This window comes from Cyprinodon tularosa, unplaced genomic scaffold (genome assembly GCF_016077235.1).
Source record: "Cyprinodon tularosa strain WSP-4 unplaced genomic scaffold, ASM1607723v1 ctg246, whole genome shotgun sequence".
NCBI classification, from domain to species: Eukaryota; Metazoa; Chordata; class Actinopteri; order Cyprinodontiformes; family Cyprinodontidae; genus Cyprinodon; species Cyprinodon tularosa.
Genome location: NW_024038913.1, coordinates 1 through 68,782, shown reverse-complemented (window position 1 = coordinate 68,782; position 68,782 = coordinate 1). Strand labels below are relative to the sequence as shown.

Sequence of the window (68,782 nt, the reverse complement as noted above, 5' to 3'; positions counted from 1 at the left end):
CTCCAATTAAACAAGAGTTTAGTGTGTATTGATTTCTTAAGATTAAGTTTTTTCTGTTTTTTGGATTAAATTAGCAAATCACTAAACTGTTTAAAAATGAGAGGGTAGATGTTTAAAGTAGTTTGGAAAAAGCAGCTCAACTCAACTTCAGAGAAGTCCATTGTTGGAGAAGGATCCATTTTTTCTCAAATTGTAGCTTAATAATTTATCTTCAAGAAAAAAAACTTTTATGAATCTCAGGGGATTCACATTATCACTACAAATCGGTTTCTTGTTTTATTGTGCCTTATGGCTGCTTTTTTTTAAATAACTATTTATGCTAATCCAGTACAATGAGCAGAGAGAAAGCTGTAACACTGAGGAAGTAGAAGAATTTTTGTTTTTCTTTTCTTTTTACTCACCTCTGTCCTTTAGTTTGGTGATACAGCCTTACTAAATTATTTAGATTTGATTTCTTGACTTTATTTTTGCGTTATATTTGATTGCTACAAATATTGGCAAATAACATATTCTTTTTCTAGAAAAATATAATAAACCCCACCATTTTTTTCAAAATCTTGATATATTGACTTTATATTTTATGAATATATATATTTATGCTGAAGCTATTTATTATTTGGACCTGACTTTTTTTACACACAGTACATTGTACATAGTAAAATTCCACCGACAGATCAGCTGATACTCAACGAATGTATGACATTTAGTGCTGCAGTGTGTTCCTGTGCAGCACACATTATATGTATTTTTATTGATGACTCACCGGGATGTACTTAAAATATCTTCATGACGTCCATGTAACTGCATTTTTTATGATGAAAGGCGTAGATTCCTTTTATTGCTTTGAGACATATTTGCGGTACACTTTTCATTTTTTTTTTAGCCTGTTGTGTTTTATATTTAAACTACAGCACCTACGTAACTTGACTCATGTTTTTTATTGATATTGTTAAAGTTGCTCAACCAAGTTAACCTTCTACTTCCTGTTATTGCTTGTGTTACACAATCAGATACCGAAATTCTCAGATTTTTGGTCATTAAAGCAGGTCTTTTCTGATGTGTAGTAAATAAAAGTTTCTTTTTCATCCTTGGTTGTCTTTTGTTTTTCATTTAGATGTTAAAACCCCTTATTTTTTGCACTTTTAGAATCCGACATAAAAGTATTAATAATGCTTTGAAAATGTAACACACCCAGTTCAATTTGATGAACTGCCCGCAGTGATGAGAAAGACAAAATCACAGCGATGACTTATGTCGTTTGAGTGAGTCATTTTTTAAGACCCCAAATTTAAAGCGAAAGTGAGAGGTTATAAGTTAATTGTGGCGCCGGATTAGAAAAGGAAAGTTACGCTGGGACCCTCCCTGTTATATGCTTTCGAAGAATATGCCCTCCAGACAAAACAGCAACACAGATCTGCTGCTTGAAAAAGAACACAGCCTCATATCTATTGACCTAAATCAAAATGATTACTATCTTCTAGAGAAAAGGTCACCGGAACATGACATTAGTCATCACAGCCAGGAAAGATATTTTCCAAGTTGCTGAAAGCTTTACTTTTCCAAACCTCAGTTTGCACTTGTTGCCTCCAAAGGTTTCGTTTAACTGAAATTATGTCCAATGCGACATAATAAAATGCAGATAGCAGAAATACCCACTTACACACACCTACTCTGTCTCATTTATTACAGCTGTTTGCACAACCTGGCTTGTCCCTACTTACTTTCCACACTGCAGAGGCAACAACTGCGCATCCCACTGCAGAGTTAAAATAGGCATCGTCTTTCCATACATTATTTCCACTCAGATATCTCATAGCAAGCTTCGGTGAAGTCCTTATAAGTAGATTTGATTAAAAACTTCCACTTTTAGGGATTTTCCAGTTCGTAATCACAATGGACCATGTGTTAATTTTCAGTCATTTTCAATCCTCTCTATGTGCTAATACTGGAAATAATCCTAAATCTAATCATTAGCAGTACATTTCTAACCCTAACCTTAACCTGAACTTAATTCACACCATAGTCCCAAACCAAACCCTTAGCAAAAATCCAAAATGAGGACCTTTAAAATGTCCAAACTTTTGTACAAATCATCCTCTATTTGATGGTGAAATCAGTTAAATTGGTCCTCAGGTCTTTGTGAGGCCTTTTCTATTGACTTCCATTCATTTCTAACAACCTAATTGTGACCTTTACACTTAACTCAACTATTATGGGTTCATACCTAACCACAACCTGAACTCAAATCCCATCCTAGCCCTAAAGGTGACCCCTGACCCTAAAACAACAGTTTCCCTCATGAGGCCCAGGCATTGGGTCCCATAAAGAGCAGTCGATCCTCACAATGTGCTATTTTTTCAGAAAATGGGCCCCATAATGTATCAAATACAAGTATTTCTGTCCGTATAAGGACTTTATGTTGACTTTCATCCATTTTAGTTTCTGCATTTATGCCTAACTCTGAAATTTAACCTAACCCTAGCAGCTATCTCTATAATTCTAATCCCAACCTGTAGTGAATTTAAACCATACCTCTAAACATTAAAAATGGGGGTCCACTACATCAGCCTTTGGTCCCCGCAGTGTCATAAGTTAGTAAGTAACTATAAGAAAATGGTCCTAAACAGGTAACATAAACAGGTACACAAACATCTTTTTATATCTACACCTATTAGGCACTTGCTTTCACTGATATCTATTTTAGTTACTGCATTTATTTCTCATTCTGAGATTTAACCTAAACGTAACAGTTATCCCTAAGTTCCCAACCTTAATCCACAGTTAATTCACACCAAAGCTCTAAACTGACTCTTTAATATTAAAGTGAAGGTCGACCAAATTAGGACCAGCTTTTGGTCCTCAGAAGGTTAGTAAATATAACATAAGTTATCCTAAATAGGTAACAAGAACAAATTCACACACACCAACATTTCTTATATAACTAACACCATACATTGTTTTTCAGTTCTTTTTTATGTTGCTTTTTATTAGGGATATATTCAATATTTGATACAATAATTTAATTTATTAAGAAGCTTTTAAAACCAAACCTTTTGTGCTTCAAAGGAAATGGCCGGGTAAAATTTATAAATCCTTGTGACGCGCTTCGCTTTACGACCTGCCTTCAAGAGTTTCTCCTAATAAAAGAAAATGAGCATTTGAGGTTGCAGTAGAGACATTGAGGCCCAATTGGATTTACGTTTAGACTCCAAACCCCTATTCTGTTATTTTTCATTAACCCAAATGAATGAGCTTAAGGTCATAAACTGATGGTGTGAAATTAGGAGCCAAATATAGTGTATCTAGTATTACAAGCTGTCATTTCAGGTCCTTTCAAGACCAAGATATTCACACTTCTTTATGCTAAATGTAGTGGGATGTAAAACCTTTCAAGAAGTTCCTCTTTCTGCTTTGTCAACCCACAAACAACATTTCCCCAAAGTCCTGGAGATCATCGTAGTTTGTTTTGTTTGGCCAATTGTCAGGTTGGCTATTGTGTTATTCTTCATTAACAGTGATGATCATCTAACACAGATAGCACCTTATTTCTGCATCTTAAGAAGACTTAGGCAAGTGTGGGCATAAAGTTCTTTAAAATGTTGCTTTGACCTCCTGAATGAGTTCTCACTGCACTCTTTGTGTAGCTAATTTTTGCTGAGTATTCCTGGAACTGTTTCGCTCTGGTAATTGTTTTATACATTTTTGGGCAATGTCTCACTGTTAGTCACTGGAATATGAAAGGCTGAGAAAGTAGCTTCACATCTGTTTCCAAGTTGATGTATACTTTTCATTTATTCTAATTTTATTTGGCTTGGAGTATAATTTCCTGCAACCTTTTAGCCTTTTAATGTTGGCACACATGTTCTATTCTGATTCCACAGTTGAGCCTATAATACATTCTGATGAGGCAATAGAATTAAGTAAAAAAGGTGGTTAATCACACCTATTTCAAGATTTCATGAATGTAAGGTTGCTTTAACAAACAACTAAGTTGATCTAGACAGAAATTTTTCTGTGATACACAAAATAATAATTTGGTATTGCCCTTGGATTTCTTCAAGCTTTCTGAAACAGCTAAAAGTATAGTGGAATGTGTTCTTTTTCTGGGTGCATCATCAAAATAAGTGGTCCTCCTAATTGTCAATCGTCCTGGCAATACGTTTACGTAGGACCATCTTACGTGCTCGTCCCCATTCACTTACAAGTGCTGAGTCTGACATAGTGGTAAAATTGCAAAACTTCTTTTGGTAAGTAAGCTTGTATGAGCAATGCAAACAGCAACTTCTAAACAGAGCGTGCGCCAGGAGAAATGGGCTTGTGCATGCTCTCACACGCATATAATGGGTGTTCCCTCTCCTTAGTGGGTACGCTGTGCATGTGCATTCTTTTTCAAAGTGGAGAGGGCGGGTCTTTTAAAAAATTTGTAAAAATCCTCCACTATACAGTATCTTTAACTATAGAAAAAAAGCAAAACCTGACTGAATATCTAAAGGGCGAAGGCATGACTCTGTTCTTCACTTAAAAATAATGATAATAAAATTCTAAGAATTAAAACTTACCTTTTACTGAATGCAAAACTTGCAATGAAAAAAACTGGGATCTGCAGACGTTCAAGCAAATATAATTTAATTGATTTTTGCTTCAGTTTTTGTGGAGTTTTTTTGGGGGGTTTCCGTTGTACTGTAGGATATTTTATTTCAGGAACACACGTCTCACATGCAACACTTTTAGAATGAACCAACAGTATCTTCTGTGTCTTCCATGAGTCTCTGTTTGAGGTAACTGCTAAAGTATTTTAATGGTCTATAAAACAGTAATAATTAATAATTAACTTAACCACCAAACTGAATATAAAATATTGAACAGCCCTTTAAATCCCCTGTTTAGAAACAACAGTAATTCTTGTAGTTTTTGAATAGAGTCATCCCAACCGTGAACGTATTCAGCTCTAACTAAACGCCTGTTCTGTTTCCCCTTCAGGAGCCCAACACAAGGGGACAGTATTTAGCTGCAGACCATGTGAGACGCACCGTGGCCAACACTTTCGCTTATGCTTCAAGTGTAAAAATGCATCAAAGTTTGACAGTACTTCAAGATAAGTGCCTAAAAACAGGCACACCTTTGGCGTATAAATGACTTTAGAAATGGTCTTCATTGATGGAAAAAGTTGGTTACAGAGAAAGACAGAGAAATCTCATCCCACACAAATTCTCTGTAAAAGTTTAGAGTTTAATGATGATATGGCATGAATCCAAACCACACAACGCATCACCCCCACATTTTAGACAATCGTGTTGCACACTTTTCACTCTGGAACATGATGACTCATTCCTATATGTTCAAGACAACTGTGTCAAAAAAAAAAAAGCATCTGAGGAAAGGCCACACATGATTTGTTAACTAGTTGGGCTGTTTGGCACTTTTTTCTCCTGTCGAGTCTGGAAGGGGAGAGCTTTTCTGACTTCAACTAAATCCACATAGAGCGCTTGAGAGGAAATTAATTTGAGGTTGACGCCCACCTTAACTCTCTCTCACACATACACACATTTCCTGCGACAGTACATCTTTATCAAGCACTGTGCTCCAGGTCTGGGGTTGGAAAGTGAGTCAGGCATTCTGCTACCGACAACCCCCCTCCCCACCCCCCTTGCGGCCCCCATCACCACTTCCTCCTCAGTTTACAAACACACAACTCAGTGGGTGTTTTCATAAGGCTTCTGCGAAGCGTCACAAATGAAGGGAAAGAGTAAGATTGACTGTGAGAGATATGAAAAGCAAAAAAATATACTTCAAAGCGTGATGGGGCTTTTTTTTTGTACAGGGAGAGTAAGCATATTTGTCATAATTTGAAGTCTTTTTTCGAAGTTTAGAGTCAACAAAACCACTTTCCAGTTTTTACGTAAAAGAAAGCAAAGTGGATGCAGTGCCCCTCCCAAACTTAGGATCAGGGCTCATCTGACTGTCAAATTTCATTCTTGTACTGTAAAAGTCCACATTAACCAAAAACCAGCTAACTTCTGATGACATTTCAGGTTAAAGTGGTGATAGAAAATTACCCAAGATGTAAGCCATATGATTGGAGAATCTAGGCGACATATTGCTGTAACTGAGACCACTCTTCATCTAACTGAGCTTAGCCTGATTTATAACAGGAAGTGAATTCATCTGACTCACAAAACCATGACTTCAGAAAACCAAACTTTTAATTGTTAAATCTTTATTTTATTAAATGCTTTTGTACAAACATAGCACTGTTAACATAGCTTCATCTAAAAGGAATAAATAAATAATGTTCAGTAATTAATAAAAACAATGAAATTTTAAAAAGTTGCAGGATTAAGTTTTTTGCATGTAATTCGCTTCAGAGCGGATGCATCTTTAATCATTATATGAAGGTTTGATTTTGTATAAATGCAGAAAGTTGTCTTAAAAAAGTCCAAAACGCTTTACCTTTCTCCAAACCCTTTACCCCATATGAAAAAAGCCACCAGCAAATTTACAAATAGCATTCTACATCTGCTTTTTTCTGAGGTTTTCAAGGTAAACAAAAATATCCCTGAATAAGAATTAAGAGTGATGAACTCTTATTCTAATCATTAGGTTTATAATCTCCTGTTAGGGAGATATCTATATCATATATGCACCAAATACATTTTCATAAGCCTTGTGTCTCATAATCTGTTCTGTATTGCTGATGTATACATAGATGGCATCATTTTTGTACAGATGAAAAACTCCACCCAAGTAACTGTTGGAGGTATTTTCAGGTCCTTTGGATTTCTTTGAATACATCCTGGATTGTAGAAGTCTGATGCTTCCTCCGGAATATCGCTCTGTTTCCATTTCCACCGAATGGTGAAAACTATTATCTGGTGAGAAGTACACCTTTGAATAGATGTAGTAGAATCCCTCTTTTTGGATGATGAGTTTTCCTTTGTCGTAATTCATTTCATAGAGTATAGGGTCAGCATTTCGGCTCCATGACATTATGTGTTTGTTGTGTTGCACATCTTGGCCATCTAATGAACAATACATCAGTATTGATATTAGCGCTAGTGATTAGGTTCTACCTTCGTTTGAAGGTAGTTAACAATTTATTTGGAGAAGTTACAGAGAGGGTTTTACCTGTCAGATGTGCCATTGGTTTGGGAGGACGCATCTCATCGGTTGGGCTTTTGGTGGTCGGCACAGGAAAGCCTGCACAAAATTCCCATATTTTGTTTTTATATAAGTAAAATAAAACCCAACTATTTATTATTTAAATGAAAACTTGCTGAGACATACCGCCACTTTGCTTTTCGGAGTGAGGTGAGTTTTCCTGCAATGATTAAAGAAAAAATAACATTCAAGTGGTTTAGCTTTGATGTGGACGCATTCATGCATTAAGTAAATATTCACAGTTTGGGACAAAGGGTTAAAGAGAAAAAAGGTTATAACTTTTCAGCATATGTTGCATGTTTTGCAAGCATTTCGTGGTTATGCGTTGTCCGTGAGGGGGGCTGGTAGGTTTTTCATACAATGCACATTAGGTAGATCTTTATCATGATACAGGAAGTAGACCATTTTCCTGCACCATGATTTGTTTTTGCATTGCTTTTGATGTAATAGGCATTGCAGGTTCATTTATACAGCCCATTTCAGAGGTCAGACAATTCAAGTGCTGTAGATGAGAAAAAAAGGAAAAGTACATCTCAATGGCATAAAGGGAACACAAAACATAAGGAAATAAAAATGATTAATTAAGGTAAGATGACTACATAGAGAAAAGTATATAAGATGATCAATAAAAAAACATAAAAGGAAAGTGTAGATCCTCAGACAGCACCCGGACCTTATGACAAACCTCAGAGTATCAACTGTCCACAATCGCAGGCAGCATTTGACTATACAAACCCAAAATACGTCAGCAAAGTTCTTGATAAACAAGCAGGTTCTCCATTAGCGGTCCACTCTGTTCCTCTTTACACTAAAATAATTAAAAGCTCAGCATTTTTGGATGAAAAAAAAACCTTTCATTCACATGATCTGAGTAAATGAGGGTCTGCTTAATTTCACAAGAGAGCTTCATTATTTACTCACACACTTAAGAGCCCCAAAATAAATGGTGTGAAAATCATACGTCGAGAACTTTACTTTAAGTGGTCGTGTTGGAAAGCAGCAGATTTACTAAAAAAGTTTCCACACTGGAAATTCAGTTTGGTGGAAGAGCTGACGATTTTTTCCTTTGGACACCATGTGGTTCTTAACATGTGCACCAAAAAACCTTTTTATCAGCAGTATCATCACCAAATTTCTAACTTATGCTTTTCACTTAATCAGCGCTTTACAAAACTTTTCATACAAATATTCAGCATTCTGATTATACTTTATCAGTCATCCGTATTATTACTGATGTTGTCATTTAATTTGTTCACAGTATTAATATTGTTTGTAACTTTACAAGTTCAAGTGTGTAATCATGTTATTCACTATTCATGGAAAATTTAACATATTAAGACAAATAAAAAGCTTTGACATTAAAAAAAAAAGGTAGAAAAGAGTTGAAACAGGAAAAGAATACTGAAAGTGAGAAGTGGTAGTAAAGATGATTAAATTCGTATGAAAGTGAGATTCAACCAGTGGGGTGAAAAGGTAAATGTAATGGAACAGAAATTGTACAGTAAAACATACACACACACATGCGTTCACCCACACACACACATACTTAGGCAATATTACAAACACAAGATACTTACAGCTTGAAAAGAATGAAAGCGATATATGAAGCAAGCTTCGATGGCCAAGCCAACCAATGCCAGGGTCACCAGGAGGATGAGCAGGTTCTGTACCGCATCGCTTCGCTTCTTCTCTTTGCTCAGTCTAGGCGGCACAGCTGGACGTGTTGCATTAGTGTCCACTACAAACACAGAGGGAATGTTACCTTGAGCCATACCTCCAGGGCTCCTTTTGGAATTGTAGAACATTTCAGTGAATGGTCAAAGCTGTCGTTTCAGAGGGGCTGAAGGGACCAAAAGACACTTGGGAGGTAGAGTGGTGCAGAGAGGTTGCAAAATGGGTGGGCTCACTTCTGGTTGGTCCAAGTGGAGATGGCTCATGAGTAGTCAGAAACAGACAGCAACAAGAATCTTGAGATGTGTCACTGAAGCACCTATGAAGGCTCCCAAAGATCCACAGTCACTGTAGTCATCAAAATGAAACCATTGTTAGATGCCTTGTTGGTTTAAAGGTAGAAGACCATGCAAGTGAGGGGGAGATCAGACAATGTGCATTTTGACCCTGTTTCACACCCTCCCACTTCACTGCAAGAGCAATGTTGAAACATTTTCGTTCACACTTCCTCTCCTCTGCACTCTCTCTTTGCAGCTTGTCTATAAGTTTAACATCAGTTATTATTGGCAAGGTCTAAACTAACATTCATTTCCTGACAACTTCTCATTGCCATTGCTGTTTAGAAGGCCAGAAGAAACAAAAAACAAATGTATAGCAAATCAAAACTGTTCTTTTCTGCAGAGTTGAAAAATCATTTGATCGGGATTGGTAATTTACGCACAGATAATTCAGCTCTAGCGGAATAGGGAACATCCCCTCTTCCACACTATGTTTAATGATAATGTCATGTTCATGCTTCCTAATAACTTTCCTGTTGTTTTTGTTTTGATTTAGAATAAGGGAAACCCTTCACACCCAAACCTTATTTGTATTGTATAGAATTGATTGTGTATATTACCAAGTTTTAATCATCATATTCAAAATGGTGTATGACATTTATATTTCAGGGACCAGGTTTCCAGAAAAGAAGGCATGCATAGAAGAGGTCTGTCCGTCCTCTGCTGTAGTTTCCTGTGGTTTGCGTGACTTTGTTTCCATGCACCTTTCTTCTTATTCTTCATTTGATGCAATGTTAAAAACACTATGAACCGACAAGACTTCTAGGCAAATAGATCCTATCCTAGCACTATTATGCTATATTCACCTTTTTTGACAGTGAATACATTTTTATTATGTTTACAATCATCACTCTGTTTTTTTTACAAAACATTTATTTTTATTGTGGCCAAGTACATTAAATTGCTTGAAGGATCGATGGATTTTACAATCACAGGAGATTTGATGACATGTTTTTGATAATAGGATAAAGAGTAAACAGCCCTACATTAAACTGTACATTACAGTTCAGGCAGGCAGATGCGGTTTCTGCAAACAGTGGTCAGCAGCACCACTTCCGGTGTAACCCCCCCCCTGCTAATTTACATTTCACAGCATCATATGACTCCTGTGCAGTACTTTGTTTTATACAGAGACGGAGAGTGCAAAAAATAAAGAAAATCACTCAAGTCAAAGTACAGCAATTAAATTACCCATTCAAAATGTTAAATAAAAGCAAGAATGACCGAAGAAAAATGTAACTTTGATAAAAGCTACTTTTTTGTAAGCAAAATAAAAAAATCCTTCTGGTCCATTTCCTTCTTGTACTTATACACATCTTATGTGGAGAAACAAATTTATTACCACTGTGTTGACGCCGGTAAGCTAGCCTTGCATCCATTTGCACCCGGTCTTCTTATGGAAATTTAAAGTCACTGCATCTGACACTTTGCACTGCATCATAACAGGGCATTACAGAGGCACGCAACCATGCAACTACACACACTTACATTTAAAGGAAAATTGGAGATACCCGTCAGCCTAACAGTCATGTTTTAGGACAGTAGGAGGAAGCACCTTAAGAGAGCCCACACATGCTCAACAGGCGAACTCCATGCACAAAGACTGAACCCAGAACCTTCTCAGTGCAAAGCTGCAGCAAGAACAAACTGTGACATGGCAGTTTGATACATTTAAATGTCAATTGTTTTTTCTAGAAAGGCTATTTGATAAATGTCTTTACATTTTTAATTATTGTTAAATGAATTATGCAGTTAATAAGCAACAACTCTGGCAATATGGATGCTTGTAAAATAATTATTTAAACTTTTCCTGGATCCAGTGCAAAATAGTAAAAGTTGGTCATCATTGTTATTTATCGGTTAAAATAAAAAACATAATTTACAGATTAATTGTGTTTTAATGAAGGTAAAGGAGTAAACCCAGTTGTTCATTCTTATACAGCTAAAGATATGTGCTGATAAGTCTTTTTAAATCATGTGTGTTCCGGGTTTTCATATCTTGACACTGAAATGAGTCACTATAGTTTGGGGAGTTAAAAAAGGACTGCTCAGAATCTGAGCGTAAGTTTATTTGAAAAAGTTGGGGGAGGTCTATGCTAAAATAAATCCTGTTGGAATTTGGACTCCCTTCTATCTAACTCATGAATCCTAAACTATTCTTAGTTTAGAGCTGTTGTCCTGTTGCACTCGTCTCGAATCTTTGTGCAGCTATTTATGTTTCCCCTCCAGGATTCTTCCATTCAGTATTCCCATCATTATGCTCTTATTTTTTATCCCTGCTGAGGCAAATAATTTCCCTTAAATGAAGGCCCTCAAAATAGGAATGGTGGGTTTGGGGTGATGTGTAGGGGATGGTTTTCAGTCATGCACGTCACAAATAAACATCTTGGTTCAGTCAAACCCCATGTTTGCTGTGTTTCTGCATTCTTGTGTCAAATATTACACAAGATTTATTCTGGTTTCTTCACAAAAATATCTTCCCAGATCAGGTAACAGGGCATCTTGGCTGCTTCTCTGACTCTTGTCTGGTCTGTCAGTTAACAGAGTCTTGGCTTTGTTTTCATTTGAGCCTTACATCTGTTTTTTTATAAAAGTTTTAATATTTCTTTATAACCTAACCATTTAGACTACTCCCTGAATTTGATCATTAATGTTCTCTAAGAAATCTCTAAGGCCTTCAAAAAGAAAGTTGTTTTGTACAGAGCTGAAGATGCACATAGTTAGACTCTTATTTAATTCAATTTAATTTATTTATATACCAGTTGTATATATATATATATATATATATATATATATATATATATATATATATAGCACCAGTTCACAACACAAATCACCTCAAGAAACTAAATGAAGACAATGCTGTCAGATTGGTAAGGAAAACCATTTTGATTGCATCCAGTCATGACTTGCAAGACATGCTGCTACTGGATGAGCCTTACGTCGACAACCTTTGCTTGTATTTTGTTGTTGACTCATCAGCAATCCCTCACAGCATGCATGTAGCAACTGTGGAGAGGAAAAGTTACTTTTAACAGGTAGAAACCTCCAGTAGAATCACACTGATAAAAGGTTGGAGAACCATATACTTAAAAAAATGTAAGATAACTTTTTCCACTTAAAAAGTCTTTGTAAATGTCTATATTACTTACTAAGAAGAGTTGATTTAACAAACAAACTGAAGACAATTTTATTACCAAAACTTGCATGTACTTTTGTTTTGCTTTTTAATTTTTCACAGAGACATACAACCATGAGATTTAACCTAAATGTAATTTGCATGGACTGTAGGAGGAAGCCAGAGCAAACCCACATATGCACGGCAAGAACATGCAAACTTCATGCAGAAAGACCTTGGACCAGATATTGAACCCAGAACCTTTTTGCTGCAATGCAACAGTGCTACAAATCTTGCCACCATGCAGACAATAAGCAAGCAATACTTTCTATCTCTGACTTAAAAACAACATTTTACTCCTAATATCCAAGTAAACATTACTTGTATCTGTTAAGTTGGGAACTTATTTAAGTGGTTTTGTTTACACTATTTGGTAATATGAATTACATTTACCTGTGAATGAATATAGATTTACACATTCATCTAAGTAACACATTAAACAAAAGGTTTCATTTTGAAGTAAAAGCAATTACATGGCAATTATCAGTACATTTAACATAAAAACAGTTAATATTTACGGGACAAAATGTTACATACTGCAAATGTAGCAGATTTAGTTTTTGTACAAAGCTCTATAAATGACTTAGAGAAGCAGATCATTTCTGACCCATTTATTTTGATGCACCTTATTCTTTATATAGGCAATGCATCTAAACTTATTCAACCCAGTCAAGCCCACACACTGCATCTTTCTTTAGGGTGTGGTCTGATCACATTTTTGAAAGAATAACCTGGTATTAATTTTCTCATAAACAAACCGAATGATGAGATAAAGTTTACTTCATTTTGCTTTGAGTTAGCTTTTATTTAGAACATTTTAGACTGCATTTGAATTTGATTATTAAAAATCAAACTGCAAAAATCTGCACTCAAATTGGGTTTCCCTTTTAACAAGTTCTTTGAAATTGCCAGAAGTTACTTGCCTTAAAGTGATGTTTATTAATAAAGATAAAACATTTTTCATAGTGTCTACGTGTGATCTGCATGTCAGTAAACCACTGCTGGACGGGGATGCTTTTAAGTAAAATGAGGACACCCACAAAGAGGAAATGATGTCAGAGTTAAGTCTGACTGGAAGGTATGCTGCACAGCAACTCAAGAGCAAGATGAAAAAGAAAATCACACTGAGGTTAAGTCTGCGAGCCAGTGTAAGGACTGAAAAGAAAAGGCAGGATATTACAATAAAACCAGGTATTGTTCTTGCTGTCCGAATACAAGAAAAGTAAAAAACAACAACATACAAATCGCATATATTAAAGATACAGACTTGTATTAAACCTAAAAGTTAAAATAAAATCAGCTCCTGTCCAGATTGTCTAGAAGTCAGAGGACAGATATGTCTCCAACTTTACCACCTCCCTTGAGTCATTACCCCCCCGCCTTATTCTGATTGCTTTATCTAGCGTCAGTGAAGCAGCATCTGATGTTACCACAGAATCTCAACAGGGTTTAGACTACTTTGATCCAGTTGAACTTTCAGAGTTAGGATAACTATTATCTTTATCTGAGCCTTCAGCTTGTAACAAAATTATTTAAGGAAGTATTTTCTCTGATTTCCACCTCCATTTTACATGTGATTAACCTATCCCTGTTACAGCGTCATGTACCTCAGGCTTTTAAAGTAACTGTATTAAATCTTTATTTGAGAAACCATCTCTTTATCCAAATGACTACGTCTTTTGTAGACCTATATCTTATCTTCCTTTCCTATCTAAAATTCTTGGGGAAGTAATTGTCAAACAAATGTGTGACCACTAACACCACAATGAACTTTTTGAAGCATTTCAGTCTGGTTTTAGAGTTAATTATATCACTGAAACAGCTCTGGTGAAAGTCGCTAATGATATTCTCATGGCCTCAGATAATGACTTATATCTGTACTTGTTCTGTTAGATCTCAGTGCTGCATTTGACACAGTTGGTCATAATATTCTTTGAGAAAGACTTGAATACTTTGTACACTGCAAAAAATATAAATCTCAATAAGTTATTTTTTCTTAAAATAAGTGTGTTTTTCCTTGATTTGAGGAGATAAGTAAGACACTTTGCCAATGGAACAAGACAATTTCCTTTTAAAATAAGAAAAAACTATTTTATCGTCTTATTTCAAGTAAATATTATCTAACTATCTTATTTTAAGAGTGAAAATACTCATTCCATTGGCAAATCATCTTATTTACCTGCTCAAATTAAGGCTAAATATACTTAATTTAAGCCATTTTTTACTTCTTTCTGGATTGTTTTTGCAGTGTAGGAATTCAGGGAGCAACACTATGCTGGTTTAGATATTATTTATCTGACAGATTTCAGTTTCTGCACGTTAATGATAAAACTTCCTCATGTTCCAGGGTTACCAGTGGAGTACAACAGAGATCATTGCTAGGACCAATTCTTTACTATAAATATGCTCCCAATGGGAAGAATTATTGGACAGCATGTATGTGGTTCCTATGATTTCTAAAATTAGACTGGGAGGCAGATCTTTTAGTTATCAGGCTCCTCTCCTGTGGAACCTACTGTACTACCAGTTTTATTTGGTAAGGCAAAAACCTGTCTACTTTTAAGGCTTAAAACTTTCCTTTTTGATAAAACGTATAGTTAGAGTGGCTCATTTTATTCTGAACTATTTCTATAGTTTTGCTGCTATAGGCTTAGACTGCTGGAGGATATAGGGACCCCTGTTCATTATTCTGCTTTATTCTATCTCTTTTTCCTAAAAGGGGGTATGGATCTACATGTTATTTATTCTTTAAGTTCTTTCGATTTTAATGAAGCGTAGGCGGAAGTTCAACTAAAGAAACTAAATTACCTGCCCTCATCATCAGAGGCTCACCTGCATCTGACACAAATCAATCAGCTTTGAACCGCATCTCCACAAAGCCCTATCAGCAGCCAGAGTTCATTTTAAAAGGTCTTCAAATCCAAGAATCAGCCTGCTACCCAGCTAAGTGCAAACAGTGATGCGCTTTGTCCAATTTTGAGTCAGATAACCCCGATTTAAACCACCTCTATGCCCTTCTCCACTATCGTAGCTAAGCTCCATCTGGCTTTTCCATGGTGCTTCTTCAACCTGTTCCCTATCAGAGTGTAATTCCTCCTGGACTTCCATCACATCTTGACCGGCCCAGCAGAAGACCGCCATGTTGAGCCTGGTTCTGCCAGAGGTTTCTTCCCAAAGGGGGGTTTTTCCTCTCTACAGTTGCTTCATTCATGCTAATCATGGACAGGTTCATGCAAACCTGTGTTTTTCCAAGCTGGACATCTATCTTCCGGGTCCCGAGTGAAGCACTAGTATCAGCTCACACAGTCTAATGGATCTCACCAATTCAGCTCAAGCAGATCATCTCGTCAACTATGGACTGACCAACTTCATCTATCTCCACTCCACCACCAGTTTCAGGCCTGGGAGGAGACATCCCTGTTCTCATATACCTTCCTATGCATATTAAATAAAATTTCAGTGCTAATGTTTCCTGCTGAGGTCTGAGTGCCAAAGTCTTAAAATAATTGTAATAATAAAATTCTACTAATTGTCCTTTTCTTTCCGTGTGATTTTTTCAGATTGAAATGCTATTTGCAACTTTAAATCTGTGAATATCAAACTATTTCATTGCGTTTTGGGGGCTTCTGTTTGGTTATATTTATATATCATGTCTGAAATTTTTGCACTAGACTGAGTCTTTCAGTATATACTTATATTCTCTCTGTCAGCACAGCGAGTAAAAGAGTAAATTAACCTATTTCTGTGCATAGAACATTTTTTTAACTAGATTATTTAGTATCATTCAAGACAAAATCTTGATTTTACTTTGCTACTTAAGTAAATTTAGAAACTCTACTTTTTTACTTTTATAAGAGTTTAATCAATACTTTTACTGAAGTGAAGAATTTGTGTCTTTGGATGTGTTTCTGCTTCTGAAGCCCTGAATCAAATGTCAAATTACTCCTGCTGATGACCTCATTTTTGACTCAGATGTGTTCAAGCTTTTTCTAATTGTGCTGATTTATCATTATTCCAATAATATCATTGCTTCCTTCTCTGCAGTGAATACCATCTCCTTAAAGATTGACAATTTGGGTGACATTTAAATTAGCCTCTTTTCCATTTAATTTTTTACCAAAAGTGTTTTTTACAGCATTTTGTGGCAGCCTAAAAAACCTTGAGGTTAAATCAGCTCAAGCGAAAGTTCAGAAGGACTTTGTTGAGAAAACTAGAATATTTAAACAATTAAAACATAAGGTGATTGTGATGTTTTGCTTAACAACATGGACTTGTGTTATTCAGTGCTTTGCATTCATGCAAAATAAAATTTAGTTGGGAGGGATATAATAGAAATCATCACGTCAAAAGTGATTTAAACTTTAAAGTTTTCTTGATCCTTTTTAGGAATAATCTTAATAGAGATCAGATTCGGGTCCAGTAGAGCCAGGTCAGAAGACAATTTGGTGTCAATTTCATGCTTAACTGTGTAACCAATCAGTTTGGACTGATCTATAAGACTGCTTTTAGAGAATCCATTGTAACCTTATGATTTAGGGTTTTTTGTACTGCTTGAGATGAGTTTAGCCACTTCTCTTATTACAGTGAGACTGAGAAGCAAGTCCCCCTTTTGGTAAGTCAGACCTGCCTCAATGTGACCTAGAAAACCTGAACTGGGTGAAACCTATCACAAGAGAAACCGCAGCAAACATCTGCTATATGAGCCCAAAAAGAGGATTCAAACAACTTTGTGCCAAGCCCTCCGTTCCCACGACGACACTGAGATGGAGAAAGGCTCCCAGATCGACTGTTTGAGAGCCTTAGATACTAAATCTATTCAGATATAAGGTATAATGGAGACCTCCAAGTCTGGACCTTCTACGGTCCTTGCATCACTTGCGAATGTACATCTCAAAGTGATAAACTCCCACTCAGATACATCCACTTAACATAAACAGACCTATTTGCAGAGATATGCTCAAACACATGCACAAACACACACATAGTTAAGTGAATGAAGATTATATAAGCACGTTGCTATGATACTGGTATGTGGGCTGCCTAGATATATACTGGATTAAAAAAAGCTGAACATGTAATGAGGACAATGTCAGGAGACATTATTTTTGTAGAGAACAACTGACCTGATGCACATAGGGAACCAGGTGCCATGTGTTTTAGGCCACAATCTGACCCCTTAAAAACAAACAAACAAAGAAACAACCAAAAAAAAAAACCCGTAAACCTAAACTGTTCCCCTTTTCTGACCTCACTGATTTCTAATAAGCCCTGAATAACCAGTAGAGCTACATCAGTTAAAGAATAGAAGCTTTTGTACGTTACTTCAGACAACGTCCCCTTATTTTATGTTAGTACAAATAATCGTGTTGTCCTTTGTTTGGTTTAATGATGTTTGTTAGTCTATCTTTATTCACAATCAGTAGATGCTTACTGGGAAATTTCTTTATCTGTATTTATGATATTTTGTATTTGAAAGTAAATATGCTGTTTGGTATTATGAAGTGTTTATACACAATTTAGTGATTAGTATTTACATAAAGTTGGTTGCAATTCAAATACAAATATTTCATAATTTTCTATCCTCTTCATCTCAGTGTACATGCATAAAGGAACATCATTCTCCTTGTCATGGCACGTTCCTAAAAGGTAGAAGTATTTTATTTCAGTATCATTATTTCAATTCGGCCTAATCGTGTTTAAAGTCTGCAAAAAGAAAAAAGATGTGTAACCTTTGGCATTTATATCTTGTGGTCTCATAATTAAAACAACATCTTTTCTGTTTTAGATCACTTGGACTACCAATGAAATCTATATTACTAAAAGCAAGATTAGAGGAGACAGAGTCAAGCAGAAATAAAATAACTCTGCATGAAGCATGAAGCTGTCACAGAGCTGGAGAGCTTTTTTGGTGACAGACCTTAGCTCTACAACGGAACATTATCACAGATCCTCCCACCAGTTTCAACAAGATCAATATATGGCTTACATCCCGCAGCTCACTGCAGAAGTTCTTCACTTTTTTTAGGCATTATTATGCGTGCACATTTTTAAGACTTTTAGTATTCCCATTTTCAGTTGCATATTTAATTTGATCCTGGTATGGCATTTTAATCATTTAAAGGCCTTTGTCCCCACTAAAACTATTAAATTGGAGCCACATCCTCCCAGATTGAAGGCACTCACACTGGCTCTCTGTCTTTTTGAGAATAAACTTTAAAATATTTCTGTTATTCTATGAATCACTGAATGGCTTAACTCTAAAATGCATTACTCTAAAATACATTACAGACCTGATGTCACTATTTCAACCACAGAGGTGTAGCCAGAAAATTTTTATAAGGGTGGCCAAGAAATAACCAATGTAGACTGAGGGGTGGCCGAAATTGGATCGGCAGCAGAACCTCAGGGTCAATCTACACAGTTCCAACAGGAAAATTAACAAGCCCAACGTCCATGTTTTCAAAATAAAGGCTTACTATTTCTTCCTATAGCCTTTGCTAACAACTCGACGCATAAATTTCAAATTCCATGGCATCTAAATTAAAGCTATAGTGGATAAAATTCTTTCAGGTTTGAGTTCTGGGGTGAAAATCTTTTCCATTGTTATTGCTTGCCTACTTTTATCAATAATCCTTTGGCATAAAATTGATATTTAGATGTAGTAATATCTACATGAATTGATTATTTAATACATTTTTATTAAAAAACTTATTTATCTATAATTTCACTGAAGACTCCTAGATGACTTGCAGAGACACATTATTTTCTCTTTACCCCATATACCTAAAAATCTACTTCTGAAAAGAGCATACATTCTGTATTTATCATCTTTAATGTTAGTATATTGATGAGCATAATGAACCACAGGGTTTTTGTCGTCAAGTAATTGGTAATATATGAAAAATTTTAATGTTTTGAATATTCCAATTGAGAGTATTACTGCTGCCACCATCTGTATTAGAGGGGGGAAAATGGTAGGGATGGCCACAGGGGGAGCCAATCATTGGCTAAGGGGGGCCAGGGGTGGCTATGGCCTCCCTTAGCCAATTTAGTTCCGCCCCTGTTCAACCACCCAGACCTGTCGGGTGAGGTCTAGCCTTTAGTTCTTATGCTCCAATAATCTAGAACAAGCTTCAAGAGAACTGGAATAGTGCTAAACCCCAAAGTTGCTTTATACTGAGATAAAACACTTATTTACTGAGGGTGTCTTTTGACTGTGCTATCTAAAGTTCGTAGTCTAGCTTACTTTTATTTTTTTATCAATCATTTTGTCATTAGTTTTTTTATCATCATAACTTGAATTATTGTTTTGTAATTTCTTTAATTATTCATGGTCATTAATTATTTAATTACTGCTATGATACTGAAATATACCTTTCTCTGTTAATTTTCCTAAGTCATCTCTTTTCTTTAATGTTCAGCACTTTGAATTGGCTTAACACTGAAACGTGCCATACATAAACTTGAATTGCATTGCAATATATTTTCTTATGTTGTAAACTTTTCCTAAACTTAACTCAATTTCAAAAGTTTACATGAACTAAAAATATGTTTTTAGAATATTTTAGGATAGCCCAAAATAATGATGCCTGGGCTGACATCTCAGATACGTTAAGCAAATCTTTAAATATATTTTAAGTTAAAATATCAAACATACCGCTACCTTGTGTGGCTTTAAAGAAAAAGATAGCATAAACAGCCCAGATATCATGGAGAGAAAGGTGAACCTTAGCAAGTCTTGTTTATGTTTGGAAATCATTTCAAGGAGGCTAAAGAAGTTCGAGGAACTTTGCAAGTATTAACGCTGTTAGAATATTACGTCATCATGCTCTTTGGAAAGGACACAGCTTCTCAGAGAAATATCCTGTGCTGATCAATCCCAGAACTAAAATAAGAGAGTTTGTAAAATTTCTAAAAAAAGTGTTTTTTCACAGTGAAATTAGTCAATCTGATGGAAAAAAGTCATTACCTCTGCATCAAAAGCCAGGTAACAATTTCTAAATGCACTCAATGATAAAAAAAAAAAAGAAATTCATGATCTGTCCTTTCTTACAATTAAACTAAGTTGAGGCTTTAACCTAAACCAGAGAGAAGGTAGCAGGAGGTGCAAAGATGGATCACTGTGGTTAGTCCTATGCTCCACTAGCAGACGAAGCAGGTGCACTATTTAGCAAAAGCAACTACCCGAAACAAACACCCCAGGTGTACAGTTTATAACCAAAGAAATGTATATCAGCTTAATTAAAAACTACATAGAATTATTTCTCCATCTGAGGGACAGAAATAGAAAGGGGCCCCTAGATCGACTGTTGGAGAACCTTATCTATCTAGTTGGACATAAGGTATGATGGAGACCTCTGACTCTGGATCTTCTACGGTCTTTGCACCACTTGAGAATGTACATCTCAAAGTGATAAACTCCCACTCACATACATCCACTTAACATAAACAGACTTATTTGCAGTAATTTGCATATACTCAGTAACCAAGCAGAAACACACACATACATCAGTGATTGAAGATCATTTAAGTACTTTGCTATGATACTGATATGTGGGCTGCCTAGACATATACTGGATTAAAAAAGATGAACACGTCATGAGGACAATGTCACGAGACAATCTTTTTGTAGAGAAAAACTGACCTGAGGCTCTTAGGGAACCATCTGCTATGTGTTTTAGGCCACAACCTGACACCTTGAAAACAAACAAACAAACAAAAAAACTGTAAATCTAAACTGTTCCCCTTTTCTGACCTCACTGATTTCTAATAAGCCCTGAAAAACCATCAATTACAGAACATAAGCTTTTGCATTTATACGATACAAGCCTTTATTTCATGTTAGTAAAAAAATATTTATTATATTTTTTTCCTTTGTTTGTTATACATATGTGTGGCTCTTTACCTTTATTACAATCAGTAGATGCTTACTGGTAAAACTTAATAGTAAATACACAGCAAATGAAACATACCTCGAGCAATTATTATTTGCCTCTGTAAACAAAAATGTATGCCTTCAGTTGTGTTTCACCCAATATATTGATTGATTGAAATTGAAAGATTCTTCTAGTAGCTCTTGGAAATCTTGATCCTTTCAGCAGCTGCTGCTTTAATGCAAACACTGTACTGTTTTTTTTTTTTTTCAGCTTTTATTGTCATTACACTGTCACAAGAACCGAGCAATGAAATGAACACTCTGCATTTAACCGATCCCCTTGAGGAGCAGCGGGCCGCCATCATGGGGCGCCTGGGGAACAGGGTAGGGTTAGGGATCTTTGCTCAGGGACCCAGAGTGGCAGTCAGTGGGAGTGGGGCTTGATCTCAGAACCTCAGGACTCCTGTTGTGATGAAGACAGAGTTGAGCACGGTATGCAAAGCTCTAAGTTAACTAGTTGGTTCCTACCCTTACTAATGGTCATGGAATCTGAATGATGACAGAAAGAAGGAGATCCCAGATATGAACGGTTGAGATGAGCTTTTTCCCCTGGGTGGCTGGGAATTCCCTTACAGATGGGGTGAGGAGATCGATCAACTGGTGAGGCTTGGAGTAGAGCCTCTTCGCCTCCACACCGAGAGTAGTCAGCTGAGATGGCTCGTATATGTTTGTCAGATGCCCCCTTGAATCCTCCCTCAGAAGCATGTCCCACTAGGAAGAGGCCCAGGGGAAGACCCAGGACACGCTGGGGGGACTATGGGAGCACCTCGGGCTTCCCCCTGCAGAGCGGGTGAAGGTGTCTGGGGAGAGGGATGTCTGGGACTCTCTGCTGAGATTGCTGCCCCCGTCTTCCAGAGAAGCAGAATATGTGAAAGAACTTTAACCTGACTCAATTATTCCAGGTCTCTCACAATTGGTAAAAATACCTCCACATTATTTAGCAAAAGTAGTAAACTACCCAAAACAAAACCCCAGGTGAACAGCTTGAAACCAAAGAAATGCATGTAAACTTTTAAAACTACATAAAATAATGAACAGATTTTATTGTTATTTAGCAAGAAGGAATTATTTTTGATAATCTGGATTAACGTAGGGCTGCTCAGTGGTGCAGTGGGTAGCCTTGCAGCAAGAAGGTTCCGGGTTCGATTACTGGCCCGGGGTCTTTGCATGTTCTCCCTGTGCATGCGTGGGTTCTCTCAAGGTACTCCAGCTTCCTCCCATAGCACAAAAACATACCTGTTAGGTTAATTAGCTTTTCTAAATTCTTTGAGTGGTGTGAGTGAATGGTTGTTTGTCCTGTTTGTCTCTGTTTTGTCCTGTGATGGACTGGCAACCTGTCCAGGGTGTACCTCGCCTCTCGTCCGTAGATAGCTGGACATATAAAAAATAGAAAGAAAAAATAAAACACTATATCCTCTTACAGAGTAAATCAATATCTGAGTTTTAGTTCCAACTATCTTTGTTAAGTGTGTTAATATTTCTAGATATAAATTTATTTGCTATGTTTGAGTACCTTCCTTTGTGTTTTGTGGTAAGAAAGAAGTGGCCAGCATAGTAGAGAAGTGCAGAACAAACAGCGCCTTCTAGGGTCAAAGTAAATAATAGCCACAATAGGGTTGACATTGGAAATGAAAATTCCAATAAATAGCAGAAATATCATTCACTTCTTTCCTTTATTTAATAATTTCAATAATAATACTAATATTCATCATTATTATTGATACATGAGTATTTTCCAGCTAAATCGATTTTAATCAACACTCTTACTGGCTCGGCCTTCAAATGTTACCAGGGACACACTAATTAGATCAAAGTGTAAGAGAGAAAAACTATTTTACTGTGATGGAATATTAATCTGGGATAAAAGTGATTAATCTGCCAGGTAAGTAAAAAACAAACTTAAAAATAGCTAGAGCATTCAATTCTTTTCAAAACTAATTAGGAAAATCTTTATAAAAGGACATATATTTAAGTACTGCCTAAGCAGTATCACTGATTAAATACCTTTGTGTTTTGATTACTCTGTTGTGGTATTTCAGGCATACCTCACAGGGAAGATGGCTACCAACAGGAACCAGGAAAGTTTTACACTATAGGAAGCATATCTTAAGTGAGAACTATTAGCATCAATAACTTTATTAAATCCAGATTTAAGCAGACAACATACCGGTAGTAGCATATTGTTGTGCAACTTTAATATATTTATTGCCCACCCCAGTAAGGGCGGTAAATATGTTGTATAACCAGATATTATTCAGACTATCATATATTGTTTGTGAACAAATGCCCTTCTGGCTGTGAGTTAGAACAACAAATGAAAGTGTGAATCGAGCTCAATTCATGGCCAAACAGATCATTCTGCAAATACATGGAATAAATTCACCAAAAATAGAAGATCTTATTAACAAAAATCCTTCAGCTCTTAGTCAAACATATTTCAGTATAAAAAAAAGCATTTTCAGTTAAAAAAAGAAATGAAATATCATTTACTTTTTTAATTTAAAATTTTACATCAATTTTGTAGCTCCAGAGTAGCCTACTTTCCGTTGGGCATTTTTGGGACCCAAAACAAAAAGTCTGGACACCCCTGTTTTAGAATCAATGTAGGTTTGCATAAATGCAAGTTTGTACATTTTTTTGTGAGTGTGGTAAGAACAGAAACATACCATAACTCTCCTTCCTGGCCTTAGCAGCTAGATCAGCTGATGACAATCATAAGGAGACCACCTTTGGTTATTTTTACTGAAAAATTAAAATCTTAATTTAGGTAGGGCTTTCCACTTGAGAGTGTCAATGCTGCCACCTTCAGTTTTAGAGATGAACTGCTTGTTCCAGAGGCAGTTATTAGGTCCACTGTGGAAAAATAAATCACCTGATAGGGTTGGCCACAGAGGAGGCTGATGATTGGCTGAGGGCCAACCTTTAGCCCTTTAGCCTTAGCTTACCCTTTGGGCCACCTCACTGGGGCCACTAGAATGTAGGGTGCTCCAGGTAGAAGAGGCATATTGTATACTCTGATTGGACAATCCCTCATAGGTCTGGAAGGCGGGGCATTCACCAGAGCCTGTTACAGCTCTGTGCCTCCTTGCCAGCTCAACGAAGCTCTGGGGGCCACACACCACCAGGTGGGAAGCCCTCCACTTTGGGACAGAGTGCAACTTGCTATCCCTTACAGAAAAAGCTAATGAATAATAAAAAAAATAAACATTCTGTATGCTATTGTTGATGACTATGATGACTCATTAATAAATGAAACCAAAGCTAAGAAAAAAGGGAGAGTTAATTCATGTCAACTCACTGTGACCTTTTTAGTCTCCTTCTAAACAGATCTTGTCAGGTTAGTCATGCACTTTGAGCTCCATTACAATCCTGTTTATTTCAGTTGCACTGGAAAAAAAAAAGAGACTCCTACATAATGAGTAATGAATAGGGAAAAACTAAAACATTGTTTTCATGTCTTTTATTGCACTGCACTCACACGTGTGAGTGTGAAGTCCAGAACGCAGAGCTTCTGATCCACAGATAGCGGCTCCACTGACTCACCTTTGACTCAGGAAAGTATTTTTCAACCAGTGGAGTATGTCAGGAAGCGATTACACACATTCAGAGAGTTTGGCCCACTGTGCATTTTTTACATGGGAAAAATTACCAAGGGTTTGTGAAAGAGGAACTGTAATCACTCGACTTGTTTATTATGCCTGCGTCTGTACAGCTCTGTCTGATGGGATGTATGACTCTGACTGTGGGGCTGGCTTTGGGGCCAAACCAGAACATGGAGTTTACGTTCATGTTACCTGCTGGCAGCACTGAGTGCTTTTACCAAACAACCGTGACAAGTGACACCATGGAAGTGGAATACCAGGTAAAAACAACGCAAAAACTTTGGAGCGTCTTTGTTTGTGCTTGAATGTTTTGTTTCAGACTTCTTTTTTTTTGCGGGCAAGACATCGAGTGGGCGGTTTGGACTTTGGCCTTGTTATCACAGAGATAAGAGAGCCAGGGGAACGGTAACAGACACATGCATGATAATAAGGCAGGATGGAAATCCAACCCTGCAGTGACAGAGAGGCTAGTTATATGATCCAGCTGAAAATAGGAAGCAAACATTACCTATTCTTCACTTCCAAAAATTAGGGCAGTCTTTCACATTTTTATGCACAAAAAGCTCTTAAATTTGTTTAGGGAAACAAAGATATTCTACATTTTTGTGTGTTGCCTTTAATGGGGATTTAAGCGACAAACCCCAAGCATTAAATTATTGTAGTTTTTTGGTCTTAAACATAATCAAAACAAAGCCTGAAATGAAATAACACAGCACTCCTAATTTTAGTGATGAAAAAGCATTCAGTCATTTCATGAGCTTGATATTTGCATTACTTCCCCTTTTCTTATAACCATCAGCACCATAGCCTTTGTCTAATGACACTGGAAGCTGTGTTCATTAAAAATCCACCTGTGTCCTCACAACCATTGACCAGCAGTTTGGTCCTCATTGTCCTCCAAAGTGCGGTTCTATCATGAGAAACTGTTTTATTTTCTGCAGCCGGAGCCTAATGAGTTTAACTTTACAAACTGGAAAGCCTCAGCCGCTCTGAGTTATTTGGTTTCCTATCAGGTCTTTTATTTGAATTTCAGGGTAGCAGTTATAGAGATAGCATTAGGTGAGCTTGGGCATTACATTGGAAAACTACTAAAGAAAAAACTTTTTATTCGTGACTCTTTTCTTTTTTTTCTTAAGGTGATTGCAGGATCTGGTCTGGATGTTGGGTTCGCTTTAATCTCACCCAGCGGATACCGGTTGGTCTCTGAGTTCAGGACGTCTGACGGCATCCACATGTGGGTGTTCTACATGTTTTCCTGATGATCTGAAGCTAAAGCTTCAAATTTTAAGGATCTCTACCTGCCTTCCAATGTTATGTTAAAAATGTACCTCTTTCTATAGAAAAGTGGATTTAACTGAGTGTGACAGATAAAATTCTTTTAAAGAAACTAAACGTTGTGGTTAAAATAACATCTTTCCTAGATTTTGTTCTACATAATAAAACATCTTTTCTTGCAGGGTAGATCCCACAGAATATGGAGACTACAGGTTATGCTTCGACAACAGCTTCAGCAAGATGTCAGAGAAGATGGTGTTTTTCAAAGTCATAATTAACAGCCAGAGCGAAACACCTGGAGTCCAAGAGGATTGGGCGGACTTCACTGTGTCTGACAGAATGGTGGACTACAGGCTTGAGGAAATCAGGGTGAGAAGGGGAAACTCTTCACGTCTTATATGTGGTTGTCCCATTGCATCTCACTGATGTCTTTTCATCTACCTGTTCCAGGGGAGGATGGACTCTGTGTACCGACGTCTGGAAAAGAGTCGCCAGGTGCAGACAGTCTTGCGGGCCTTTGAGGCCAGGGATCGCTACCTGTTAGAGGACAACCTGTGGCGAGTGTCCTTCTGGTCCTGCCTTAACCTGCTGGTGATAATGGGTGTAGCAGCCACTCAGATTTACACCCTGAAGCGTCTCTTTGATGGTACCAAGCGGGTCAGCACATGACAACAGAACCACTTCCTTACTTTCTACCCACACAGGACGCCCTGACAGCTGTTGATAAGCTAAAGCCAGGGAGAACTTTTTTTCTCTTGTAAATCTTTTTATACCATATAAAAGAATGATAATCTGGATCTCAATGAAGTTTTCCGATAGAGAAAACCAACAACCTGGACAGCAGAAGATATGGCTGCCTAAATCACTGACTGTAAAATGTCGTCACACTGCATTTCAGAGGTTTACATTTGGTTCCTTTTGCACACCTAGTCCAAACTTTTGGACTTTAGTTTCCAAATGAAATGTGAAATCTACTTTAAGCTGAAAAAATAAATCTGAATGACTGCCTTTGACTCTCTGAGACAGTCGTGGTCCATCCTGGATTAATCACAGAGTGGGAATATTTAAAGCTACAACTTCCAATTAATAGGCTCATGTTAGGTTATGAACAGCCGGCAACAAGCTTGTGTGGTTTACCATTAGAGGTGATCAGTGATTGCCTAAAATAGTCCCCTCTATTCTGTAAGTCCCGTTGATAGGCAATTATGTTTGTTTTATTCCATCTGATCTAGTAATTAAATTGAATTAAAAAAACTGAATTGCTGGTTTAAATTTTTCAACTTTTACTTTAAGCAATTATCCTAATTGAAATGAAAACCCCAGTAATATGTCACTTTCTATACAGTGAATGCATGAGTTTCACTTTTAGTACTGAAACGGATGAGAGATGCAGGTAGACGCAGATATATGGAGTTTCTACGATTATAAGAACACGCAATCATGAAAATCTTTGTGCACAGACATTTAGAAATATTGTCAGCAGCCAAAATTGTTCTCAATAATTTTATTTTATAAACATAATTTACAGTCTCACTGAATCATTCCAAACCTTTATTACGAGTCAATAGCCACCCTCACTGGTTAATTTGATCTAAATGCAAAACAAAAAATGTTCTAACAAAGTCTAAAAAAAAAAAAAAAAAAAAAGCAACAACAAAAAAAAAACCCTGATTACACACAGAGGATCGTGAGTGGTCACAAAGATAAAAGCTACTTTATGTAAATGCAAGCCCTGTTTTACATTTTAGTATTTAGTAACAACGCTTAAATTCTGCTAATTTTCTATAAATGTAACAGCCTTTCTCTTGGAAAGTTTTCTTGATCATCAACTCCTTTAGAAAAATGTTAAATGTGTAGCCTTTGTAAAGGCTTAAAGTCATCTTTGGGTGTTTTAAAACATTGACTACACCTTGTGATGCAGATTTGTGTTTTGGAAGAAAAGCATAAAAAAGGTGCAGCTCCTCTGTGTCTCCATTACCAAAGCATCTGTTCAAGCATCCCATCTGCTGGTTTGAAGTCACCACTGTTTTCCACGGGGAGCCGGAGGAGGGCGCCTGTTCAGGAACAATCAGTCACTGTTAGTGTTGACCTTGTGAAATGCAGCATAGTATGGTGTTTGCAGATCAGCTTTGCCGCAATCTGATTTTTTAAAAATAATAAATTATATAAAATAAAATTCATGGTTTGTCATTTTTAAGAATTAGGACTGCTGGAAAAGGCTGAACATGAACATTTGGAAAATTTAAGGAATAATATGTAACCTACACCCTTAAAAATGGTGGTAGATGAACTTCTTGAAACTAACTAGGATTCTTGCTGCCAAAAATTAGATCTAGTAATTATTTTTAGAAATTATATTTTTACATGGCAGCAATGCTAGTAGGAGGAAAGCGACAGAAACCCAAAAGACCACAAACATGCAGGTGCAGGCAGCCTAGTGTGCAACTAAATAAGCAAGTGAAAAAGTGTGCTCAAGATGACAGCAGTTTAGAGGTTAAACATTGAGATAATTTTTCTAATTTAAAAAAAAGCATGCTGGTTATAGAGCTTTCCTCCTAAAATCCAAGTACCATTGGGTCTTCCACACATTCTTCTCTATACCTTATTAAAATATTGATTTAAAGCAGTGGAAACATTTAATAAAACAGAGTAAATTACCTACATTTATTTTAAAATGGAAACCAGAACCAGAAAAGAAAACAGATATTTGAATAAATGAGGACAAAGCATAGGCCAATAAATGACTGAGCACTGTGGTAATGCCAAGATGAAGCTAGGTTATTCAGTGAAGCATGGTGGCTCAGACACCATATGGGAAGGTTTTCACTCTGGTTCCCAGTACATTTACGGCATGCATGGATCATGGATCACTTTATAGATTAAACTAGATGAGAGGTTATGGATTCTTATGGGTGTTTTAATGAAGATAAACTAAACACACCGGTAAGCAAGCAGCATCTGATGTAGTCAGACAAGAACAACATTATACCAATAAAAATAAACACTGATAGGGACACGAGACATGCAGAATCTGAGGCAAACCCAAGAAATTCGGAGGAGCTTAGGAGAAACGACCAATCATCATTGGTGGTAAAAGCTTTACAGATGCAAGGAGGTGGTGGACAAATTACAACCCACGAAAAAGTTCTTAGAAACAAAAAATTTAACCACACATTAGTTCAGCGGTTCACAAGAAAGATTAATCCAGTATATTTGATCAGGTTCTACAGTAAATGTTTGAGTTTGTCAACAGAAAGGCAGACAGCCGAGTGCATAATGTGGATTAAGGTTTTTCTTGTGTTTATTTTTTTGGAGTAGACCTAAACATATTAAAAACAAACACTAAATTAATTCTTGTAAGCCTTGCTATTATTCTGAATGCATTTGTATGCAACAATAAAATAACTCATGTCCAAAATAATGTTGCAACATCTGTTAATACTGCAACAAATAAAAGCAAACCTAAAACTGGAATGCAAAGTATATCTTATCGTTTAATTAGGGCAACAGCAAACTAATAAAGGTTCTCTAAACTATGAAAGCCAGAAACAGGGAATAGTTGATCACACAGGACACAAGAAGACACCAACCACCAAAAACAGTCCCTTTATTGTACACACCTCTTTATTGACTTTTCTTTCTCAATCAGGTCATGATGTTTATTAAAAATGCTTGAATTACTACAGAGGCACTTCATAAGGGTTTGCAAAAAAAGAAAAAGAAAGATGTTTTAGGGATCATTTCCGACCCCATTCATACAGATTTAGAGAGGAGGGAAAGAGGAAGTAGGGATGATACTGTACATAAACACAGGACTCCCACATTTACAGTCTAATCATGGACAAGCTGGAGTGACAGGCATTCAGGAGGTAAACCACAAAGTGGTCTGTTTAAAACAATAGCAATATTCTGCAGATTGAACATTGATTTATTTTGGTTTTGAAGCTCTGTCACAGAAAGCAAGACCAGGATAAATGCAAGGGAAAAAAAACAGAGACCACAAAAATACCCAGTCTGTCTACAGAGTAATGTGAGATTTCCTAAGTATTTTGTTTTCTCTGTGTTCTAGGAATCTTCTCTAGATAAGATCTGCATTTATACACTGAAACCCACCACCAACGATCAAAGGAAACCTAAGCAGCCCATTATCACTCCCAACTTTAATCATTTCCCCCAAAACGTTAAGATCCAGAAAATATATATATATATATATATACATATATACATATATACATATATACATATATACATATATACATATACATATATATATATATATATATATATATATATATATATATATATATATATATATATATATACATACATATATACATATACATATATATAAATTAAGAACAAACCCTTAAAAAGTAATCAGATATTTATCAGCATATAATCACAGCTGGTTTTGTCAAGATCAGGACTATTCCCAACAAATTCTGAAACCCAATCCCTGCAGCAGAATTCAAACAAACGGGCAAAAAGCTAAGGAGCTGAATAAGAAAGAAGCTGTACGAAGCTATTAGAGGAACCACAATCCATGAAAAAACAAAAGGCCCAGGCTATAAATAATATATGACCTGGAAAAATCATTTTCTCAACACTGAGGTTAAAAATCCATGAAATGACAATGTTAGACCTTTATGTAAAATGAAGACTTGCGTGTCCTTTTTACATTTCCTGGTTTGATTATGCCTAACAGCATGTCTTTATTCCATGAACTCTGTGAGAAAATGAGACATGAGTAATCTCTTCAGTAAAGGCTAGCTATTTACAATAAATCTGATGTATGGAAAAAGTAGAACTGATAACTATAAGAATAATAACAGTTCTTAAGGGGGGAAAACAAAATATTCCTGCTCTGTAACTCGGATCTGATCGACACCCTGCAGCACAAAATCCAATCCTCTTTAAGAGAAATCTAACATTTTTAAATCAGCAAACCAGGAATTAAATCAAACTCCAATACTGAAAACCTCCCCAGGACTGAGGCGAAACTGAAAGGATTATTTCCCAACACCTTTGAAAGCGCATAAACTCTTCTGCCTGCTTTTCTCTCCCTCTCCTGAGGGTGTGTGCATAGTGTTCTGGCATCCCTGTTATGAGTGGCTTATAAGGCTCAGTAGATAGAAGTGCTTGGATTGACAAAGTCAATTCTGTTGACATCTTTTCAGTATGGAAGTATAACTAAACAAAGGCAGAAAGATTATGAATCTCTTGCAGTCAAAGTGTAATTTAAAGCTACATTTTAATACTCATTAAGTACAGCCAATCAAAACAAGAAAGAACAAATTATATATAACCGATACCACCAAAAGTGTCATATTCAACTATTGTTTTCAGTATGAAATGAGTTGGGAAACCAGTAAAACATTAGAAAAACTTGAAGTATGTATTCTATACACAGACTGTCTGGGCCTAAATTCAAGGGAAGGGGCGGAGAGAGGAGGAGAGACACCCTGTTTCAGTTAATATTTTTATTTTATAGATGTAACAAAATGGGACATTAAAAAAATCATGACTGTTAGAGCCTTTGATGAGTTTTAGTTTGTAATACATGGCTGATAAATGTGGAATAAACTGATGAAGGGCTGTTTTATTTCTATGCACATATATTAGCAGCTTATTAACACTGCTTGAATACACCTATCCAATGCTATGCAATGGAATATACACATTGCTTTAAGCTGACCCCTCCTCTCAAGGCCCCCGGTCCCAAACCAAGAGTGCGCAGACACACATCCAGAACAAAAAAACAACAACAAAACAGACATGCTAGGTTGGGTTTGGCCACAGGTCTAGTCTAGCAGGGAAGGCTCTGCAGGACGAATAATGGTGGGCCGGTTAGATGGAGCACCAGGGGGTCTTCGACTGCAAAGAGGAGAGAAGATACAGAAAAGGTGTGAGACGTGCCCACAAAGAACCACAGATGAAACCAAACATCCCAAAGAGAAAAGAGAGCAGAGGTAGAGATGGAGAGGAGGAGAAAACCGATGATAAGAAAAAAAGAATAAGTTAAAAAAATGTTTAAGACTGGTAGGAATGAGGGAAAGGGGATAATACTGGATGGCTCCATCTTTATGATTATATATTGACCCTTAAATGTGAAAAAAAAAAAATCATTGGTTATTTTGCTTTAAACTAAATTCGTACCTGGGTACGCCGGGTGGGATACGGGCTGGCCGGGAGGGGATCTGTGGTGGAGCGCTGAACGGATCCTGACTGCTGTTGAAAGCATTAGCGGGTGGAGCTGGGCGAGAGGGGATGGGGGGGGCACCAAATGCTGGGGAGGTGCTAAAGGCAGGGGAAGGGTTTATAGGTGGTGGAGGTCCTGGAGTTGGGCCCCGGACAGCAGGTGGACGGCTGGGGGGCTGGGACGCTGCAGGGGTCGGTCTTCGCTGAGGAGTTGGGCTACAACAGATATTTAAAATCATTCGCTGATGCCTAAAATAAAATCAACATTTCATTTTAACATTTAAAGGAAAACTAAACTCCCTCCCTACCTGGAATCCTGGAGCCAATTATCGTTTACAGGTGGAGGAACTGGCGTGGAGATGGTGTTGGTGGTGATGTCGCCTATGATGTGCAGTGCTTCCTTCAGCGCATGATACATGCGCAGCATTTCGTCCCTGCGCTGGGCCTGGTCAGCAGACTCCTCCATGAGGCTGTTCTGGTCCCCGGAGGAGTAAAGATAAGCCAGCAGCTCCGAGTGGATAAAATCTTTAGCCTGGAAGGGATCAAATTCAGTCACAATGACAAAAACTACATATAGTGAAGCAGTAGTAGCCAAAACAGATGCATTTATTTTATCAGCTGAAAGAATTAAGGATATAAAGCAGTAATAATAATTTTAAAAAGACACAGTACATAATGTGTAATCTCACTGGAATAGAAAACATTAATGAATGTCTTACAGGTGCTATTAGCATTTTATTTTTTAGCAGTAACATTTATTAAGTGTCAGAATAAACAACAAAACCTTCTATCTTAAGAAAAGCTAATAATTGAAATCTCTTCTTTATGCTAGCTTTTAGTTTGATGTTATTCCTGATATAAAAGAGAAGTATTTGCTCCTATTGATCTAGGAAGGATGGATATATCCAGCCTGATGTCAACATTGGGTTACGAACATCAGAGTGTGGCATAACATTTTTCAACTTCAACTTTTCTTTATGCTTTAAATAAGAAAGACTAATGACTTCACACAGGTTGTATTGAGTCCATTTAAAGGACAAAATCCAAACCCAAGGTAAATGTTCTTGGCCTGCAGGTGCTAAAGCCTCCACTCACGTTGTTGATCATGAGATGCATGATGGTTTTGGGCACAAGATCTCTGATTGATTTGTTGATGATGCCGATGTACGAGTCCACCAGGTTACGAATGGTCTCCACCTGCCGCTCCAACTGGGGATCCATTGAGAAGGTGTCTGCAGGTGCGGCCTCTTCATTCTCCACCTTCCACAAAAACATCACATCATACCAGAACCAAGAGGTTCACATTGTTCCAAGCTTTATTAAGGCACTATAAATGGAGGCAAACCACCTTAAAAAAACAGATTCTTTTATTTTGGTTTATTTCGGCTTATTTGTTTTATGCATTTATAGCCAACAGAATCTGAGCATAATGTGTAAAAAAAAATAAAAATAAATAAATAAAAAGAAGAAATTTGCCTATTTACCAACTCAGAAGACAAATCCTGCAAAATCAATTTGTCATACCTGGTCTTTCTCAGGATAAACTCCTGCCCTGAGGAAGGAAGCTTTCCAGCTGTCTACATCTTCTTGAGAATCACAGGCCAGATCTATCTGTCGTAGATCTTTGTAGACGTTCCTGTTAAGATAATCGACAAAATTCTGATTTACTGAGACCTTGAAGCAACATATAACTGAACAAAACCCAACAAAATAAAATCAAAGTGCATCAGCTGGAGTTTACTGGAGAACACTGACCTCTGTTCAGTGTTAAAGATGGCAAAGATGTGCTTTGTGGACATAAAGCCTTTCTCCACATCTCTGATCTTCAGGTTGTCTAAAGGCAACATGTACTTCTTCTCTTTTTCCTTAAATAAATCACATAAAACTTCATTAAAGATGCTATAAAACATAAAACATTTTAATCCATACATAATAACTACTTATATATGCTTAATGTTCTTAATCTATAAGATAATTGGATAAAAAATAAATGTATTAATCTCTTTCTCTTTTTAAACCTTTTATTTAATTTTTTTTCTTTTTAAGAATAAATTAGCAGAAGAAATATCTAAATAAAGTCTCTTAATGCTTAAAATGTTTTCATTCAATACATTTTGGATTTTCAAAAACAAAGCACAGACACGTGAGGAGATCAGTATTTGGACAAACCGTTCTGTCAGTCAGAGGGGGTCACTACTGGAACAGCCTCCCAACAAACATCAGGGAATGTCCCACTTATTGCACATTTAAAAGTTTCTTAAAAGTTCCCAGTCATGCACTTACTAATTTTATTGTTGTAATGTCATTGTCTCAACGTGTGTCTATGTGTTTTGACTGATATTGTATTATGTGATCTTGTGTTGTTTTGTCTTCCTGCCTCAGGACGACAGATGTAAATTAGCAACTATGCTATAATCTGGCTCATTTACAATCTGTACAGAAGTATAAGATTGTTCATTAATGTGCTCTGTCCTGATAAAATAAATAAAATTTAAATGTGGACGCTCACTTTTTCTAAAGGGAAAAAATTAAGCATTTCCTCAGTAATGACCACCCCCAGACTTGTGAGATGGGGAAATCGTAATCAAGATGATGAGGAGGAAGAAAAGTAGGAGTTTCTAGAGGGACTGGTTGGGGTGCTGAATAGAGACATCTGGAAGCATTTACATCTGCACTTACAGAGTGGCACAGGACTAAAAGTTACATCACTCAAAGATCTGCACAATTCCACTCCTTGATCCCACATCCACCCACACACACACACACACACACACACAAACACACACAAACACACACAGAGCAGAGTAAATCCTCAGCTTCATGATGGAACCAAACTCACATGTGGAGGAAAGAACAGGACAAAGAGAAAACTAAGTGTGGTCATAAAGACACTTGTACAGATGAGGTCAACTTCCCAAACAGCCGGCGGGAGTCGTGCAGGCCAGCGCCTACACACTTGTACACACAATCGCCCCCTCCCCTCCAGCCCCCGTAACCCAGTACGATTTCCTGCAAATTCCAAAGTCAGATCCCGGCTGGAACATTTCAGCTTGACTGCCACGTCAGTTTGCCTACACTTTTCCTACCCCTCTTATTCTCTTAGCTTTTTCAGAAAAGGCAGCGAAAGTGAGAGAAAACCAACACCGAGAGAATGCGGTTTTTCTTTTCTAATTTGCATCAGACTTTTTTAGGTTTCTTTTCTTAATCGAAAAAAGAACAACAACAGAGGCCTGAGAGAGAGAGACCGAGTGGTGAGTAACAATCCCAAACTATTCATTTTGATCAGAAAATCATTTGAGACAAATACTTTACAAATTACCTGTCTAATATTTCAGTTCCTTTATCTGTAAACGCTCTAAAATTAGCATTTTTTAACCGAAGAAACTGTTTTTACTGAGTCAGATTAAATCAATATCATGTAAATATTTTTATTTGTTTGCTTTTCACTCTAATTTATAACAATACATAACTGCCACGTACTCTGCTTTTTTATATTTACAACTTCTGGGTAATATTTAAACTGTGTCCTCTGTCCTACAGACGCAATGACCTCTGGGTCCTTCCTCCCACCCCCCCACCCAGCCTGCCCAGTGTTCAGACTACCTGTTCCTAGAGCTACAGCTGAACAGTAGTCTGCACATTGGTTAGGCTAGGCTGGGATGCACACAGCTCCTCACCTCTGATGGCGACGGCACCAAATCCTCATTAGGGATAAATTACACAAAAGCATGCTGGAGTAATTTCACGCTTTTCTGGTGTTGAACTGAGTTATACCCATTTATGTCACATTAAATAAGTCAATGGAGAACAGAGTCCTCTCACCTCCTCGTCTTTGTACCAGGACAGAGACTCGGCTGTCAGCACGAACCAGTATTCCTTGGAGCCTCCCTTCATGATGCTGATGTGGAGGGTTAGCCAGCCTTTCCTGATTACCTACACAGTGAGGGAAACGTGTGGAGGACACCAGGAGCACGGGGAGGTTGGGAATTTTAGGAAGTTGGAAGAAAGCAACAGAAACAGTCAAGCTTTTTCACTGTTAAAATTAGGACAAAAAAAAAAAAAAAAGAATTATTTGATTCAAGGATTTGACAAACACTGGAAAAATGAAGTCACTTACCTGTGCGGTTAAAGACTACTTTTGCTAACATTTTAGATCTAAATGTTAAATGTTTGGAATTTGTGATTTTAGTGGTATTCAAGACCTAACATGACATAAACCACAAAAAGGAAAGAGTGATCAAAGGATAGCAACACGTGCATCTTGGAATGGACAGCTAAATTCAAAGAAAATCCAGAATGGAACTACTGAAATGAAATAAAGGGAAATGCCCTGATTTATTCAACAGAAAATTAATCATTTCATCAGGAAAGCAAAAATGCTCTCTGGGGCATTCTCGCTCCAATTTAGGGACAAAAAACAAAAGGTCGACGGCGGCGTCAAAAGGTTAGTCAGAGAAGATATACATGAGGTGCTTGATTTCATAAGAAAGAGCTACACAGGTTAATGAACAAGCATTCAGTGTGAACAGGTTATTTAAGCCGACAACGGTTAGTTTAGATTGCAGAGAACAAATGTAAACAAATTACATTCTAGGCAGCAGAAAAGACCGAGTGAGAGAACGACTACTGATAAGACGTTAGTTAGGAAAGAAATTAGACATTTCTCTGCAGAAGACCATGTAATAGAACTTTATACTTTTCTACATTCCCTCCTGTCCAATTTAACTACAATATCAAAAAGTCAGTGTTAAAACAAGGAGCTTATATGTTAGATACGTTATAAACTCTTCCTCATGCTTTTAGTAAACAGTCCCTGTTCATGGAGGAAAGAACATGAGTGGGAGACGGTTGGAGGGAAAACCCTTTCACTAAGCTTCAAAGGGCCGATGTCGATATGGGAGAGGAGGAAAGAGAGTTCTACGAATCACCATTTCCTTTGTTATTTTACAGTCATCTGGTTTATGACATGAGAGGGAGTCACAGATGCTGTTTCCCTTTCCATATTATTTAGACAAAATGTTCTGCATTAATATGGGTTAGTTGAAGCTGACAGACGACATCTGAGATCAACAACAAAAATATCATATAGAACACATATATGCCGGATATAAAAGGTCTATTATTCCCTGTTAAAATGCCACGTTTATGAAATGTGAAAAAAAATTGTAAAAACAATTTTAGTCTTTTTTCACTTTTATTTTTATCTATGATTTGAAAAATTAAATACAAGAAATGTACATCATTTGTTGAAGGTTGCAATGTTGCTGTATAAGGAAGAAGAGCTTCATAACTGGGCCCAAAACTAAACTGGGGTCAAGCAGGAGCCAGTGCCCACCGGCTATCATTTCATCACCATCAATTGCTTTATCTGAAAATTGCATAGTTGGCTCAATCAGTAAAACCCAGGGTCTGCTGAGAGCTTACAAATGTTAACATAAGGTATCAGTCAGGATACGTGCAAAAAAGATAGTGATCAGCCATGAGATAAAAGTTGTAACTTTATAAGAAAAAAATACAAACCCACATAAATTCTACAAAAAACTAAGTTTCCTTAAAGCAGGTGGGATGATGAGTTACCGTTCAAAAAAAATAAAATCAGTGTTTAACCTTTTCCTCATAATCCAAATAAGTGAAAGAATTTAGTGCAAAGACACCACTGCACATCACCAAACCCATAGTCGGGCAAGGTGGTGGCAGCGTCATGCTCTGAGTCCTTTTTTTTTTTTTTTTTTGCCCCTTTCACTGCAATTGTTGCCTTAGCTGTGGTTATGAACACTTCCAAACAGTGTGAAGTAAGTAGAAAACTTTCAGGCTTTGGGTGAAAGTAACTTCATTAGAGAATGAATTTTCAAAAAAATGTGTTAGTTACTGGCAGCTACTTTCTTCTTGGAGAGCTGTTTTTATCAGAATCAAAATAAATCTGATGAGAAACCCGTGGGGTAATAAGAACATGATACGAGATGATCTGATAAACCAGGAAGATTTTAGCAAGGTGATCGGAAAGTTAAGAAGCGCTGTGCTTATAAACTAAATCAGCATAAGCTAATCTGTGTAGGTGTGTGTTTTTATAAGTCATCAACATAATAAAATTTTTGTTTGTTTCATTGAGTCTAAATAGAAATATGGTTCATCGCAGGTGGAAACGGTTCTGAAAAGATTTGTTACTCTAATCTTTTTCCATTACAAAAACGTGGCATTTTAACAGGGCTGTGTGGACTCTTTATATCCAGTCTGAACAAAAACGAAGCTTGCCTTGATAAGACTTCAGGAAATAAAACAATGAAAGTTAACAACGATTTATCTGTTCAGTCATTAGCATACAGCCCAAAGCCGTGACCAGTCACCAGATTCAATAAAGGGAATCAGTGCATAAGATAAGAGATTATAATCACACAATTTTGTTAGATAAACATTATTTTAGAAATTTTAAAAGAAAACCAATCAAAAGACTTGTTTTTCAAATCAAAGAATACACTTTTAGGTATGCTGCTGATTTGATTGGTCCCGCTCCTCCCGTTATTCCCCAGAGGCCTTCAGGACGGTTCTCACAAGGCAAACATTTGGATCACCATGCATGAGGCAGCAGCAGAGGTAAAAACCCAGTGGCAGAGGAACTGACACCTCCACAATTACAGGTGGTAGGCTTCTTCATCATCTCTCTCGTGTCGCAGGAATGTACTGTGCCACCATGTTCTGATGGCACAATAAATTAAATCATTTTTTAAATGTGCACAATAAAAACTATGTTAGTAGAATTACTGGCAATTACTGCCTCCTTTGATAAAGATTATAAGTTTAAAAAGTCAAGTCAAGTGTTAGTGACAGCCCAAATTACTGGCAACTGTACACCGATGTTGTAATTACAATTAATGACACTGTTGTAATCCTGAAGACTCTACCTTTTCTTCCTTGACCTCTCCTAGCCCGACAAGCTGCAGAGGGGGGGAAGACATTTTATTAAAGTGAAGGTATTGCCTTTATTTGACACAGGAGCTAACATTCACCCGCGGATCTCCGAGGAGTTTATGTTCAACACTAACTGAACTGGCTGACCTTTACGGATACGGCCTCAGTTCTTCTGCATGGCCTACCCCTGCTGCCCCCGGCAGGGTGTGGTTTAATGTGAGGTACTTACCAGAATCTCACCCTGCAGTAACAGGAAGGGAAGTGGGGTTAAAGCCAAGGGGTAGTTTTAATATAAACAAAAATCAAAGCAAAAGAGAAAACAATAATAGCCAAGATGGAGGACAGTTTGAGTTGTGTAGAAGAATGGTGGAATAAATAGGAAGAAGTAAAATGAACAAACAGGAAGAGTAAAAGAGAGAAGGAAAGGTAGTTTAAGGGAGCAATAAAGGAGAAAACAGGGAATCCGAGAAGCAGAGAGAAAACAGATGAAAACACAGAGAGAGAGGGGGGGGGGGGGGGGGGGGGGGGGCAAAGTATTACATGCAATTAAAATTACTTCAAGGTATATCACAATTCGGTTATGTCACATTTATTGCTCAGATGATTGTTGTGATATCCATGCACATCTTCAAATTCTAATCAGCACCAAGATGCTTGGGAGTTAATAGAAAGGCAAAACAATCAACATAATTCAGTTATTCATTATTGATGTGCCAATACAACATGCACAGATAACATGCAGGAAACAAATGGCAGTCCTGAAGAGATGAGCTCTTGCCAAAAAGCAGGGAATGGGGTCTTCCTTATAATCATTAACACAGCTCTCCCTTTAAACAATCATTGTCAAAAGGGCTGCATTCAAACAACAAATTCACCATATATACAGTATGAGAAATAGCATTTTTAGAACGCTAAATAGATAAACATTAGACCTACAAAAGAAGGATGTCACCAGAGGAAGACATAAGATTACTGGCTGAGGATTGATAATTTGATTAATAGGCTCATCTGAGACAGACTATTGAACCTGGATGGATGAGGAGATGATAGAACATACCTGGTTGGGTACTGCTCTCTTCTTGTTCGTAGCAATGTTCCTCTGCTGAGCACTGTGTACAAAAAGAAAGGCAGCAGATAAATACCAAAGAACTTGGCAGAAACATTTTTACAGTATTTTTAATGCGTTGATCACTTCCTATTGATTTTATTCCTCTGATTTTCAGTTTTATAAAAGGAATCAGGTCAGATTTAAAATGTGTCAACTAAATCCATCACCACAAAAACTCAAAGTTAAAGAGATTTAAGAGAAAAGGTTTAAATGCTGGGGCACTCTTTAAATTACAACATCATTGAAAAGTTCACTTATTTCAATTGTTGACCTCTGATAAAGTGAAATAATTCTAGCATTTACTCTCTTATTTCTGATGATTATGGCTCACAGTGGTTGTGTTTCATAGAGAAGGCCAGACAGTAGACGGTAACCAAGTCACAAAAAGCTGTTGCTAAAGTAGCAACATATATACTGAAAGTTGAGTGGAAGGAATAAGTTCGGCAAGAAAGGATCTGCAAACAAATGCAGCCTTAGGATGCTAATTATGAAAAATGCAAATCATCACAATTGCACTATTTCTATCAAATAAGTAAAACAACCAGAAGTGCATGTGAATACGTTTGTTCATGCAATAAAAAGAACTTGGCAGTGACAGCTACATGATACATCGGTGTTTCTGCCACAGCACTAGAGGGCGCCAACATCCTCCAACTACGTCTGCTCTTCTTTGTCTTTTTACTAGTCGGTAAGATTATTTCTAGATCACGTGACCGGATTCATGTCGAAAAAAAGAGTTTTTTATAAATTGCAGTGTTTCCATTTAGCAAATTTATTGTCGTAGTTACAATTTGCACAACTTGATGGTTAATAGAAACTAGCGCTAGTGAGGACACTAGGGTTATGATCCCCCGTGATGCATCAGCCAAATCTTCAACCATGGGCTTTTATAGCTTGTTTTGGAGATGCTGATTTCCTTTGCTTCTGTTGACACAGCTAAAAGTACAGATAATTGATGACCACGTTATCACTGAGAAAACTGGACTGACCATAACCCACCAAGAATTGCTAATAATAAGATGTATACCTTTCACCAAACCCACCATTTCTGTTTTCTAAGTTATTATGAAGGACCAAAAACATCTACTTTTATAGCTCTTATATATAACCGGACTTTTTTTTTTATGTGCAATAAACCATAAAATTACAGAAATAAATTCACTTTTCAATGATATTTTGTCGACATGCTATTGTGGAACAAACCAAACGCTCCATCTTTCCCGTTTGCCCACCTGTTGTTGCCGTACCCTGGGGAGCTACCATCATCCAGCCTTCTGTAGTCAAGACTGAAAGTGATGTCATGAGAACCATTAAAACGCTCCTGCCGATGCAATAAGGCAATTCCCTTGCCATGCAGAGCCAAAATGTTAACCCTGACACATGCTCCCAAAGGGACTTTTTGTTACTTTGTCAAAAAAGAAAAAAAATCCACACTGCAGAGGCGCTCCTCTCAACTATAAATGACTGTTACTGCAGCACTAGGAAGCACATGAAACCACCCGCAAACTCTAGATTGCTTTGAGATAAACCGCAGAGAACATGAACACTTTGCTGTGTGCAAATTAGCTTCCAGAGCAGAGTAGCAACAGATAGAAATCGCGAGCACTGTTCTTTCCTTGAGTACAACAGCATGCTGCAAATAGGAAAAGTTTTTTTTTTTTTTTTACGTTTTTTCAAGCAAAACACACATGATGATGACTGATATATGGGGTAAGGTGGGATTTTTTTCATGCAGGTGTAAAGAACCTCACAAAAAACATGAAAGTTTGATCAACGGATGGATGTTGATTATTGCGGCAGTCACCTCCCCCACAGGGAGACACCAGCTCTGATGTGGCAGAATGACTAAATAACAAGCTAACAGATACCGTTGTATCAGAGTTTCTCAACATGTGTCATTTAGATTAATCAGTCATTATTTTAGATTACTCTCATCTAAAAATGCAGCACAACAGGTATTCAGTAAGACAGAGGTCACAGCACCAAGCTACACAATACACCTAGAATAAGAAGGATGGTTACATACTTTGCAAAGCCTATGAAGTCCTCATGGTTGGTGTTTATGTAGGACAGCTCTATGTCAATAAGCAGCAGAACCTATAAGAGAAACAACAATGTTAAGATGGAGGATTTACTTAAACCATGCAAAGACAAATGAGAAAGTGAAAAGTGTCACATTGATATAACACCAAACCAATCGTAATTCAGCCTCTAAAAGTGACAATATCAAGGCTGCTAGCAGTACCGCTGAGGTTGAATTGAGAAACCCTTATTACTCAAAGGTTTCTGTTTATAAACCCTGTATTTTACCAAGTTCCTGACCAACAGCAGCGTTATCCACTTCCTCAACTCCTGTCAGGGCATATTGACATGTTTTCTGAACTCACTGGGATTCTATTAATATTTTAGGATAAATCACATAACAGACAAAAAAAATGGTCTCGCATAATGTTGTGCAAATTTTCTCTATATCTTTTTTTATCATTTAAATTTTCTCTGTTAGCTTTGTTTTTTGTTTTTTTTATTGAATCGAACAGAATGGACAGTAATGGCAGATGATTATTTGTAAATAACTGCAGGTGAACAGGACCTGTGGAAGACTGAAGCTAAGAGTAAAACTGAATAGGAACCTTTTATTCTTTTACATAAATTATGCTGTTAGACTAAACGCAGGATAAAGAAAAAAGATCTGAAAGCATTACTCAACCAATCATTATCTAATATTATAAATGTTCCTACTTCTTTCCAGGGTCAAATGTTCAGACTTGTCTGTAGAGCCATTTTCAAAGTTCTCTGTACAAAATATTTAATGTACATTTAAATGAAAGCTTGGATCATCAGGGTTTTATTATCCGTAACCTAAAACAGTGATAACAATTCTACAATATTTCTGTATACAGAGATAAATAATAACAGATTTGGCATTTGTTTTGTCCATTAAAGTCAAATGATTTTTCATAGCAGTGATTCCGGAGCTTTAATCTTGGGAAAGACTGTAGGCGGGCCATTTTTAATAAATAAATCATTAGGCAGCTCTAGTAGGCATCAACCACTGATTCATAACCATAATGCTCCATCACATTCCCTGTATTGTTTAAAACACCCCAACTATAGATTGACAGAATAACCAGTTTTCAGGTTATTTCAGCTGTAGAGGAAGATGACGTTAAACAGCATTGACCATCCAGTACATGATGCAATAAATTGGCCCCAATCTCACTGATAGAAGACAAAAACACCTTCCTTCCAGCGTTAAAAAGGTTGTCATAATTTGAAACAGCATTCAGCAGCAGCCCTGTTTACCTATGGCAGGGACGTCCAAAGTCATGTCCTGCAGGTTTCTCTTCTTCAGCCTAATAATCAGCTATCAATGGAAATCAGCTGTGCTCAAGCAGGGAAACCTCTAAAACCTGCAGCACAGCGGCCCTCGAGGACATACCTGACCTATGGTAAACGCGCATATTTTCTTTTGAGTGATTCATCTGAATCAGCAAAATAAAGAGTCCTCACTAGCTGCTTCTGGAACCGTCAGTTACAGCCCAGCCTCCCGTTTGAGTCATTTTATTACGAGGCACATTATCCACCAACAGCTGCTGGTTTTTAACTGCGTCACCTCACACATGCAGTAGAAGGGGAGCTGTTGCAGAAACACAGCTTGATGGGATAATTCAGACTGATGCAGCAAAGCAAACCAGTCTAACACCTGAACAGATACCATTAGCTAATGAGGCGCTGAGATCTGGTAGTTTTCAGTAAAGACAAAGCCTCTCTTTAAAATGCTTTGTCAGGGTTGCAGTCTTTTCTAACTCTGCAGCACAGCCCGTTTCAGAGATGGTCAGCATTCTTTGGCATTTTTAGTTGCCAAGTATCTCAATAGGCTACAGTATAGCCTTAGCATTAAGGGAAGCTTTATAAAAGCTATTTTTTTCTTATGCATTCACCTTTTACTAGCGTATTTAACTCCAGCGAGAGGAGGGGCTAAGAATCTTTGACCCCATTGCAATTTGCGTCACTAACAAACAAACAAACCCCTATTTTTTTATCTTGAATTTATAAACTGTGTTTTTAAAGCTTTGGTTTAGAAGCCTAATTGGAGGAAAACATCAGGGTCTAGAATCAAGTCCAGGATCCAGAAGTGCCCTTGGGCAGCACAACTAATTGATCAAAATGACCGATGAGCCAGTAGACCATCAGATTAATAGCCTAGCAACGCACCTGATCCTTGGTCTTCCCTTCTCTTTCTCTTACATGGGTGGTAACAATCCTCTCAGTCTCCTCTCTTAGTCTTGGGTAGGAGTTGAGCTGCAAGGCAACAAAACATGTAACTGCGGCATTTAACACCAACAAACACCCACACAAACGCACAAACACACACACACTTACACATAAGCTTGACCTTATAGTAGGACTTACCAACAAGAATCAGAGAAAAACAGGAGTGAGAAGTGAGAATAAGTAGGAAAAAAAGAAAAAAGTAAAAACATTGTCAAGTGACATTTCAGAGTCACACAAATGCAGGTAACCACGATCAAACACGCAAGCACACCAAGGATCTTAAATACATGGTGGTCGTTAGAGTGTTAGAGGCCAATGTACCAACAGTCAAAGATGACCTTTAATGTTATCCTAACAACTTTATCCTAAATCGTAACATCCAGTTTAAACATGCCAATTATAGTTTGAACTGTCATCGTTAACTGAAGGTACAGATTTAAATCAACGGAAGTTAGTGGAGACTGGATGACAGGAGAGTCAGGGGTGAGGCAGAGAAAACCCAAAAGGCAGGGAACTGTTTGTTCTGCTCACTTTGCATCACAGAGCATTTCCTTCTGGGCAGTGCTCTCGTTTGTCCACAAGATGGCAGTGGCGCACTGTTACAAACGAAATGAATTGCCATGTTCTGGTATAGTTTCTTTTAACCCCACTTATCAGTTCAATTTTTTTCCACTTCAGCTGATAGAATGTCAAACTGCCGTGTGGGTCAACAAGCGTGCATCACTGAACTGAGTAGATTGGTTCTCAAATGGGCAAGGGCAAAAAAAGGGAAGCAGAGCAGGAGCTGGGGAAAGCTACGCCCGAAAGCTGATGCAAAGGTACGGATGTACGTGATGAGCTGGTCATTAAAAAATTTTAAGCAGAGCTCAAAATTTTGCGCAGAGTTTTCCAAGAAAAATGTTCACATTCAACATAACGAAAAACACCGACAGGATGGTAAAAAAAAAGGAGACGATATATAGAGACTTTAAAAGCAATGAGCAGCAGTGGATGAAAACTGGGCTCTGATGACAGCAAGATAACAACTTGAAAAAAAAAGCTCTTCTCCCATCTTGGCATTAAAATGGCATATGTTTCCCTGGTTACCTTGTTGGCACACTTCATGACGAGAGCAGTGAGTTCAGTCACCACAAGATCCACACATTTGAGGCTGGGCTCTTTGAGTTTGCGGATCTGCTTTTTGACAATCGTCTCGAAAGCCAGGTCAGGGGTGAAGAGCCCCGTTCTGAAAGGTCATAGGGTTAGTTTTGCATTTTGTTGTAAGAGTAGAGAGAAAGTTTCAGGTGGAAATAGAGGAAAAGGGAGGAAATTTGGAAAAGACAGAGAGGAATAAGACAGGAAGTGTTTGCACATTAGTCTGTTTCTAATTGTTTAGCAGGAACTCAAACAGTGGAGGACAAGCCGCAGGTTGTTCACATCATCTTTCCTAATGAGCCGCTTCCATCCAAAATTGATCTGCATAATAAAGATAGCCTTATTGTTATACTGATTATATTGAGCTATGAGACCTGCAGCTTGTCCAGGAGAGATCGGGAGATTCTCAGTCCTGGGAATATCTCTTATCCACAACAACACGTCACCCGTCACAACACTCCACAACACGACAACGCCGCCTGAACTCAGAGCTTTCAGGGCCGGGCTGGCAGAGGGCGAACTGCTTGAGACTTTCCGCAATCAAAACCCTAAAATCTGACTAACTTTCCTCTGTGCTACAGCTAGCGTTCTGTGTCAGCAGCACGCCCTCTGCTACAACCCTAATCCCCCTGCTCTGAGCCTTGGCCCGGTCGGGAGATGCTGGACACTTGCAGTACCTTGTTGGTGCACTGCCTGACTGTGTTGATGAGTTCTTGAATGACCAGATCGATACATTTGAGACAGGGCGTTTTCAGCTTAACAATCTGCTTTTTCACGATGGCCTCAAACGCCAGGTCTGGAGTGAACAGCCCCGTTCTGAGGATGCACAGAGAGACAGAGGCACAGAGGCCGACACATGGAACAGTTAACAGACATGTAGGCTGGAGCATCCAATAAAAATATACAATGAGGAAATTAAAGAAAGAAAAAAAAAAGCGAAGGTTTCAAACAATGAAAACCTGGATGTGCAAATATGAAATACAAAAGAATGGCAGATGACGCAACACAAGACGGCACAGTTCCTTAAGGAACATAGAACACAAACATGATAAATATCCAGATTACATCAAAACAAGATGATCTGAACACTATCAGACACCAACAAAAAAGAAGTGGATGAAATTTCAAAGACAGTCATCTAGAAACATTAGAACTGAAAACAAACCACATTCACAGATAACAGTTTCTAAATACATCACTTTCAGTCGGTACAACTAGTTTGAAATGCTTAGCCTTTAATCACAGCTCGGACAGAGGAAGAACCACAGTATTCAGTGTTAATAAGTTTCACATGTGCATCGTCTCAGGAATTTTCTATGCTGAACTCTACTTGCCTGACACCATGGACATTTTTGATCGCGTGACTGATTTCCCTCCTCAGTTCTTTCTCATCAAACACAATCTGGAAAACAAGAAAGATAAAAGAAAACCTTCAAAATCCAGTATAGTTGATACCTTTGTCAAAACAGGAAGTAAAGACATTGGTGTTTATTGGTCAACCTTGACTAGCTCGAAGGGGAAGCGTTCGTGGAAGAGACGGTTGATCCTGGCACCACCTGACAGCTCATTGGTGTCCACCTGGTCCCCAGATCCCTCAATGCACTTTTCAAAGTCCACACCAAATTGTTGAACCATCCTTTATGTTTTAAACAAAAGACGAGGCGTGAAAATCATCTCTTTTCAAGCATTAATATCTAATATAGGCAAAACATGATCTTCAGTAACTTGTGATTTAAGATTATGGCACTGTGCAATTAATCCCCTTTTTTCGGTTTATTCTTAAACTCAAAGATGTGTAAACATGCAGCCACTATGTGCAAACTGATTACAAAACACATGTACTGTGAAGCTACAATCTAAGCTAACTTGATAAAGACCAAATTCAAATAAGAAGGTTAAATGTACTTAAGCTTTATTGTGCATAAGTTGCAGGCAGTAAAGTGTAAATCTAGTCTTTAAATAGACATTTAAAACTGCACTCACTGCAACAACGCCTTCGTCTTACGAGTCGGATCGTCGGGACGGAAATTCTTGTACTCTTCCACCTCCTTCTCCAATGAGAGGAGTTGACTCTGCAGCTTATTGCGCAGGCCCGGCAGAGTGTCCCTGATGTGATTGGTCAGTTGCTACGGACAAAGTCATGGTATTTTAGATCTCAATAACGTGGACAATCTTGATGCCTAAATATAAGAATGCCAACCTGGTTGAGGGTCTTTTGTAGATGCGGGGTGCCCATACGGTCTGCCATGTGTCGGTAAGCAGGGTGGGACAAGAAGAACTTTCTCTCTGCGGCCAAAGCGGCACGGATATCTTTTTTCCCATCAATGTCTTTTTGACTCCGGTTCACCACACCAATGTAGCCTAGAGAAAGATAGGGCAGTCAAGATGTAAATATCATGGAAATCCGACTGTGTGTGTGTACCATACAATACTAACCTCTCCTTAATGGAAGCAGTTTATTTTCCAGAATATCCTTTGCGTCTGTGCCTTCATCCATGAGGTCCAGTTTTGTTATAACTCCAATGGTGCGAAGACCTGCACATATGTATGAAGGGGGCATGTTTTAGACGAATTTTATTAAATTTTTCTGTTGATACAAAAATCTATTTAAAGAAACGGGAGAAGACAGATCCATGCTGGCCGCTGCGATGGTTTCAATGGGAATTACGAGGTATCAGGCAAGTGAATGTAAGGCTGTAGTGGCAATCTGAGGTTTCACTGTTGAGCTGTATGCTTTACCTTGTGGGTCCACCTCTTTGGCAATCTTCAAAGCATCTGAGTTAGCCAGGTCCATGTTTGCAGGGGTAACTGCCAGGATCAGACAGCTCTCCTTGGTGATGAACTGCATCAGCATGTCTCTGATTTGATGCTCAATGTCTGGGGGCTGATCTCCTACAGCAACCTTAGTCATACCCGGGAGGTCAATCAGCGTCAGGTTCAAAACTGTCACACAAGAAGAAAAATATATATGAATTGGAAAGAATAATGAAAATTTTCCTCTTTTATCATGACAAAGTAAGCTTTCATGTTTCTGGATCAAGATATTAATTGGAACAACTTTGATTACCGTGTGGAGAGTAGACTCTCAGGTTAATGGGGATAGGAGAAATGCCTTTATTGGATCCTGTAATCCTGTCCGTTTCTGCCTCGATTTCTGCCCGAACCTCATCAAAATCCACAAACTTCTTCCCTTTGCAGTGCAGGAATTCAGCATATTCTAAACAGGAGGTTAGAAATGAGTATGTGAGATGTATGCAGAAAAAGAAGGAGAAAGGAGTGGTGAAGAGAGGCAGAAAATTACATTTGAGACATGAAAGCAGCAAATAGTGTGACTGGCTTGAGGCACAGCAAAAGAGAGGCCATATGCAGGGCAGTGATGAAAGAAAATTGGGATTTTGTGTTGCTCCAGAAAGGCGTGCTCACCTGCTTTATTATTTACCAGCTGCAAAATGAGAGGTCTGCGGGTAACAATGCCTGATCCGCGAGGTAGAAAGTCCCTGAGCAAAAAAGGGGAAGGAATGAAAAACAGATAAAACATTATTAATGGTTTGAAACAAAAGCTACCAGAGCAGATACAATAAAAGCATGCTGGATTAAATGTAGCTTACAAAAAATATATATACGGTATATAAACTGAATAAAGGTCAGAGTGACAGGGAAGAACATTTCATTTTTCATTATAGTCCTTTCAATAACAAAACCGTCAACAGTAAACCAAAAATGAAATTATCATTCCTTTTTTCTATCTAGTCAAAAAATGTCAAACACGACTCATTCTATCATGAAATATTTAGAGGTCAGCTCATGTGCAAGAACACCAGCTAAGATGATAACATTGTTGTTTTTTTTACATACAAGTAAATAAAAACTACTACAGCTCTCTCCTAATAATCTAATTTTAGTTTCAACAAACTTTAGTAATAATAAGTAAACAATAAGGCATCTTTCAGACAATGGATTGAAGATTAATTAAGGATGAGAAACATTTTAACCAAAGTCCAAAAATAAACTCTTGACCTATTTGCTTCTGGTCTGAAACATTTAGTGATCAGTCACATCCAGTGTGCTAATCTCCTCTCATCCATCTATTCCTCCTTTATTTTTAGAGTATTTGCTAACATGGGGGCAGTAGCTGTCAAATAACATGCTTTCACAGAGCAGACCAACGGTCCTCCAAACATTTCAGTTCAAAAAGACCATCTCCGCAGCAGTTAGGAAGTTTGTCAGGCAGCATGACTATCAGGTTACAGCATATTTTTGACATCGGACTGTGTTATGTGCAATCCAACAAGTGTTTTTTTTTTGCAATACTTTAGTAATCCACCAGGGAAATTACCCATTTTATGAATGAAATGTAATTCATTAATTCATTTAATTATGCAAACGCAGCACAGTTCTGAATTCTTAATCACAGTGAAAACATCCAAGGTTGCAACTAGGGCCTTTATACACACCCATAAACGTAAAGCTGTGCTTGTTTACATACTCTTCTATCAAAGACATAAAAAAAATCTGTATTTTATTTTACAAAATTACCATTACTACCCTTTTCAGTTTTTTATTATTTGAATTACTAGTGTGAATTTATTATTTTTCCTTAATGGTAAGGGGAAGTAAACTTTCCAGCAGATCTGTATCTCCAAACTCCAGCTAACTCCATAGTTTAAAATAACACAAACATTATGTTAACCGGTTGAATTATTTGCAGAGAGGAGCAGCGTAAGACTGGCAGTATTTCCAAGGTAGATGCCATCTCTCACCCAACCTGCTGCAGATAGGCACTGCCCAACTGGATGCTAAAGTAGATATATAGACGAAGGGAGGAAGGATGGATGGAAATGAACGGCAGATCCCACACAGCTGACCACAATATGTTATGTTTTATTTTGTTTGCCTATGCTTTTAACGTGTTATGCAAAGTTCACTTCAAACACAATGCATTTGAAGGCAATAACAACAACACCATTAATGTTTGCGAGGCACCGTCATAATTGTCCCTCACTAATGTGGTCTGTTGGTGTTATGTATAACGCAAAAAAAACAAATGACTGGACCTGAATTAGTCACAGTTTTCAACATGTCAAATAAACTTTTATCCAAAAATAATTAGTGCAGGACAGAAGCAAACTAACAGATGCATTAGGCAATTTTAAATATAAAAAAAGGAACCATGTATTACTTTTGACCCAACAATGTTTTGTTCCTGAAAGCAAATAAAGTACAAATGTTGCAGTAAAATGTTAAATGAATGGTCACTCAGGTAACTATTTGGGCTTTAACTAAGATTTTTTGCTGATCTGGCCAAAATCATTGCAGTTGTAAAATATTTATGATTTTATTGCAGCAGCATGGCTTTAAACAGTATGCCTTTCAGCACATTCAGTTTCATAAACAGCTAAATCATGCCTGTTCAGCATTGTTCTGTTGACAGAAAAATAGGGCAAAATGACAATTTACAGTAAATGATATGTCTACTGGGTTTCGTTGTACAGAGGTGTTTTATTTGAATAACTTAACTAGAGTCAGGTTTTAGAAAGCTGCTCTTAAAGTAAACAACATATCACGGATAACACCTTTCAACCTCTGCGCGAGACTATAGAGAAGCCGAGCAGCGCCTTTAGTTAAAGACTTCTACACCTTGTTTGACTCTACAATGCAACAATACAACGGCAATAAGTTATGCAAAGTATAATGTGCAATTACTATTTGATTCCCTGTGCAATAACCTGTTTCTCTATATCTGACACCCAGTGCAATAACTATATTTATAAATATAAATATCCATCTATAAAAATACCCATGTAAACACCCTGTGCAATAACCCTGTATAATAATCCTACTATTAAAAAAAAAGCTGTCAGATGTGGGTGCACTGTATGTATATATCCCATGCACCTTTTTCTTCCTCTGGCACCTTCCTCTTCGTCTATCTGAGCTGATGTAACGGTAAAATTTCTCTACTGTGAAATTAATAAAGTCAACCTATCAATCAATCAATCAGTGACTTTAAATTTATGTTTTATTTCCTGAAACCTTATATCGTCATTTTAGGACACAATTTTTTTGCAAAGGCTTTCCTGTTGAGCTGTTTCTTGCTAAGTTTGTATAGCTTGTAGTGATACTTTCATTTCTGTATTCATGAAAATCCTCCAACTGAATATAAAACAACATTAAGTTTGTTTTAGGCTGCTGCAGACATGTGATTTTGTTAAGCGTTTATAGGCCGAAAAATATTGTTCTTAATTTTTTTTTTTTTTTATGTTTTAGGTTTTGTAAACTTTCTAAAACAAAAGAAGTTCCAGGTTGTCTAATGTAATTCAGCTAAAATGAACAGAAGTGCAGAATGTCCTCGCAGCCCCACTACTTCCGCTTTTAGCTGCAACCACAATGAGAAGGTGTGTGGCAACCTAAGCGAACAGTACCCAAAAAACTGCACAACTAATGATGGCAGAATAACAAGTAACGTTAAACTAGCAAAGAATTTGCCACCTTGCATAAAATATCTGTTTAAAAGATCTAAAATAAATTAGTGATGCATAGGTTTGATTTTATGCTTACTGACTACTTTTTAAATATAATCACACTTTGATGTCTTATCTTGGCCACTTGCTTGCAAAAGGCTAATTGCTCAAAGCAACAGCAGTGCATAACACAAGCAGACGGTAGTAAACAATTAAGAAATGCTGCAAGAGAAAAAAAATAAATGATTGAGAAACAATATAAACATATAAAAGCTCAGTCTGTTCTCTTTAAGCTTTCTGTGCAAAAGATGGGTGACAGAGTTCATCAAAATAAGAAAAACATAGTATTGATTTTTATGCAGTGATTTATGGCTTAAAAATTTAATCTCCATTTTTTCTACAAATGTGAGAAAATTTATTTTCAGTTTTTAACCTTAAGTTTCATAAGAAAAAAATTAAAAAATGACATGCATTACTTTTAAAAAAATAGCTTTTGCTTCAATCAACTTTAATTTAAAACCACATTATTTAAGTGTTTAAGTGGTGAAGCCTTTTGTAAAAAAAAAAAAATCCCATTTGAAGCTAGTGGTATTACAAACAAAAATTGTTAAATAATATAGAAATACAGATTTTCCACATAAAATAATCACCGTTCCCCACATTTATATATTTATTTATTCTTTTAGCTGGTTTTTATGAACATGAAGCTTGAGAGATTTTAAAGAGAACAAGGTTACTTTGGGGATATCAACCAACAGCATAAAATCCTTTTTTTTCCTCTCAACATAGAATTACACTATGTCTGTAACATTTGATACAAGCATACCAGGAATGCGGTAACTGTGTAACATAGAGATACAGTGGATAACAGTAGCTGATAATAAAACTCTTCTGTCAGATTAAACTTGTAAATGTTATTGCCCCTCTATCTTTATGCCAGGAAACATGATAGTTTACCACCTAATGACAAGAACTCAACTCTCTTCAATCACAGCTATTCACATGATGACAGTTATTGCTTTCAGTAAAAACACTCTACAGCTATAATGAGGATATATGATAGCATTAATAAATTATTAACACAAATACCATTTTCACAAGTCCAAATATAACAATATATAACTACAATGTTCATCTAAAAACAATATTTTATACGCTTCAGCTCTAGTTATAGAGCTATGTGATCTTATTAAACTAAGTAGCCCTAAAGGGTCTCTCTCTCAGCTTAAGGCATGTTTTAGAGGATCTATAATCCGGTTAATGATTAATCGATGACTATATTAGTTGGGGATTATTTCAATAATCGATTAATCCGATTAATTGTTTCAGCTCAAATAAACTTTCAACTTAAGTTAACATTTGGACACAAATTCCTCTGAAAGTAACCTGGTCAAAACATGTATAAGTTTCATAACTAAGTGAAGTAGCAAAGCATCAGTGGGGTAATCTAATAAGCATCAGCAAATATAAGAACACAGGAATAACTTGTTAAGATGCTAACTAAAATTAGAGATGCTCAAAACCTTTTTAAAATTATATTTTAAGTCTTCATCATTGCAGCTAATCCACCCATCCAGTACATGAACTGGTCCATATTCACAGTATCTGAGCCAGAACATCAAGGCTAAGGAAAAAAATCTTTCAATGAAAGCAACCCCTGGCACTGCAGTTCCTTCTCCTCTCACATACATTAAACCTTCTGGTTCTGCCCCTTTATCTTTATACATATATAATTAGCGGTGCAACCACTGATCGGCCTCGATTTCCTTATTTTTGAGAAATCTTGAAAGGCTGATTCTTTGGTTGTGGAACCGATCTTTTCCATCAAACCTATCTACCTCTGCAAAGGTCTGAAACTCACTACTTCGATGTATATTCGAGAGCAGTAATTTCATAAGTTTTTATTGTTTCATGGGACTGATTGTTTTTCAGAAAGAGATTAAAATATTGAAGGTGTCTTCTGATCTTATAACAACTGACAGTGTCAGTTATATATATTTAAAAAAATCAAAAAATCTGTATCGATCAAATTCAGAATTGCCATTTTAGGATTTTTAAAGGTCAGGAATCGGTGATCGGATAAAATCCTGCAATTGGCGGACCCCTATCTATACTGTATATATTCTCCTGCTCTTATTAAAAAAAAAAAGTTACTAGTTCTATTCAAGTCTTGTTTAAATACTTTGGTGATGTAATTAAATAAAAAGACGTCTCACGAGAAAGTAAAATTACTTGGTGCCATTTTTCAACATCAAAAATATTTATCTTACCGATATCAATTTAACATCAGTCTATGACAAAAATTGGTCTATTTAGTGTATCGAATTCTGACTTTTTACCAGCAGGATAAAGAAAAGCAGAGTACTGTATGTTTAAAGCAGTGCTTGAATAATCAGTGACCATTTGTAAGTCATTACTGCAGCAGACACTGATAAAGATGTTTCCCCTCATGCTCGTTCCTTCCCCTCTGCCTCACGATTCATCAGCTGAAAAACACACATCTGGTTGAAATCACACAGCTGTAGTCAGTGAATTATTCTAGCGGAGTTAAGGAAGCTTCCCTTCATTTCCTTATCACAATCCGACCCACATAACTGAAAAGAGTACAGCAAAGTTCCCCCAGCCATTTGATTTTAGATGGGAAATCATGTCTGCTGCAAGACAAGAGAAACAAGCTGCCACTGTATGTTCCCAGACTGTGTTCATAGAGCAGAACATTCTGGATGGGACCGAGTAGAAAATCCATTGATCAGCAAAAACCCACACGTCTGTGGTTTAGCACTGGTGTTGCGTCATGGACAAAGTGTAAAGTATTCAGACAGTTGTCCCTATGGTTGGCAGTATAAAAAGCCAGGGCCTGTAAGCAAATGAGGGAGAAAGAGCTAACATATAGCATTAGAAAAAAGAGAGACAAAGAGGCTCAACATTCTGAATACTAAAACGTTTCTGAGTAAGAAGCACAACAGTCAGCTCTATAAAAGCGGATAACTTCGTATTGTTCAAAAAATTCAAATAATTTCACCATCGCTAATCATTTTGTACAAGAACTTTAAGTTAAACCTAAAATATATAAAAGATAAGCCCAGCTTGTTCACACAAAATGATTCATTTAATAAGGCTCTAACTTGAGTCTGTTGGTGGAAAACAGCTAAATACAGGACTGAACATTAGGTTTTTATTGAGAGTCAGATAAATGGCAGCGGAATATCAAAAAGAAGCAAGCGGTCAGGATTCTATTATTGATGCCTTTTAAATGATAGAGGAGGCTCAGCAGATTGTGTATCATTTCATGAATCATTTATAGACAAGCATCAGTCTGTGTGCCACCCTCTAAGAAGGAGAAATCAAAAGGAAAAAAGTATACCAGCCTCCCAAAACAACGGTGCACTACTAAAGGTCTCTTTATTCCAGTAGAGAGGCCCACAACACCACACGAAAACCAGTGTGAGAAACTTTGAGGTTGCACCAAACTCTCAAGGGAGCATGGTTGCACACACAAAAAAAATGTGTTTCTGGTGTGATTGAGCTTATTCAGAGGCTCTTTAGAATGGCAATGAACACATAATGACAGCTACCCGCATTCCCACATCCTTGTCTGTCACTGTGAACCAAAAGTAATCTTTGCATCAAAGCCTCTTCAGCCACATTTTACATCCAACAGCTCGCTGGGAAATCCCTTTAATTACCATTTGTACATCTTAAAATGACCCACAAGGATCAAAACTGAGACATTTTTGTTTACGGCAGACAGAAGGTTTGCTTTCATAAACAGAGATGGAATAATCTACAGTTTTGTGCTCGGTTTAACCCCTAGTTATGTTTAAGTTAACAGGACGTAGTTTTAAAACATGATGGTTAAAAGAAAAAAAAAAAGTCTCAAGATCTACAAAAAAAAAAAATATCTGTAAACAAATGTATTTAAACCTGAACAAATTGCTCCACAGCTTGTTTGCATGAGTCTACACCACAAATCTGATAACTCCTCCACCCAGGCCGGCCTGCAGTGCTAGATATGATATCTGAACCACCAACTATCGGGAGGATGGATTCACAACACAAAAACCTATCATTTAAAATGGAGAAAAATTGTGGGTTATTTGCCAGATAATAACCAGAAAATCAAATGCTCATTGCTGTCCTATCTTTTAGTAAACTTTTGTGTTTAATGCAAAATAAACTGTTAGAGATCTGAACATTTAGAATATGATGAGACTAAATTGGAAATAAATAACAGGCCTCAGTTCATCCATTACATCAAATCCCAGAGCAGAAAATAAAGAGTAAATCACATGTTTACTTAGACTGTATAACACCTGTACACTTGCCTGTATAATAACAGTCAAATATGTAAAACCTCAGATGCCAAACTACAAGTTTTTATTCTGAACTAAACTCTGCATCTCTGAGCAACAGTCTGCCTGAGACATGAGCCCAGAAGGAATCAGACACTGGAGATACGGTTGTTGAGGTCAGAAAGAAGAGAAGCATCAAAGGAGTGGTCAGATTGAAGCTAAAGTTCTTGGAACTGGTTTCTTCCTAGAGAGAGTGGATGTAAGATAACTGTAAAACAGCATCTGTGCAATACATTCGTTTGTTGCACATTGAAGGCCATTATTTGATTGAGAAGCCTTACAGCTAGTAGATTGTTTACTTTATCATTAGTATGGGGTGTTTTTGCCAAAGTCCTGAATCGATTCAATTTTGATTAATACATTTCTAAATCGATTAATTCCGATTTGATCTGTTTTTACAATAATGAAAGTGGTTCAACTGTGTCTCAAAATACTCATGTATTTTATGTTTTCCTGTCACATTAAACACAATGTGCAAACTTGTAAATAAGACAGTTTAAACTTGAGATGTGAACAAAACTGTCTCATAAGTGCAAACTTGTTTGTCAAAAGTGAAGCCACACTCGAGCAAGCAGACGTGACACAGCAGACATGCATAAGCTGCATTATCTCCAGTACACCATATTTGCAGCGTTGTCTGTAACAACTACAGGGGGTTTGCTGGTCAGCCCCCGTTTGTTAATGTCTTCAGTCAACCTATTGGCTATATTTGCAGCTGTCTGGCTTGAAGTCATCTTGTGTGCTGGTTTCCTGCTCATTTGAATGTGAACGTCACGCGCGTCTCTATAAAACTAATCGATCTCATTCCCTAGACATCGATTTTGCAAAAATGTAAAGGAATCGATTCAAAATTTATGAAATCGATTTTTTTACCCAGCCCTAATCATTAGCCATAGTTATCAAATGCTTTAAAATAGCGAGGTATTTCAAACTAAACCCTTGTTATGTACAGCTGAAGTATGTTTTATATTTGCATTTTGTATTCACTTGCTTTTCTGTAGCTATTTCTGTCTTTTTACATATGGATTTATTTTGTCTTTAGTATAATGATGATGATGATAATGATGGGATGCAAACCAGTGTCATGCATCTCTAAAAACATCACATAACCAATCACAATCGGATTCTGTAGACGGATCCTAGAAACCATAGCTCAACGGTCTCCTTTTATACTTTTTAATTTATAGTAAGGATATTATTTAAACCTGAGCAGCACCAAAAGTGTTGATGGCAAAAAGTTACTGATTGAAATAAGTTTGATTCTACATTAAGTCTGATTCTGAATATACAGCAAGGAATAAAAATAAATAGGTATAATACATTGTGATTTCTGGATTTTTTTTTTAGATTATGTCTTTCACAGTGGACATGCACCAACAATGACAATTTCAGAGTCCTCAATGATTTCTAAGTGGGAGAACTTGCAAAAAATAGGGTGTTTAAATACTTATTCTTCACTGTATCAAATCAAACAATCAGCAAAAAGTTAAAGCAGGCGAGGCAAAAACAAAGCATTCGCTGTGTCAGAATCGTACATCATGTTGTCACAACTTATGTTTACATTTCTATTGTTTCTGTGCTATTTTACTACATATATGGTGGGTTATAGACTCCTCCTGGGTTTAAACACGCCCTTAAGTCAACAATGAGTCATGACCCTGCTTGTTGTTATGGTGATGTGGAGCACCACCCAAGTGCTTCCATACTGTAATGAGGCTCCACCTAAAACAGATGATTTCAGTTTGTATAACTCACCTCGTCTGCTTTCAAAGTCACGTGCCCAACACTGCAGGTACCTTGCATGTAAACTGTAGTTGGAAATGTGTGATAGGGGCTTTAACATTATAAAGTGCTATTGGAGCAAAGTAAATTCTATGCTTCAAAGACAAATAACTTCCAAAACAAATGGCATTAAACTGAATTACACTGCTTGCATTATAATAAAGATTAAGGAAAACATTTCATATAAATCTGTCTATTTTATCTATATGTATGGAAACTGAACCTGTCCGTAAACTTCATTTAAGAGACATGCTGAGAATTTGTGTTAGATTAATTGAATTGAAATGGAGAATGGCTGAACGCTAAGCTAGGGCTACTCAAATAATTACATATGTAATCGCAATTTAACAAGATGCTATTTTTAAATCGCAGAGAAACTCAGTTTTTGTCTCATTACATTTAATGAAGGTTAGACACAGACTTTTTCACTCCATCCCATTATGTGGCAGCTATACACTTATAGTGGGTTTGCTGCCATGCAGAAGGGAGGAGAGCTGCAGCTAGCATGCAGAGCCATACATGCAAGTACAAGTAAGCAAGTTTCCACATAACAGTAACAATAAAGTCCTCTGACAATGGACTCTAGACAAGAAAGAGCTTTTATGGTTATGAAAACAATTAAACACTGGAGTGAAACATCTACTTGCTTGTGGTAGGTGCTAAGGAAACTCAAAATAAAATCTGAATCTCAACATTGGTTGAAGAATGAAAGAAATAGTATTAAACAAAAATCTATATTTTGATTTTTGACTAAAATCAATCAGCCTACAAATACCAATGCAAAGTTAGGGGAAAAGCTAAATGGAAATGGCAAACCACAGATGGATAATGCAACTTCTGAATTCAAATCATTAAATTCTGGGACTAAGCCGAGACTAGTTTAATACAACTCAATTAGGATACATGCAGCCTAGGATAAATACAAATTGTCAGTGTTGAAATCCAGAAGCCAGGGTACATTCCATTTTAATTCCCCTTTTTTTCAGTCAACAGGACAGACTGCAAATTACTATGAGTGTGTGCGACTTTCGATGGGTGGAAACCTGTTAAACAAGTTTCTTAGAGGCCAACTTGTTTTTTTGTTTTGTTTTGTTGGGTGTCCTCACTGGCTGCCTATGAGGGAAAGGACAAAGGGATAAACATGATAAGGCAATGGCCAACCTGCTAAGAAGCAATGTCCCTTCAATCCTTCAAAGATCACAGACAGGTCAAACCCATTTCCTTCGTTTCTAAACTCTGACCAAAAAAAGAAAAGAGGAAGACCATGTGGGAAGTAGTCTTAGCTAAAAATGAAGTCATTTGGTAAAAGGGACACTTTAATTTAATTTAAAGGAGAAAGTGTATATTTTTATGTAAAATACACTCAAGACAAAAAACAGGTACCCAGAACAACTCATGATGTATCCGGAAATGCAGTTTCAATCTTTCTACACCACTTTAAAAAAAAGCACCAGAGCGTTTTTACAACAAGCCAAGCGGCAACAAGTAGGCCAGTGGCATTGAGATTTCAGTTGACAGGTGGAACTACTTACGAGTATTGCGAATCAGGTGGGAATTATAGGGTGTGGCACCGAATGAGCAAAAATTGCAAAAATAAAATGGATATTTTTTATGTTATTTTTTAAACAAACGAATCAATAAGCGGTGAGATTTAGGGGATTATAGAGATATTTTACAATAAAGGCTGGTTTATGAGGTGGCCGTCAATCATTCATTAGAATATATACCAGTAAAATAGCTGCTCCAGGGTTAGCTTAAGTTTTTGGCTAATGTCCTGCCAACGAACCCTCCCATTCAGTTTTATTACACTATCCAGACAAACCAGAAATATACAGCTAAATGCAGCAAATATCTAATATAATTTACCACTTTTGCTTACCTGCCGACAAAATTTTCCAGAACAGAGCTCTTTCCTGCGCTCTGTCCGCCAACCACGGCTATCTGAGGAAGGTCTAAGTTGACACTCTGACCGATTGAACTGAATGCATCTTGTAGCTTGTTGATGAGGGGAATCAGGTCTTCCATGCCCCGGTTCCCCATTGCTTCGTTAGCTCAGAGAGCTCTTCAATACACCGCAGACCGGAGGCTAATGTTAGCTTAGCAGCGAGCAGCTCTCGGGTTACTCTCAAAGTCTTCAGCGCCACCGCTTAAAACAGTTCGGTTCTTTTAACCTCACTTTAAAAGAACAATGTGTTTGTCCGAAGAAATACGCAGTTCAGACTAACATAACTTTATGTGCTTCAAAGCACATTAACTAGGAGCTCGGCGAGTCGATACGGACGGAAAAAAACTCGCAAAACAAAACTTCCTCTACACAAACGCTATCCGGTTTGAGGAGATGACGTCAGATCAAAACCGGCCATCAAAAGGCCCACCCCCGTTTCCCCCGCAAAATCAGAACCGTTTACTGGCTAATTCACATGTCTTACACCAGAATCGTATTTTCATTGGCTGCTCAAAGGACATGTTCGTCACGCTCGGCAAGAAGCGCGACTCTAAAGTTACACAGGTTTTTTTTTTTTTTTTTTTTTTTTTTTTTTTTTTTTTTTTTTTTTTTTTTTGGGTGAATCGTTTTCTGTTTTCTTGCTTTACTCCATATCAGTTGGTGGCGGTAATGCACAATTCACAAGCCTGCCAACCGCCATAAAACCCCATAAGAAGAAGAAGAAGAAGCGCGACTCTAATTGGTTCCTTCAACTCTCGTTTCCTGCTTACGCTCGAACTGAGGAATATGTCTGCCACCAGAAACTCAGAAGCAGATGGGAATATGAAAGAAAGCAGCATGCATTTTAAGAAAGCTTTATCCGCAGCTCCGGCTCTCTCCCTGAAGATTATTGCCGAATGCCCTGTGACCAAAGCAAGAGCCTGCGACCTGACTCTGCCTCACTGCACCGTCAGCACGCCGGTTTTTATGCCTGTTGGGACTCAGGGGACCTTAAAGGGGATCACTGTGGATCAGCTGGAGGGTCTCGGTTGCCAGATCTGTTTAGGAAACACATACCACTTGGGTATGAGGCCGGTGGGTAGATACAATTATTAAAGCTCGTTTATTGTTGAATAAAACGCCACATTTCATTAATTTTGGGTTTAAATAAACTTAGACTCAACTTTATTAATCTCTTGGGATTACTCCTTCAGGGAAATTCTGCTTCCAGTAGCTTATTTAGAGTATAAAGAGTTAAAGCAAGATGCCATTAAAGATAAAAATACAACAGACAATATAAAAAGTGTATATAGTGCAAAATAGCATAACAAAAAGTAATGTCCTGGAATATGTTCCCCTTAGATGTAAAAATATCTGCACAGTAGAAGGCTAAATGAATGTATCTAGCTACATTTGCACCAGGAATTGTTTTACACAACCATTCATTTATTTCTGTAACTAAAGGCAATAAGCCAACCTTTCAGTTCTTATATCTGTATATGATCTCATAGTATTTACATATGACTTTTTCAGGGAATGGGTGTCGTTTAAGCAAATACACTTTAGATAGATTGATATAAATATTGTTTAATGTATTTATAAATCATTTGCTTGTGTTAAATGTGTCAGGCCTGTGTGCCTTTAGCTGACTCTAAACTATAACTCCAAAACCTGATGTTGTCAGGTTCAGATGGAAATTGAAATTTGTATTAATAGTTTTATGTCAGAGTAAAAAAAAAAATGACCAACTTTTCTAATGCTTTTGGTGGTTTGTATTCATTTTTCTCTTCACGTTTTCTAGGGAACGGAGTTGATAGAGAAAGCCAACGGTTTACATGGGTTTATGAACTGGAAGAGAAATCTTCTAACTGTGGGTATTCTTTCAACTCTCTGAACCAAATGTAAAGAACTGAGCTTTATCTGTAAGAACTTTTTCTCTAGGATTATAAACAATGGTGCACATTATGTTACAAACATATTTTCATTGCAGAGTTAATATCAGATTTTTGGAAAAAAAATAAATAATTTTTTTTTTTTTCCTCCAGAGCAGCATTTGATATGACAGAGTAGTAGGGCAATAGTGAGAAAAATTTGGGAGGAATTTGTCTTTCTTCATCTATCTGACTTTTTTTTTATTTTATTTTTTATCAACAGTTCAGCTTTATTCTCAATTCTATATTTCCACTTTATTCTAAACATTTTAACGTCACTGACTTGGTGAAGAAAAAGGGGATAAAAATTCCTCCCCCATTTTTCAATGTGGGCCTTATTTCCTGTCCTAATTTTATGTTCAACAATCTCTAGTGAAGCATAAAAAAGGTTGGCTCTTTAGCAGAACTCCAGTCCGCTTTGAATCCAAATCTAGACCAAGACAGTCTGCTAAGCATCACCTGGGAAAAGATGTGCAAAGATTAAGATACAATTTCTTCCTTGTTCCCTTTTAAAACTTCGGGTCTCTCTTCTCTTAATTGGTTTCTCTATTCTTAGGCTGTTTAGCTGAGTTTACAGTAGAATTATCTCTACTTTCCTCAGTACTTTTGCAGCCATGCTGACCTGTTTACTCTGCTGCTTATCAAAGGCTCCGCCCCTCATTAAAATCCTGTAGTTGCTTGATCACTCAGTCAATTAGTCAATTGTTATTATCAAATCAAATAATTGAACTCATAAAACATTGTGTAAAAAGCCTTTCCCTTAACGAGCCAAAAACAGAATTGGGTAGTTCCTTTAACGGTCATTAACCCTCCTGATTAGAGCATTGCTACATTAGTTGCCTGCAACCAATGGGTGATGGTATAAGAGAGTTTTGGAAGTAAAACAAATGTGGAAAAACTAATTCTTGTTACTTAATTTAACAATAATATCTCATTGCATTGCCTGATATTTTAATATTGTGGTGCCTTTAATAAATACCCTTGAAATAAGGGGTTTAGTTACAGTTTTTTCCCTTTTTTCTTGCAGGACAGTGGAGGATTCCAAATGGTGTCTCTTGTTGAACTATCAGAGGTCACAGAGGAAGGAGTCAAATTCAAGTCCCCTTATGATGGCAAAGAGATCTTATTGAGCCCTGAGAAGTCCATCAGCATACAGAACCGCCTGGGTTAGCAGGGTTTAAAGCGTTTTTTTCAGTTAGACTATTTTAACTGTTAACCCCTTGAACCCTACGGACCCACCGGCGGGTCCAGCTGCTACATGACCTCGTAATTTTACCAAACCCCCAGTATTGATGTAAAAAACATATTTGGCACAGTTTGGTGACATTTATGGATAAATGTGCCAAAATGGCCTCTCCGCCTAAGAAATTTCTCACTAATACCATTCTAAAATAAATATGATTCATCTGATTGAGTCCACATTTTGTATATTTTTACACAACATTTAGATTTGAAAGTCTGTACTACTTTTTTGTGCTATAAATAATATTTTGGTAGTGTTTTGCAATGTTTATTTCAAAGAAAATTTTGGCGAGGTTCAAAAAATGCAAAATATTTTGTATTTTGTCCCTAATATTTCAGGCAGGGTCAAAGCTACAATGGTGCTGACACCAGAAAACCATTCTATGACATCTTACCTTTACAGACGTACCAAAAGTTTCTTCTTAAATCTAATAGCTTTGAGGCTATAATTTATTTACTTTTGTGTGTTTTTGTCAGGCAGAAATTTATTTATACCCCCTTAGGGTGTAAGAGGTTAATTCCCATCAAATCAACATGCTTTATTTTTTCTGTTGCAGGGTCAGACATCATGATGCAGCTGGATGATGTGGTCAGTAGTACTGTGAAGGGACCGCGGGTGGAGGAAGCCATGCATAGATCCATTCGCTGGCTGGACCGCTGCATAGCTGCTAATAAACATCCAGACAAACAGAACCTTTTCGCCATCATCCAGGGTGGACTCAATGCCGAGCTCCGCAAGGCCTGTCTAGATGGTAAAAACAAATGATACATGTTTATAAACCCCCATATCAAAATCTTTAGAGATCAATATCTCTGTCTGCATAAAGAGATCATAGAAATATCATATATGTACTCTCCCATTGTTCTTCTACTTGCAGAAATGATTCAGCGGGACGTTCCTGGGTTTGCCATTGGTGGCTTGAGTGGAGGAGAGGAGAAGGACGATTTCTGGCGGATGGTCACACTGAGCACTGACTACCTGCCACGGGAAAAGCCTCGCTACCTGATGGGTGTCGGGTGTGTTTGCATGCACAGCTCACACTCTTAATGGGCTTTTCACACGTTAATCAACAACTTAAATACCTCTAACATGCTGCAGGTATGCTGTGGACCTGGTGGTGTGTGTCGCTTTGGGATGCGACATGTTTGACTGCGTCTTCCCAACCCGCACTGCAGTAAGCTCTTTTCACCTCACCTGCTGATTAAAAAAATAAAAATAAAAACCCATGAAATTCTTCATTTAAAATGTTTGAACTACACTGAGACTTTATTCCAAATGTTTCTGTTTATAAAATCGTTCTTTTTCCATCAGAGGTTTGGTTCTGCCTTGGTGCCTTGGGGGTCTCTTCAAGTGAAGCAGAAGCAGTATGCCAAAGACTTTCAGCCCATAGATCCTGACTGCCTGTGCCCCACCTGCAAAAGGCAAGTCAATGAATAACCGTTTATGTTTGCTTTTAGCTTTTATATTGGGAACATTTTAGGGAAAGATTTGCTAGCAATATATGCAATGTGACTGGAAACTGCTGCGAATTGTTTCATCAGTGGTGGATTGTTGGAGGAAAACGTCTGAAATTTATTTTAATAGCTTTTTTTCACATCGTTTTTTTTATTGCAGACATAGTCGGGCTTACCTGCATGCTTTGTTCAAGAGTGACACCGCGGCAATGCATCACATCACCATTCACAACATTGCCTACCAGGTCAGTATTAGAAAAATCTTGCAGGATTATCATTAGCTAATTAATAGTAAAACATATAAATGGAGTCGAGATGATTTTAAAAGAGGTTTTCCTTCATTTCAAATATCATTTTTACGGTCTGCCTCTTTTTTTATTGCTGTTTTAAAAGCAAAACAAATGATCCTATTGTTGTTTGGGCATAATCCAGTCAAAGAAAAGTCTAATGGTTTATTCAGTAACGGGGATCTGGATGAAAAATGATGATGGTGTTATTTTAAAAGTCTGTTTCAGTCAGCTAACAGGTTTGGGTTGTGTTTTTATTTGTTTGTTTTTTATTTATTTTTTCTAGATGTTATATGTTAATTATGCTCAAAAGTGAAGCACCTCATTCTGGTTGCATGGTAGGCGCTTTTATCGCAGAGAACGGCCATAAATGTGCCATAAAAGCTCACTTTAAAGTCAGGAGGAATCATTTGGTTGCTTTATGGGAGATGCTGATATTTTCAATCTAAAAATCTTGGCAGTCACAAGCTGTAGCAGCTTCTATTTGTCACCGAGGGTCACTTTCCTTTTTACTGTTTCTTCTTTCAAAACAGCATTTATACTGTTTAAAACACTGCATACACTCAGTTTATTTTTCCCTTCAATGTTTTATTTGTTAGCATTTATAATCATATTTATTATTCTTTGATTATTTGTTATAAATCCAATCTCTCTCATGGTTAAAGTGGATAAAACAAACATGTTGCTCACATTGTTGATCTCACATGTGCTGAACACATGAAGAAAATGAAATTAAATCAAAGTTCTTTCAAAAAAAGATCAGTTTATAAGTGTGCTCACCTTTGCAAGCAGGTTCTATTAATCTATTTTAAAATATCCTTTAGTAACAGGTGATAATTTTTTTTCCAGAGGTGTTAAAATGTTCATATTCTATACTTCAGTAAAAATGTACATGTGCACTCTGGTAAAAGTGCCAATTAAATTATTTTACTTCAGTGAAAGTAAAAAAGTACAGGCTTTACAACTTTACAACATCCTTAAGTAGAAAGGTAAAATTAAGATTTGCCTAAAATGTTACACAATATGTTTTTAAAGCTGTTTAAGGAACGGTTTTATGCACAAAAACAAATAATACTTTTCCTCTTTTGCTCACTATGTTGGAAGAGGAAACATAATAGAAATCACTTAGTCTTGTTTTGTTCTAAATGATAATTTTAAGACAGGTTTAAATAGACAGAACTGCACAGAAGTCCTGCCTAAGCAGCTGGATACTTTTAGAGCTCTGGTATTTACAGAGTTAAATTTGCAATAGGATTAAAATTGAAATAATAAAAAAAAAGTGTCAATTTACAATCAAATTGGAGATGAATAGTTAATGTGTTATATTAATAGTAAATTTTCTTCTCACTCTTGATTTTCCTACTTTGTTGCAGCTGCTTCATTATGTAATTTTAAACATGTATAGAAGTAATGCAGCGGTTTTGAGAAAGTAAGACATAAAATGTACAGATATTTTTGTCTGAGAGAAAAAAGGCCTCAAGATAAATACTAAAATACCTATACTGAAAAGAAAAAATAACTTAAGTACAGAAACTAAGTTATTCAATTCAGTGTATTGATCATCAAGAGACACTTTACAAAGGCGTTTATAATTACTTAACAGCTTTATGTTTTTATTAAAGAACAACAGAAATTATTTAACATGGTCTCTACTTATAAAGTCTTTGGAAACCACTCCATCTAAACCTTATTTTAAGGATCATGTTTCCAGAAGGACAATGACAATCTTTCCACTAAATCTCCTCTTGTTTTCCTTCTTTGTTTGGCAAACAGCTTACAGAACAAAACTCAAGTTAAACCAGGTTCTAAAAGCTTTAGATATCAATCTGTGCCTGATTGTATCTGTGGAAGGCAATCACAGTCTGAGAGACCCTGCCTTTTCAATTTGCAAAGCACAAAGGATCTATTACCCAAAATCCCCCCAGGGTTTATTGTCTGAGCCCAGATGCAAAAAGTGAGACCTCCTTATTTGACTTTTCTGCTTTCTCAAGTTTAACCTCTAGGTGTCACTAATTGTTAACTTGGTGTGCTTCCTTAGGATTTCCTTTTTTCCATATAATATTCCATTTTATTTCCATTATATTCTGTTTTAATGATTTATCAATAGTGAATAGATATAAACAACCTGCTGCCACCTTTAAGAAAGGTTTATATAAGCGAGATCGCTCAGAATATCCTGACCTAAAGCTGATCTAGAGATCATAATGTACCTCTAGAGGTTACAGTAATCATATCATCCTTTCCTCTTTTATGACTGTTTTTCTTTCCAGCTTACTCTGATGCGTTCCGTGAGGCAGAGCATCATGGAAGGCCGCTTCCCTGAGTTCATACAGACATTTATGAAGCGAATGTTTCCATCCAGGGATCAGTACCCCAGCTGGGCGGTGGAGGCTTTGGCTTCTGTCAACGTGACTTTGGAATAGGACTTTTTAAGCCCAAAACTCCAAGTGGAGAAACCCGTCAACCATGGACTATAGGAAAAAAAAAAAAAAAACATTTTTGTACCCTTTTCTTAAAGATTGTTTTTATATAAGCTTTTTAAGCTCTTTCCAATTTCATGAGAAGAATTTAATTCACTTCTGTTATTTCAGTGTCTGACATTATAAAAATAAATTGGCTTTAAAGGATGATTTAAACGCATGAACATTTCCTTTGAAATTCACAGTTTTTGTTACCATGGTTACAGAGGGATGCCCTCCTATTTCCTTTTTTTTATTTCTACTTTCCTCCTAGTCTTTTTATACACTTCCTGTAATGTATTTCAGTTTATTTGGTTTCAGTATTTCTTTGCTATTCTAAGTAATCTCTCCCTAGATTTTAACCCTAGACTCAACACATCATGCAAGAACTGATTAAAGACTAGAAAATTTCTAAAGAAATTTTGAGGGGGGCCACCTACTGCCCGTCTGGGTAACTGGGCCAATACGGCCCTGGCAAGTGACATTGGGGCTCCCCAGACCAACTGCTTACGCCTTTGAGGGCTGCTGAGGGAAGGAAAGAGGGCTAGTTCATGGGCAAAGAGAGCTGTGTGCCAGTTGTGCTGAAATCTGGGAAATAGACGTGCACAGCATATGATGCACAAGGGTAATATGGGTTGTCCATATTGAACCGCAGTGGGTAAAGCGCAGTTGGCGGGCGCTGCCCGCATGCTAGGTGCCCTTGCAGCGATGAAAAAAATCACCAATGGCGGGCTCCGCCCGCCTGCTAAGAGCCATTGCAGTGATGAAATCACCAATGGCGGGCTCCGCCCGCATGCTCAGAGCCATTGCAGTGATGAAATTAAAAATGGCTATGAGCAATATGCCAGAATGTATGAGTGTGTATAAGGAAGAGGCTTTTATTCTGTAGAGTCCCTGTAGTCTTATTTTGAAAGTCTATCATGGATGTGCATCAAAAGATGGGTCATGCCCAGCAGTGATATAAGAATCCATTTCCAAATGTTAAATCACTGGTTTTCCATGCTATTAGGTGAATAGCTGCTGTATTACAGAGTAAATGGGAGACTTTTATTGTGAAATTTGCTCTGGGGTGTGTTTTTGAAAAGGTCACTAGGTCTAATTAAAAAAAAAA

General features: G+C 37.2%; 4 protein-coding genes and 1 long non-coding RNA gene across 18 annotated transcripts; 3 read left to right on the top strand and 2 right to left on the bottom strand.

Annotated features, from left to right (window-relative positions):
- Positions 1-6,200: 6,200 nt before the first annotated feature.
- On the bottom strand, positions 6,201-9,234 carry tnfsf14 (TNF superfamily member 14). The gene is made up of 4 exons (XM_038287894.1): positions 8,736-9,234; positions 7,285-7,318; positions 7,126-7,215; positions 6,201-7,019 (listed from the first exon to the last, which is right to left on the bottom strand). Exons 1-4 carry the CDS (start codon positions 8,961-8,963, stop codon positions 6,628-6,630), a joined length of 744 nt encoding a protein of 247 aa, XP_038143822.1. The 5' UTR covers positions 8,964-9,234; the 3' UTR covers positions 6,201-6,627.
- A 15,544-nt stretch (positions 9,235-24,778) lies between these two features.
- LOC119785270 (transmembrane emp24 domain-containing protein 1-like) lies at positions 24,779-27,416 on the top strand. Its single transcript, XM_038287818.1, has 4 exons — positions 24,779-25,142; positions 26,019-26,116; positions 26,340-26,526; positions 26,608-27,416. Exons 1-4 carry the CDS (start codon positions 24,975-24,977, stop codon positions 26,824-26,826), a joined length of 672 nt encoding a protein of 223 aa, XP_038143746.1. The 5' UTR covers positions 24,779-24,974; the 3' UTR covers positions 26,827-27,416.
- A 609-nt stretch (positions 27,417-28,025) lies between these two features.
- On the bottom strand, positions 28,026-60,715 carry dnm2a (dynamin 2a). Of its 14 annotated transcripts, none has more exons than XM_038287908.1 (22): positions 60,253-60,715; positions 49,202-49,275; positions 48,846-48,995; positions 48,518-48,721; positions 48,215-48,313; positions 47,979-48,139; positions 47,762-47,904; positions 47,279-47,414; positions 47,113-47,180; positions 45,731-45,869; positions 44,585-44,671; positions 42,396-42,466; positions 41,602-41,655; positions 40,319-40,370; positions 39,255-39,287; positions 36,178-36,288; positions 34,111-34,220; positions 33,880-33,991; positions 33,451-33,615; positions 32,664-32,887; positions 32,314-32,571; positions 28,026-28,211 (listed from the first exon to the last, which is right to left on the bottom strand). In XM_038287908.1, exons 1-22 carry the CDS (start codon positions 60,411-60,413, stop codon positions 28,175-28,177), a joined length of 2,649 nt encoding a protein of 882 aa, XP_038143836.1. In that variant the 5' UTR covers positions 60,414-60,715; the 3' UTR covers positions 28,026-28,174. The 14 variants fall into 14 exon arrangements, with proteins under 14 accessions (XP_038143836.1, XP_038143837.1, XP_038143835.1 ...); XM_038287909.1 differs by lacking the exons at positions 39,255-39,287; positions 45,731-45,869 and adding exons at positions 39,491-39,502; positions 46,456-46,594 and having other exon boundaries at positions 60,253-60,714; XM_038287907.1 differs by lacking the exon at positions 45,731-45,869 and adding an exon at positions 46,456-46,594 and having other exon boundaries at positions 60,253-60,714.
- On the top strand, positions 35,387-36,442 carry LOC119785327. The gene is made up of 2 exons (XR_005281028.1): positions 35,387-35,606; positions 35,896-36,442. It is a non-coding gene; the product is annotated as an uncharacterized LOC119785327 (long non-coding RNA).
- A 354-nt stretch (positions 60,716-61,069) lies between the features above and the next one.
- Positions 61,070-67,706, top strand: qtrt1 (queuine tRNA-ribosyltransferase 1). Its single transcript, XM_038287922.1, has 9 exons — positions 61,070-61,392; positions 62,099-62,167; positions 63,256-63,394; positions 64,028-64,222; positions 64,349-64,487; positions 64,570-64,645; positions 64,783-64,892; positions 65,086-65,170; positions 67,483-67,706. Exons 1-9 carry the CDS (start codon positions 61,105-61,107, stop codon positions 67,633-67,635), a joined length of 1,254 nt encoding a protein of 417 aa, XP_038143850.1. The 5' UTR covers positions 61,070-61,104; the 3' UTR covers positions 67,636-67,706.
- Positions 67,707-68,782: the final 1,076 nt, after the last annotated feature.

Excerpts from the sequence above, each read along its gene's own strand:
- dnm2a (XM_038287908.1), bottom strand. The coding sequence starts at position 60,413 with ATGGGGAACCGGGGCATGGAAGACCTGATTCCCCTCATCAACAAGCTA. Across the intron at positions 48,722-48,845 it reads GAGAGTCTACTCTCCACACG|TTTTGAACCTGACGCTGATT; the intron begins GTAATCAAAGTT and ends CTTGTGTGACAG. Across the intron at positions 39,288-40,318 it reads AGAGAGCAGTACCCAACCAG|CTTGTCGGGCTAGGAGAGGT; the intron begins GTATGTTCTATC and ends CCCCCTCTGCAG.
- qtrt1 (XM_038287922.1), top strand. The coding sequence starts at position 61,105 with ATGTCTGCCACCAGAAACTCAGAAGCAGATGGGAATATGAAAGAAAGC. Across the intron at positions 61,393-62,098 it reads ACCACTTGGGTATGAGGCCG|GGAACGGAGTTGATAGAGAA; the intron begins GTGGGTAGATAC and ends CACGTTTTCTAG. Across the intron at positions 63,395-64,027 it reads CAGCATACAGAACCGCCTGG|GGTCAGACATCATGATGCAG; the intron begins GTTAGCAGGGTT and ends TTTCTGTTGCAG.
- LOC119785270 (XM_038287818.1), top strand. The coding sequence starts at position 24,975 with ATGCCTGCGTCTGTACAGCTCTGTCTGATGGGATGTATGACTCTGACT. Across the intron at positions 25,143-26,018 it reads CCATGGAAGTGGAATACCAG|GTGATTGCAGGATCTGGTCT; the intron begins GTAAAAACAACG and ends TTTTTTCTTAAG. Across the intron at positions 26,117-26,339 it reads ACGTCTGACGGCATCCACAT|GGTAGATCCCACAGAATATG; the intron begins GTGGGTGTTCTA and ends CTTTTCTTGCAG.
- tnfsf14 (XM_038287894.1), bottom strand. The coding sequence starts at position 8,963 with ATGTTCTACAATTCCAAAAGGAGCCCTGGAGGTATGGCTCAAGGTAAC. Across the intron at positions 7,216-7,284 it reads CTCCGAAAAGCAAAGTGGCG|TATGGGAATTTTGTGCAGGC; the intron begins GTATGTCTCAGC and ends ATAAAAACAAAA. Across the intron at positions 7,020-7,125 it reads ACCAATGGCACATCTGACAG|ATGGCCAAGATGTGCAACAC; the intron begins GTAAAACCCTCT and ends ATTGTTCATTAG.